The 50,639-nt window shown below is 43.2% G+C and overlaps 1 protein-coding gene across 3 annotated transcripts; it reads left to right on the forward strand.

The window, feature by feature from the left end:
• Positions 1 to 2,013: 2,013 nt before the first annotated feature.
• Positions 2,014 to 43,817, forward strand: AKAP8 (A-kinase anchoring protein 8). Of its 3 annotated transcripts, XR_012642798.1 has the most exons (15): positions 2,014 to 2,100; positions 12,955 to 12,993; positions 14,036 to 14,068; positions 16,133 to 16,442; positions 18,076 to 18,661; positions 21,510 to 21,654; positions 22,116 to 22,162; positions 23,263 to 23,299; positions 28,813 to 28,909; positions 29,583 to 29,724; positions 30,505 to 30,598; positions 32,132 to 32,262; positions 37,150 to 37,245; positions 38,737 to 38,931; positions 40,575 to 40,705. XR_012642798.1 is itself a non-coding variant. In XM_074980076.1 (14 exons), exons 1-14 carry the CDS (start codon positions 2,082 to 2,084, stop codon positions 41,088 to 41,090), a joined length of 2,292 nt encoding a protein of 763 aa, XP_074836177.1. In that variant the 5' UTR covers positions 2,015 to 2,081; the 3' UTR covers positions 41,091 to 43,817. The 3 variants fall into 3 exon arrangements, 2 of the variants coding, with proteins under 2 accessions (XP_074836177.1, XP_074836178.1); XM_074980076.1 differs by lacking the exon at positions 38,737 to 38,931 and having other exon boundaries at positions 2,015 to 2,100; positions 40,575 to 43,817; XM_074980077.1 differs by lacking the exons at positions 23,263 to 23,299; positions 38,737 to 38,931 and having other exon boundaries at positions 2,015 to 2,100; positions 22,116 to 22,160; positions 40,575 to 43,817.
• Positions 43,818 to 50,639: the final 6,822 nt, after the last annotated feature.

Here is a 50,639-nt window from a genome sequence, read left to right on the forward strand (position 1 = left end):
GCGGGGCCTGACATATAAGAAAGGGTACCACCATCAGCTGCTGGGTCTCAGTCTCATCCATCACACTAAAAATGTTGAAATGTTACTTTTTTATGTACATATATTCACATTTATATAACAATTAATTTAATCAGCATGGATTACATTAGACAAAATGGAGGGGGCCTGCTAATTACAGGGACAAAAAGTGGGGCCCAACATAAAAAGTTTACTCACCCATCATCTAGGGACCAAGACTTAACAGAACAAAACTTGGTTCAAGGTAAGATTCAAATCACCCCTCCTTCCAACAAAATGGCTAGCCACCCTAGGTCAGAATCTCCCACAATATTCAACACGCTGAGTCCCTTTACCTTCATAGGTGAAAGATCACATGGGTCCTTTGTCCCCTCTTTTATAATCCAATTAATTTTTTTAAATACATTCTTCTAAAAGTTCAGTTCCCTTCTGTGAGAAGACATGTCATGGTATATGATGACAAAGATTCATATGGGTTCTTTCTCCACTGTAGATTTTGACATTAAAGATTGATCTGTCCCTGCAGCCTCTGATATGTCCTGATACATATCTGATATATGTATATGATATGTTATGACTGTGATTGTCAATCGCCTAAAGCCGGAAGCATCAGTCTTTCTTTTGCCTGGAAAAGAGCCTGTTTACCTACTCTCCAGACTTATGTGGTTCTGATACATTTTAATTCTTTATTTCTTTCACATTTGTACAGACATCTGGGCATTTGCTGTACATACACCAATCAAAGGTACTAATTATCTGTGTGTTATTGGGTTTTCAATGATTCCCTACATCACAGGTGGCAACTTCCATTTTTTTGGGTGGGCGCTCCACCATGAGACTCCCACCCCCATGCCATTCCTTCCCTCAAGGCCCCTCTCTCTCCTCTTCTTCCTGCCCTTTCCCCCAAAGCCATGTCCCTTCTTCACCTCTCACCCATGCCTCGTACTACCTGTCATCAACGGCTGACTGGTGAGTGCTGAGCACCCACCTTTTCCTTGCCATGCAGTCCCCAGCCCTATAAAGGTTGGCACTTTTGTCCTATATGGCCGTTACTGAGATAAACTGGTGCAGATATTTGAAACTCACTACTAGGTAACAGTGAGCCCCTTCTCCTCTGGCACTGAGATGTTCTTAGGGTCACAAAAGTCCTGTTATCTACCCTCACAGTCTAGAAGTGATGAACAGCTCTTTGGCCCCTATCTTTTGACCTATCTTGGGTGACCCTAACTACCAGTAGCACAGGTCTCAGCCTCGCTGGCATGTGCAAGTCTTCCCACCCTGTCCAGATGAAGTCCCCAAGCTACAGCTTAGGACCAAGCAAGCTCTTGGGCTGCACTGCTGGCTCAGACATGGCCGGTGTAAGCCCTCAGCCACAGGCTCAGCAAGACTCTGGGCACTGCAACCATCACCACAGCCTAGGAGAGTCACGCGTGTCTGTTGCTGATGGCAGGGCACAGCCCATCCTCTGTACCCATCCCCCACTCGTGTGCCCTACGGCAGTCCCAGCCATTTCCACACAACCCAGCCTCCTCCTTCCTGCTTCTTGCCCGCTACGTCTCGCTCATCGTCCGGGCACAAGAAGCCCCCACCTGGAGAAGTAGGCTGGGGGAGGGGGAGGGCGACGGAACATCAGCCCCTTGCTCCATGAACCACTCCTCGGATTTCCAATATGGCGGCCTCTCACCTTCCACGAGCCGCAGACCCTGAGGCCGGCGGCCGATTGACTGACAGTTAACAGCACAGAAATGGGCCAAGGCGAACGCTCTAGGTCACCCGAGGAAACCTCGTCTGGGCCAATCGGATCACTCGAACTGCGAAGCGGCTACGAAACACAAACCAACGGAAGTAGGGAGGATGGCTGTGCTTTCTCCGAGTTTCTCAGAGTCTCACCAATGAGTGAGAAGTGGGGGCGGAACTCGGAAGTACACCCAATAGGATGTTTTATGGGCGGCACGCGACTTCGGCAGTAGCCAATGGATGACGGGCGTGTGACGCCTGCGTAGTCAGCGGAAGGGTGTGCAGTGCGGAGGAGCCGTTGGAGTTGGCAGAAGGTGTAGGGAAGCATGGATCAGGGATACGGTGGTAAGTAAAGCGATCGGCCAGGGCGGTATGAAGTCTGGGTAATGTGGCGAGCGCTAGGGCATTGCGGGTGGACCCTCCGGCTGCTCACCTCGTTCCGCTGACCCTGTTTACTGGGAGAGTGGGGTGCAACCTATCGCCGGACAGTACTAACCCTGCCTACCGTGTGGAATGGCGAGTTTGATTGGCTGTTGGACCCGCCCTTCGGTGAGGGGCCCCGCGAATTGGTGGGGTAGGGAAGGGTGTTGTGGAGGGGTTGGGTTGTTCCCCCTCCCCACGGTGACTGTGGCGCGGGGAGCAGGCAGGGCCCCTGTGGGGGATAGGGAAAGGGGGAAGGGAACGTCTCCCTCTCTCTCCCGGGGTTTGAAATGGAGCGAGTCTCATTTCTGAAGACGACACAAAATGGCGGCCGCTCGCTCGCCCGCCCGCCCCTCGCTGCGTGTGCGCGGCTCCGCGGCCTCTGTTCCCTGCGCGGTCCTCTCTCTGTTTGATGTTCCATGGGAACCTGCAGCCGCTTGTTCTCTCCAGTGCGGCCCTACGTGCTGCGCGGCCGCGGCCCCTCAGCCTTCGTAGGGCTGTTTACGGGAGTATTCCCCGCCCACCCCGTAGCTCGGGCCTGGCTCAAGAGCGCCACCCTTTCCGTAGAGACATCCCGACAGCCACCCCCTGCCCCCGTGCCCCAGCGCAGTTCTTTGGCTCGCTCCCCACCTATACGCGCTACTCTTGCTTCACCCCAGCAATGAGCGCTGCGGCTCTTCCCTTCGACCTTCTGCCTAGCCTCAGGCTCCCCTCCCATAGCCATGTAATAGCTTCCTGTTCTGTGGAGAAGAACGTCTGGGGTGGTTGAAGTTGAGGGTGGTGGTGTTTCAAGCTTAGGGTTTGTCATACCTACTCCCGGCTGTGAAAAGAAGATGCTGGTAACGAGGAGGGAGCACAATGCCAAGAGCTCTAGCCCTGACAAGGAAATTCTTTCGGTTTGCGATGGTGTTGGGTCTCAGCTGTGTACCAGCATTTGCATGTTCTGAGATCTTGCCACTTAGTCCCCCTAGTGACAGAATATGCTTAATGGAACTCTAGCGAATTTTCTTCAGTGATAATTTTGCTGCCAGGATCTTCAGGTGATATAGTTTAATGTGTATTTATTTGAGTGTATGTGCAAGCTAACACTTTCCCTTTGTTAGTACAAAAACAAATCTCTGTGTATGCAGTAGAGGGTGGATGGGTGAAATTCAAAAAGAAGGTAGTTAAAACTGAGATAATACCTTTTTTGTTTTAGTCCAAAGACTACCACTTTATTGATATTAGTGTACCTTGCTATGTGTCTACTTTGATGTTAGGACAATGGTAAGTAGCTGTGAAGCATAGTCACGTCTCACCATGATGGTAGATGTCAGCAGTTGACCTGTATATTCTTACCTAATATGTGTGTTTAAAAAAAAAAAAGAGAGAGAGAGAAATAAAACGTGCCCTGTGCCCTAACATTAGAATGTCTTATTTTAAGTTTCTTCTTAAACCACTGAATGTATCACAGCCTATCTTGAATTATCTTTTTGTGCCATTACGTTTTGCCACAGCACTGGGCCAAATTGTTAAAACTATACATATCAAGTTCCTTAAACTTCACATTATTTTTTAATCCTTGTGCATGTTGTCACCCGTTGTCTTCTCCTGATTCAGTGTCAGTTTTCTGTGGTGTTGTCCCCAATACCTGGATTGAAATGCAGCTGAGTATGGGATAGTTCAGAATGCTTCCTTGTGGGGGAAAAAATGTTGATTTTCTTTTAATAGCTGCAAAGTTCTTAGTGGAGACCATTTTCATTAGTAGATGGCAAAGAATGTATCACAAGCAGACTGCAGTTGACTTTGCACACTGTTCCATTGATAAAACGAAAGATGATGAATATGATTTGTAGTTTGTGAATAAATTGTTTCATATGAAACAGGGAGGTTGCATCTGAGAAATAGCTTTGTCACAGACTCCTGGATTCAAGAATGGAAGGGGTCACTGCCTCCTGCATAACACGGGTCACAGAACTTCCCTGAAATAGTTCTTAGAGCAGATCTTTTTTTTAAAGAAACATACAACTTTGATTTCAAAATGGGCAGCGATGGAGAATCCACCACAACACTTTGTGAATTGTTCCAGTGATTAATCACCCTCACTGTTAAAAATTTGGAAATAAAGATCAGAGGGGTAGTCGAGTTAGTCTGTATTGTCAGAAACGACAAGAAGTCCTGTGTCACCTTATAGACTAACAGATATTTTGGAGCATAAGCTTTTGTGGGCAAAAATCTGCTTTGTCAGAGGCATGATTGGGAGGGTTTAGAGAGGTAGTCTCAGTCAAGGGGAGGGCCAGAGTTGACAAGGTCTGTTCAGTCACGGAGAACGTGGCACATTATCAGCAGTTAATGTGGAGTTGTGAACATCAAGAGCGGAGAAACTACTTTTCTAGTGGGCCAGCCGCTCCCAGTCTCTGTTCAATCCTTGGTTGATGGTGTCAACTTTTGTATTCCGAAATAACGCTCACCACGTAGCCATAGCCTTCAAGCAGGAAAACTTATTAATTTGCTGGGAGCCCTCATCCTTTCCTGGAAATGGTCACCTCCCCATGTATGTTCTCAGCTGCACTTCCTGGCAACACAGAACAGTATATGGGGTGGGCAGCTGAATCTCCTCAGCTAGCCCAGGGCTCAGGTTCCTACAGGTACTCACCAGATGGGTGGAGAGGCGGGTTGGACAGGGCTAGTTTTCAGGACTTCCTGCAAGGAGATTTAGGACCTTGTTGTGTGCCTTCTCTTCTGGCAATGCAGGTGCTTGCCTGAGTCCTAGTCTCTTTCCTCCTTCCATGCTAGGTGGCCAGACATGGAGAGGGGAGAAAGCCCTATGTAGGTATCTGCTCCACTATTCACAGATATGCAGGACTCTAGCCATATGGATGTTAACACTGCAAACAAGTAACCCCCTAATCTCTCTAAGATAAATAGTAAGCTCTTAAAGTGGTCAAATTGGAGTGTCAACATCTCGCTTCTGACTCTTGGAAAGTTGTCTGTCCGTAAAATGGGTATGTTTATCTTTTCGTAAGGTAAGTAATATAAAGTTTTCATTATTTTTACCATGGGGAGGGAATGTTTCTCTTTAGTTGAGTTTGATTATACTCTATTTGTCATTTCCACATAGAAAAACAGATTTTCAGTAAATTTCGTGGTTTAATACTAGAAAGGAGTGGAGAGACCATTCTGTAGCAGACACTTGGCATCCTGCGTCAGGAAAAGTATCCTGTTTACTTCAGACCATTTCTCCAATTTATCTAGATCATTCTGAATTATGACCCTATCCTCCAAGGTAGTTGCAACCCCTCCCAGCTTGGTATCATCTGCAAACTTAATAAGCGTACTTTCTATGCCAATATCCAAATCATTAATGAAGATACTGAACAGAACTGGTCCCAAAACAGACCCCTGCAGAACCCCACTTGTTATGCTTTTCCAACAGGATTGAGCACCATTAACAACTACTCTCTGGGTACGATTAGCCAGCCAGTTATGCACCCACCTTATTGCAGCCCCATTTAAGTTGGACTTGCCTAGTTTGTCGATAAGAATATTATGCGGGACCGTATCAAATGCCTTACTAAAGTCTAGCTATACCACATCCACTGCTTCTCCCCTATCTACGAGTCTCGTTATCGTGTCAAAAAAAGCTGTCAGGTTGGTTTGACATGATTTGTTTTTTACAAAACCATGCTGGCTGTTCCCTATCACTTTACCACCTTCCAAGTGCTTGCAGATGACTTCTTTAACTACCTGCTCCATTACCTTTCCTGGCACAGAAGTTAAGCTGACTGGCCTGTAATTTCCTGGGTTGTTCTTATTCCCCTTTTTGTAGATGGGCACTATATTTGCCCTCTTCCAGTCTTCTGGAATCTCTCCTGTCTCCCGTGACTTTCCAAAAATGAGAGCTAACAGCTCAGCTACCTCTTCTATCAGCTCCTTGAGGATTCTAGGATGCATTTCATCAGGCCCTGGTGACAGGATGAAGTTTAATAAAGATAAATGTAAGGTGCTGCACTTAGGAAGGAATAATCTGTTTCACACATACAGAATGGGAAAAGGCTGTCTAGGAAGGAGTACAGCAGAAAGGGACCTAGGGGTTCTAGTAGATCACAAGTTAAATATGAGTCAACAGTGTGATGCTGTTGCAAAAAAAGCAAACATGATTCTGGGATGCATTAGCAGGTGTGTTGTGAACAAGACACGAGAAATCATTCTACCGCTCTACTCTGCGCTGGTTAGGCCTCAGCTGGAATATTGTGTCCAGTTCTGGGCACCCCAATTCAAGAAAGATGTGGAGAAATTAGAGAAGGTCCAGAGAAGAGCAACTAGAATGATAAAAGGCCTGGAGAACATGACTTATGAAGAAAGGCTGAAAGAATTGGGCTTGTTTAGCTTGGAAAAAAGAAGATTGAGGGGGGACACGATAGCGGTTTTCAGATATCTTAAAGGGTGTCATAAGGAGGAGGGAGAAAACTTGTTTTTCTTGGCCTCTGAGGAGAGAACAAGAGGCAATGGACTTAAACTGCAGCAAGGGAAGTTTAGGTTGGACATTAGGAAAAAGTTCCTAACTGTCAGGGTGGTCAAGTACTGGAATAAGTTGCCAAGGGAGGTTGTGGAATCTCCCTCGCTGGAGATATTTAAGAACAGATTAGATAGATGTCTATCAGGGATGGTGTAGATAGTGGTCGGTCCTGCCGTCGGGGCAGGGGACTGGACTCGATGGCCTCTCGAGGCCCCTTCCGGTCCTAGTGTTCTATGATTCTATGACTTGCAGATATCTAATTTTTCCAAATGGTTTTTAACTTGTTCTTTTTTTAATTCAAAAACTAACTCTACCCCTCTTCCACCAGCATTCACTATGTCAGGCATTCCTTCAGACTTCTCTGTGAAGACCAAAACAAAGAAGTCATTAAGCATCTCTGCCATTTCCAAGTTCCCTGTTACTGTTTCTCCCTCCTCACTGAGCAATGGCCCTACCCTGTCCTTGGTCTTCCTCTTGTTTCTAATATATTTGTAAAGGGCCTTCTTGTTACCCTTTATGCCTGTAGCTAGTTGGAGCTCATTTTGTGCCTTAACCTTTCTAATTTTACTCCTGCATTCCTGTGTTATTTGCCTATGTTCATTCTTTGTAATTTGTCCTAGTTTCCATTTTTTATAGGATTCCTTTTTTAGTTTGAGATCATTCAGGATCTCCTTGTTAAGCCAAGGCGGTCTTTGCCCATATTTACTATTTTTCCTACATAGGGGAATAGCTTGGTTTTGGGCCCTTAATAACGTCTCTTTGGAAAACTGCCAACTCTCCTCAGTTGTTTTTCCCCTCAGTTTTTCCTCCCATGGGATCTTACCTACCAGCTCTCTCAGTTTACCAAAATCTGCCTTCCTGAAATCCATCATCTCTATTTTGCTATTTTCCCTCCTACCAGTCCTTAGAATTGTGAATTCTATGATTTCATGATCACTTTCACCCAAGCAGCCTCCCACATTCAAATTCTCGACCAAGTCCTCCTTATTTGTTAAAATCAAATCCAGAACAGTTTCTCCCTGGTGGCTTTTTCAACTTTTTGGAATAAAAAATTGTCTCCAATGCAGTCTAAGAACTTACTGGATAATCTGTGCCCTGCTGTATTAGTGTCCCAGCATATATCTGGATAGATAAAGTCCCCCATTACCACCAAATCCTGGGCTCTGGATGATTTTGTTAGTTGCTTAAAAAAAGCATCATCAGCCTCTTCCACCTGGTTAAGTGGCCTGTAGTAGACTCCTAACAGGACATCACCCTTGTTTTTTACCCCTCTTAAACTAACCCACAGACTCTCAACACGTCCATCTCCTATGTCCATCTCCACCTCAGTCCAAGTGTGTACATTTTTTATATATAAGGCAGCACCTGCCCCCTTTTTTCCCTGTCTGTCTTTCCTAACCAGGCTGTAGCCTTCAATACCAACATTCCAATCGTGTATTATCCCACCAAGTTTCTGTGATGCCAATGATACCATAGTTGTATGTATTTATTAGCACTTCCAGTTCTTCCTGCTTATTACCCATACTTCTTGCATTGGTATATAGGCATCTTAGATATTGATTTGAACTTCCCCCCAGTTTTTTCCTGGCCCTCTTTTTACTCTTTTTTTTTTTTTTTGATAGTATATAGACTAGCACGGTTCCCTCTCTGTTACTATTTGTTCTTACTAAGTCATTAATAAATGTGTTAGTGCTTAGTCTTCTGATTTCACTGTTCTGTGGATTGCTGGTGTTCTGTGAACAACTTGCAGGTGTGCCTAGGGTTACCGTGTTTGAAATCTCAAAAAAGAGGACACCCCGAGAGGCTGTGTATCTGTATCTACCACCTCACATTTTATTAATGTATGTAATTCTAGGTGTGCCATGAGTATCCAACACTTTTGTGATATCATATACTGATAATGTATAGTTTGTGTTACTAAGTCCAGATACAATGTTACTACTTTATCACGTGGGATTAAATTACTTCATTTTGTTTTTGCTATATATGTTGCCGTTTGTGGGGGGTTTTTTTTGGGGGGGGGAGTCTAACAGTTTTCTTGGTAGGGGGAGAGAATTTTCATAGGTGTTCCTCATAAAAACATAATTGTTTGGTGTTCCGTTGTCTCAAAAGATTTAAGAAACGTTGTACTAGGCAGGTGCTTTCAAACCTGGTGCTGAACTGTTAATTGTTGCCTTCTTAAATCGGTTTTAATATGGGTTAGAAAATGCTTATTAGTTCTTTGTGTAATCTGGATTTATCCAGTGATATAAGTAGAATGTTAGATTCACAGTGTCTGTAAGGAATGCCTTGTTAGAGTTTGTCAAGACATTTAGGTGCATACTAGTTTGTGTCTAATAGAACTCATTACAACTTTCATTTTTAATTTGGTGGTTTGGTATGGTTCCAGTATGTAGTCTAGCCATTGTTATGTGCTAGGCCAATAGCCTCTGCAAACTATAACTGTGTCAAAGCTGAGGACGATTGCAGGGTTTATTGTAGAGCTACTTACGCCTGTTCGGGTGTTCCGTGTTCTGCATATGCTATTAACCAAGCTTTTATTTGACATTTGTATTAAACCTATGCTGGAGATTTTTAATGCGCAAGCCAATTGGCTATGTATTACATCGCGGTGAGCAAACTTTTTATGTTGGGCCCCACTTTGCATGGCCCCCTCCGCCTGTCTGATATAATCAAAATGGAGTGAAATTTGGGTTATATTCATATGAAGAAAACCCTCCTTTCTGCTATCAGTATTGAGAATGTAAATACTTTATTTAAAGTAGTATATAAATGTGAATACGCACACATGAAAACAGTAACCTACTTCAATATTTTTAATAAGATGGATGAGCCTGAGTTCCAGCAGCTAATTGTGCTGCGCCCTCCCCTCGTATTACAGCATTGTAGTCCTGTGACTAGGTGCTATGCCTGGGACTGCAGACTTGAGGTCCTTTTTTGTCTCTGTTAACCTGATGTGTGCATAGGCAAGTCACTTTCTTCTCGGGGGCTCTGTTTCTGCTTCCAATTTTTGTCTGACAGTCTTAATAGAGACAGTGCATAGAAGAACAGGGATTGATTTGATTTGAGCTCTCCAAGTTTTACAATATTTGCTCTTTTTTTTTCTCTTTTATATTTTCTTTCTTGTAACAGGATTAGTTTGTTTGCTAAAGCGATGGACTTAGAAACACAGACTCCTAGTTTTTTATGTATCTGAGTACTATACTGTATATAGGTTTCAAGTTTTATTAAGAATATATTTTTGTATTTTGATAGGATTTAAACCTTCCATGCAGTGTCCCATGAGCAGCCTAATTCTAATGTGTTTTTTTTTTTAACTAACTGCTAAGTGAACGTATCTAAACTTGTTCATCTTGAGAGAATTGCTTAAACTGAAGAGAGAAAATTTGGTCATGATTCGTGAAAAATGGTGAAATGTGAACATCAAAACTTGTAGAGAGGACCCATTTTACAAACTTTGACTTTTAACCTTTATAGTTCCTATTTTGCTATAGCAACATAACTAAGAACTACAGAACAACTTAGAGAAATTTACTTTATCTTTTCATATTATAATTGTTTTATTAAAGTAATCTTTGTTAGGCTGCCCTTGTGGGATATATTTTTCTTAAACCTTTTGAGACCATGGAACACCAAACAATAGTACTTTTTATGCGGAACACCTATGAAAATGTTCTTTAAAAAATTGTCAGTACAGAACAAAACCAAACACCCAAACACTAGCATGCAGCAGAAAACAAAATGAAGTAATTTAATCAAGTGTCAACCCACACAGCTCTCTTAGCCTGGGTCAGCTGCTGCACCCACTCCCACCCACCTCTCCCCTCCGAATTTACTCTTGAATTCTCCCTTGCTCTTGCATGCTCTGTCTTGGCCAGACACTCTACCTCCAGCTCACTCCTTCAGCCTCCCAGACACTCCACCCTCAACTTGCTCCACCACCCTACCTCCCACCGCTGACTAGGGATGTAAAATCCCATGTAATTGGTTAACTGGTTAAATGATAAGTTTAACCAGTTAACTGATGAAACAGATTGTGGTGGGATGACTGGGGTGCCCCTGCTCGTGGCATGCTAAGGACCAGGGCTGCTCTGGCCTGGCTGGAACATCCCTGACTGCAGCATCGCTGTGGGTGGCTGGCACTCCAGTGCAGACAGAGCAACGCTCATTTGCAGCATCCCAGCCTGGGAGCGCCCACTTGGCCATAGCAGCTTCAGCTGGGCCAAAGCAGTCCCTGTCCTTAGTGGTCCTGGGCACACTGTGGGCAAGAGTGTTCCAGCTAGGTCGAAGCAGCCCCAATCCCAGTGCATATCCTGGTAATCTGAAATTTCTGTAATTTAACTCCTATATTTAATTTGGTCACTTTTAAGCTTTATAAGTGAAGGCTGCAACTATATTTAAATTCCATATTTGAAATATAAATGTATAGTATATGTGTGCATAAACATCAAAGCAAAAAAGCAGTCCAGTAGCACTTTAAAGACTAACAAAATAATTTACTGGGTTGTGAGCTTTTTTCTTTAAAAAATTATCCATACAGAACAAAACAAAACACCCAAACACTAACATGCATCAGAAAACAAAATGAAGTAATTTAATCAAGTATCAACCCACACAGCTCTCTCAGCCTGGGTCAGCTGCTGCACCCACTCCCACCCACCTCTCCCCTCCGAATTTACTCTTGAATTCTCCCTTGCTCTTCAGACCAGGTCTGATAAATTATTTTGTTAGTCTTTAAACTTCTACTGGACTGCTTTTTTGTTTTGATAGTATATAGACTAACATTACTATCGCTCTGTTACTTTTCTGTGTGCATAATACACGTGTGGGTAAATAACTGGTTGGAGAACTGTTCACAGAGAGTAGTTATCAGTGGTCAGTCAGAGGCCAGTTCTGTTCGGTATCTTCATAAATGATTTAGATAATGGCATAGAGAGTACACTTATCAAGTTTGCAGATGATACCAAGCTGGGAGAGGTTGCAAGTGCTTTTGAGGATAGGGCTAGAATCCAAAGTGATCTGGGCAAACTGGAGAAATGGTCTGAAGAAAATAGTCCAATAAGGACAAATACAAAGTGTACCACTTAGGGAGGAATGATCAGTTTCATTCATACAAAATGGGAAGGGACTCCCTAGGATGGAATACTGCAGAAAAGGGTATATGCCTCATAGTGGAAGACACACGAGGTATGAGTGAACAGCGTGACATTTGCAAAAAACCAAACATAATTCTGGGATACACTAGCAGGAGTGTAGTGAGCAAGACATGAGAAGTCTTTCTTCTGCTCTACTCTGCACAGATTAGGTCTCAGTTTGGAGTACTGTGTCCAGTTCTGGGCACTATATTTCAGGAAAGATGAGGAGAAATTGGAGAGGGTCCAGAGAAGAGCAGCTATAATGATAAAGGTCTAGAAAATATGACACATAAGGGAAGATTAAAAGAATTGGGTTTGTTTAGTTTGGAAATGAGAAGGCTCAGCGGAGACATAATAGCAATTTTCAAGTACCTAAAAAGGTGTTACCAGGAGGAAGGAGATAAGTTATTCTCCTTGGCCTCTGAAAGTAAGACAGGAAGCAATGGTCTTAAATTGCAGCAGTGGAAGTTTAGGTTAGACATTGAAAAATTCTTACTTGTCAGGGTGATTAAGCACTGGAATAAATTGCATATCATGGTTGTAGAATCTTCATCGCTGCCCATGGGCAGCATGTTGGACATCCCTGTTATAGACGATGCTTGGCTCTACTGAGAGGGCAGGGGACTGGATGATCGGTTGAGGTCACTTCCAGTTGTAACATTCTATGATACACACACACGTGCATACGTTTAATATACATGTTTTATACATGTATACATATATGTGCACATTTTATACATGTATATGCATATATATTTGTGTGTGTGTGATGCATACATGAGAAATAATGATTCTGTATGATAACTCAGGTAGTTAACCATAGATTTCCATTGAACAGCTCCTTTTTACTTCTGGATATTTGAGTACAATTAACCACAATATGGTCGTAGTTTTCCAGAAGGATACTTTCACTTTTACATAGTTACATTTTTTTTCAAAGTAGCAGTACTCTTTTGGATACTTTTTTCAATCATGGAAAGAGTAGCAAGTCTTTTAAAAATAACAGAGAGGGAGCCGTGCTAGTCTATATACTATCAAAACAAAAAAGCAGTCGAGTAATTATTTTGCTAGTATTTAAAGTGCTACTTGACTGCTTTTTTGTTTTGAAAGTCTTTTAAAGGTAATTTAATGTGTGTATTTCTGCAGGTTATGGCACCTGGAGCACTGTGGCCACCAACGCTCAAGGTAAGTTTCACAGTTACAATTCTCCACATCAGCTTGTAATGTATTTTTTGAAAAATAACTTTATTCCTTTTCTTTTCTAATGTTCTGTGACTAAAAATGTGATGTCCCTTTGGCTTTTAGCCTCCTATATAATCCCATTGAATAAATGTTGTTAATGTTCAGTTCAGTTTTTCCAAGGATTGCTCATACCTTTTCTGTGGTGTTGTGTGTCCTTCCACCTCCCCATCATACTCCTAGGTTCTTAATATTGAAAGGTCGCTTTTCAGACCAAGCCAGTGATTTAGGAACATATGGACGCTATTCAGTGGGCAGCATAATGTAGTAAAGTGAAACATATGCCCAGGTGTTTGCTATATCAGGGTCCGACTACTTGACTAATTTATAGCCCTCCTCTTGTCCTCAATCTGAATCAAAGAGATATAAGAAAGAGATGTTTTCAAGCATGTTTTGGTCTTATTAAATATTGACTTTTAAGCTTTTTCTCTGGTTTTGCCAATAAGAGTGTCGAAACTGGAGTTCTTAAGAAGTTTCAGGCTTCTGCAGTTGCTTCTGACATAATACCTCTGCTGAGAAACTTGAGAGCTGATTTGTGGCTGTGAAGTAACTCTACACTTTTACATTCCCTCTTTGTGGGTTTTCCTACCTTGAAAGAGTATTAACAGAGCTGGAGCCAGCTGATAATTTTAGATCTTTGGTGGTGAACGTAATCTAAAGATAATGCGCTAAATAATATTTCTATACTTATTGCAGTGGCAACAAAGATTTTCTTTTTGAACCATAAATTGGGAAAAATATTATTTCATGTATTGCCACCTTTCTGTTGAACTATTTCCCTCATAATTCAATTTTCTGTTTAATTCTCCATTACTTGTTATGCTGTCATAAGACAGTACTTCAGAGATCCTTTCTCGTAAGTATGAAAGAAAAAGCTAATTTTTTGTCAGCATTAAAATGAGTGACATTCACAGACCTTTTGTAAACTGAGTATTGTTGAGTTAATCTTTCATTGTTGAAATAATGCTTTTGTTTTTTCGTCCTGTAGGTACCTATGCAGCAAATGCAGCAAATTGGCAAGGTATGTGTTATAAATATGCTATTTTTTGTTTTTTATTTTTACTCGGTTCAACTTCTTGAGTTGGTTACAATATGGAAGCTTGTTCTCCAGTTTGCTCATTTGTACCTTGATCCGACATTCTGCCACATGTGATGAGCCTGGGTAACAAATCTTTCCCCTCAAAAGCTTGAATTATGCTCTTGACATAAAATCACATCTTGATTGTGTTCATTTAATCTGCTTAAGGAGCAGTTCTCCAAATGTGGGTGGGAACTCCACAGTGGGTTAAGAGAAGCTCATTATAATGGGATTGTCAGGGTAAAACTTGCTAGGGCTCAAGATCAAAATCTGAACTTCCCTGCCTGGGGTGGAAGCTGCTGGGTGATGAGGCTCAGGGTTTTGGTTCCCTGCCCATGACGGTGCAGCTCTGGCAGAGTCAGTCTACTCTTCTGGGGTCTTGTAGCAATTATTTTTCTCAGAAGGGTTTGTGGCGCAGTGGAGTTTGAGAACCCCTCTGCTAATGGTGTGTGTTTTTGTTTCCATGATAAATCCTTGAGTTGGGTTTAGAATTAATAATGAGTTTTAGTTGTCTTTTTAAAGTGAAGACTAGGGAGAAAAAAGGAAATTGTGCAATGTGGAGGGCTGTAGATCTCTGGTCAAGTCTGTACAGAAAAATGAGTTTCTCATTTGTGTTCTCATAGAGCCTAGAAGCCTAGACTATTATGCTGGATGCTATACAAGCACAGAACAAAAAGATGGTGTGTGCCCCAAACAGTTTGCAGTCTGAGTATAAGACAGGAGACAACAGATTGCTAAGAGCTGGGGCAGTACGAGGAAATGGCAGTATTGGTCCTGTGTCATCAATGTGCCAGTGGCCTTTGTTGTCAGATTTATTGTGGGCATAATAGAATGGAGGGGGTTTTGAGGAGGTATCTTGATGTTGATTGGGCAGCCCTTAACTAGAGCCCTAAGATTGGTATAGTAAAAGATATTGCAGGTCAGAAGTAGTGGTGGAAGAGCTGTGAAAGGAAGTTTTTGCTTTTTAGTACAGGGTTCAGAAACGCATTTTCTCCAGCATGGCCCTGGCTTGATACGTCTTTGCATTGTTTGTAGCTGTCAGCTTATGTGTTTGACAAGAACTTTATATTGTCGTTCACATCTCAAATTCTGAGTTGCTAGGTTTGCATGAATTGTATCCAGTGTTGCATAAGTAGAGCAGTGACCCCACAATCCAGGTCCAGCCATTATATTGCTATAAGGCAGCTTATTTTGTCAGAACTAGAATTGACTCATGAGACAAATTTTCTGCTTATTTTCTTAACACAGGGATATTAATATGTTAATATTGTGTTTGTTCTTGTGTGGGTGTTGCATAGGCATCTCAGATTTTAGTACAAGTTGAACCTCTCTAGTCTGGTACTGTCGAGATCTGACCGGTGCTGAATGAGAGCATTTGCCGGACCACAAGAAGTCAATATTGTCCAACGCATTACTAACACTTCCCATGCCTACTGGGCTGTTTGTTAGACATTTAGGGGAAAATTAGAGCTAAATAGCAGCACAGAACACTGGGAGTCAGAACAGGTGGCTGCAAACAATCTTTATGGGACTAGAGGAAACTTGTCTACACCCCTAAAATCATGTCAGATTGCAGATGTTGCTGAGCAAGAGAATGCCAAACTAGAGACACTGAGTTGCTATAGCTTCACGGAGCCATGCTACGTGGCAGAGTATTTTACTGTGGGTGGTTGCTGAGCACTGTTATAACAGCAGATCTTTATGGTAGTTCAAAATCTCTCTCATCAGTTAAAACTAGGCTGAATCAAGTACTGGAATAATCCCACAGTGGCTCGTGATATTGGCTGTTTGTAACTTATGTTTTCTATCTCTGATTTCTGTAGTTTTAGGAAAACTGGATTTTCCTTTATGGAGACCCTGACCATGCCTTTTGTAATTTAAAAGTTTTAATCAAATAGTAAAGATCAGCTGCAACCTTGACTGGAAGAGTCCATTAGACTCCAGACTCCTTCCATGAGCCTACATGTCTTTGATTGTGTATTCCCTTTTACTTTCTTTTTCTGCAAGGCTATGAAAGCTATGACTATTATGGCACCCAGACAACCGGCTCTACTACAGCTGCGTCATATAACTATGCTGCAGCAGCTGCAGCAGCTGCTGCTGCTGCTGCTACCACCAATACATGGGAGACTCCCAAAACTACTGACATGAGCATGACTGCTGATGTCAATGCCACTCTGCCAGTTGCAACTTACAGTACAGAAACTGTGGCAAGTGAGAACTCTGACTCCATCATAGCGAAAATAAACCAGCGTCTGGATATGCTGTCAAAGGAAGGCAGTGGCGGAGGTGGGGAAGGAATGGAAGACCAAGAAAGGTGACCTTTCATTTCTCTTACTTTTCATAGGGATTGTTAAATTTTAAATCGCTGTAATTTCAAATCAGATGGGAAACCTTTTACAAGAGAGGGGACGGTCAGTATTAGTTCCTCAAACAGGCATGTTAGTACAAAATGAAGCCCTGATCTCCCAGCTCCAAATTGTTTTTAACCTCTAATCAGCATAATGATACATTGTCAGAACTGGTTTCTCTGTTCACACTTACACAGATAGTTACTTATATTAATGCTGAGATGTTTAATCGGAACCTATATTTTTCTTACCTTTTCTAATAATGTGTTGTGATCTAAACCACTTGTACTGCTAGACTAGTCAGTATGAAGAAGAAGAATACCAGGTTCATAAACCCAGTCAGTTGTATAGTTACAGAGAGGAAGCTGTGCTAGTCTATACACTATCAAAACAAAAAACAGTCAAGTAGCACTTTAAAGACTAGCAAAATGGTTTATTAGGTGAGCTTTCGTGGGACAGACCCACTTCTTCAGACCATAGCCAGACCAGAACAGACTCAATATTTAAGGCACAGACAACCAAAAACAGTAAGCAAGGAGGACAAATCAGAAAAAGATAATCAAGGTGAGCAAATCAGAAAAAGATAATCAAGGTAAGTCATTATAGGGGCTCGTCTGCATACTTGGCTCAATCTAATTCTTGACCTTCCCCCCCCGCCCCACTCTCTGATTTGCTCACCTTGATTATCTTTTTCTGATTTGTCCTCCTTGCTTACTGTTTTTGGTTCTGTGTGCCTTAAATATTGAGTCTGTTCTGGTCTGGCTATGGTCTGAAGAAGTGTGTCTGTCCCACAAAAGTTCACCTAATAAACCATTTTGCCAGTCAGTTGTAGTAGAGAAGAAATGAAATATATAACATTTCTGTGGCATTACCTGTCATTTTGTCAGCCAAGATGCTGACAGATTTGTTTTAATTCCATACCCAGAGGTAGAAACAAGCGTTTTCTCTTCTGGATTCCTTATTGTTGCCTTGCTGCTATGCTAGTAATGTTGCATATACATTGGAACTCCCTGCCCCCTCCCCATGTACTGCCTCTACTGTTTCTCAGTTCTTCTTGGGGCTTTTACTTCAAGTAGGTAATTTTGGCTCTTTCCTCCCTCTGTATCCATTTAATTTTCCAGTTAATTCCTATTTCTGCAGCTGAGTACAGTGCCAGGCTTCTTGTTTGCTTGAAGTTCTAACGTGGAAGCTAGGGAGGTGGCTATCAGTGAGACAGGGGAATCTCTTGACAGTACCTCAGTATGGGATTAAGGTGGATAAACTCACCAGTTTTTTGACTGACAGATAAGCAAGTATCCATTCAGAAAACAACACTTAAAATGAAAAGCTTTTTCAACCATGTTTCTGATCAAATATATATGTGCAGCAAACAACACTTTTTACTTCAATTCTCAAGTGCCTTTAAGATTAAGGACAAGATCAAGTGAGTTCCTGAGAAAAGGCACCATTCAGCATGGGTCACAGTATTCATTCTTTGTGTCTGATGCTGGTTTTAACCCAGTTCAATCTGGATATAAATTTCTCTTGTGACTTTTATGTTTGGCATAGCATGTCTCTGTGCTTTATTAAATACTGATGGGTTCCTTGCTTGCTATACAGCTCTTTCAGGTTTGAGTCTTTTGAGTCGTATGACTCAAGGTCTACAATGAGTGACCGTGATCTGTACAGAGCTGGCTACGATTATGGCGAAGTTGGAGTTGATCGGAACGATTCATTTGGAAGCCAGTTTGACAGCCGCAGGAGTCAGGCCAGCAACAGAGGAAACGGCTATGGTCTACTTAGAGGGAGGGCCCAGAATCGGATTCAAAATCGGGCACGTTTAAATGCTTTCAACCGCAATGACCGCTTCATGCCATCTTCAAGCACTGAGCGCTTGTCTGCTCGCTGGAATGAATTGAACTACATGGGAGGGCGGAGCATGGGTGGTCCCTGCGGTAACAGACTCCCTTCCCTCTTCTCTCAAGCCCTTGTCCCTGACTATTGTGATTATGGGGACTACGGTGATTATGGGGACTATGGAGACTATTGTGACTATGGTGACTATGGAGACTACGGCGACTATGGTGACTATGACTACGGCATGATGGGAATGGCAGGAATGGGAAGGTATGGTAACGTGCCATATGGAGTTGGGAGGCAACGAAACAGAATGAGTACAGTGCCGTGGCATCTGAACGTTCTAATGGTAAGAACCATCAGATTGCTTGTTCTTGTTCTGAGACATTTGCTAGTTTGCTTTTTACTCACGTAGTTACCTTTAAAAGGCAGGTAATGCAAGTTTTTGGAGAATGTTGGGGATAACTTCCTGGTACAAGTGCTGAAGGAACAGGACAGGGGCCATGCGCAGCTTGATCTGCTGCTCACAAACAGGGAAGAAATAAATAGTAGGAGAAATAGAAGTGGGTGGCAACCTGGGCTGCAGCGATCATGAGATGGTAGATTTCAGGATTCTGACAAAAGGAAGAATGGTGAGCAGTAAAATACAGACCCTTGATTTCAGAAGAGCAGACTTTGACTACGTGAGAGAACTGATGGGCAGGATCCCCTGGGAAGCTAATAGGAAGGGGAAAGGAGTTCAGGAGAACTGACAGTATTTAAAGAGGTCTTACTGAAGGCACAGGAACAAACCATCCCAATGTGCAGTAAGAAAAGCAGTTATGACGGGCATCCAGCTTGGCTTACCAGGGAAATCCTTGGTGAGCTTAAACTCAGAAAGAAGTGGAATCTTGGACAAATGAGTAAGGAGGAGTATAAATATATGGCTGGAGAATGCCAGGGGGTAATCAGGAAAGTGAAAGCACGATTGGAACTGCAGCTAGCAAGGAATGTGAAGGGCAACAAGGAAGACTTCTACAGGTATGTTAACAATAAGAGGGTTGTCAGGGAAGGTGTTGGGCCATTACTGGATGAGGGAGGTAACCTGGTGACAGATGATGTGGGAAAGTCTGAAGTACTCAGTGTGGGGTTTGTTTTTTTTTCTTTTGCCTCAGTCTTCACAGACAAGGTCAGCTCCCCGACTATGGCACTAGGTAATGCAGTTATGGGAAGGAGCTGGGCCACCTCGGTGGAGAAAGAACAGGCTAAGAACTATTTAGAAAAGCTAGACACACACAAATCCATGGGTTTGGATTTAATGCATCTAAGGGTACTGAGGGAATTGGCAGATATCATTGCAGACCCTTTGGCTATTATCTTTGAAAACTTGTGGAGATCAGGAGTGGTCCTGGATGATTGGAAAAAAGGCAAATGTAGTGCCCATCTTTAAAAAAGGAAAGGAGGACAATCCAGGGAACCATAGACCAGTCAGCCTTACCTCGGTCCCTGGAAAAATCATGGAGAAGATCCTCAGGAAATCCATTTTGGAGCACTTGGAAGAGGGGAGAAGTAGTCAACATGGATTCACCAAGGGCAGGTCGTGCCTGACCAATCTGATTAGCTTCTGTTATGAGGTAACTTGCTCTGTGGACATGCAGGAGTCAATGGATGTGGTATACCTTGACTTTAGAGAAACTTTTGATACAGTCTCCCACAATATTCTTGCCCACAAGTTAAGGAAATATGAATTGGATACATGAACTGTAAGATGGATAGAAAACTGGCTTGACAGATGGGCCTAGTGGGCAGCGGTCAATAGCTCAGAGTCTGGTTGGCAATCAGTTTCAAGTGGAGTGCCCCAAGGATCAGTTCTAGGGCAAGTACTATTCAACGTCTTTATTAGTGACCTGCATAAGGGGATGGATTGCATCCTCAGCAAATTTGCAGATGACACTAAGGTAGGGGGCAGGTAGATAAATTGGAGGGTAGGGATAGTGTCCAGAGTGACCTAGACAAATTGGAAGATTGGGTCAACAGAAATTTGATGAGGTTCAACAAGGAAAGGAGCGGAGTCCTGCACTCGGGATGGAAGAATCCCAAGCACCATTACAGGCTGAGGCTGACTGGCTAAGTCGAAGTGCAGCAGAAAAAGACCTAGGAATTACAGTGGATGAGAGGCTGGATGTGAATCAACAGTGTGCCCTTGTAGCCAAGAAGGCTAATGGCATATTGGGTGCATTAGGAGAAGCATTTCCAGCAGATCTAGAGAAGTTGTTATTCCCTTCTATTGAGCTCTGGTGAGGCCTCATCTGGTGTATTGCATCTAGTTCTTGGCCCCACAGTATAGAAAGGATGTGAATGCATTGGAGAGGGTTCAGCAGAGGGTAATGAAAATGATTTGGGGTCTGGAGCACATGACCTGTGAGGAGTGGCTGCGAGATTTGGGCTCATTTAATTTGCAGAAGAGAAGAGCGAGGGAGACGATTTGATAGCAGTCTTCCCCTTTCTGAAAGGGGGGCTCTAAAGAGGATGGAGATTGTTCTCAAAGGTGACAGATGACAGAACAAGGAGCAGTGGTCTGAAATTAGAGAGGGAGAGGCATAGTTTGGATATTTAGGAAAAACTGTTTCCCCAGGAGGGTGGTGAAGCACTGGAATGCGTTACCAAGAGAGGTGGTGGAACCTCCATCCCTAGAGGTTTTTAAGTTGTTGCTTGAAATAGTCATGGTTGAGATGATTTAGATGGGATTAATCCTGCTTTAGGCAGGGGGCTGGGCTAGATGACCTCCTGAGGTCCCTTTCAGCCCTAGAATTCTATGATTAGCTGTGAAGTACACTCTTCCCTTTAGAAGGATATGTTTTCCTTTGATTATTGCCAGATTTGAGTCACCTTTCAAAGAGTTGGCAGGCTGGTATGCTGTTTCTCTGTACAAATAGAATGTAGTTTCTGAGCAGATGTTTTCTTGAGGAAAAACTTTACTCTTTGGGAAGCAGGGAACCATGTATGGTGTTTGTATACCACTGGGACAGTTTATCTGCTCAGTGTAGCTGTGCTTAATGCAGTCAATCCTGTTATAATCTAAAAGGCAGTTTACAGGGTCACAAACAGTTTTAGGAGCTTGTTCCATTTAAGCTGCAGAATAATTAGATGAGCTAGTGTTTCTTGGTTGATCCTGAAAAGATGGTCCATAAGATACTTCACTCAGTTTGTGTTTTTAGCCCAAGAGGAGGAGTTTCCGCAACCGATCAGGGGGTCGATCAGACAGTGAAGGAGGAGGGCGCAAGCGGAAACAATCCCAAAGTGGAGATGAGCCAGACAGCAAGCAGGCGAAGACTGACAGTGAAGGAGATGACACTGAGAATGGTACAGTTCTGGGTTTTTTTTAAAAGACTGTTTAATAAGGTTTTGCAACTAACATTACTGATTTGTTTCCTTTCGTCACTGTTTGACAGCCAGCACTATAGATTTTAGCTGTTAGATCTTAAAACATGGTGGTCCTTACTCTGAGGCTTCAATATGTCACTTGCTGTGGTATGCCTGTAAGGTGCCACCTACTGTTCCAACTTTACCTTATTGCTCTGGGGACACAGCAGAGAAGTTGGTGCTCTAAATTCGTCATTAAGATAGGGGCAGAATTTGTAGCAGGGACTGCCAGCCAATAGAGAGATTAGTGAGCAAGCTGAGTTTTATGCTGGTGGTTGTGAACCAGTGCTCTGTGAGTAAATAGGCAATGATATAGTGCTGGTGGCTGGTAACTTTTAATAAGGGAGGGAGGACAGCTTTTCCTCCCCCTAGTTAAACAATCGATTTTGTTTATCCGGCAGATGATGGTGAAGGAGAGGAGAAATCTGGAGATGAAGGAGACAAAGGTGTAAGTAACTTTCCTGAGCCTCTGTACTACTCATATGAATTTTCTGAACCTTTCTGCTCGTTGCTTTCTTTGCTGTGTTTATTAGATTAGTCTCCCCTGATGATAAAGATGATTGATGTAAGAGTAAAGTAGGTGGTGTCCTTAACTTCATTTCCCACACATCAACACAGAATTTCCAAAAATAGCTGAGAGCTAGCTTCTAAATCTTTGTTGACTGAATACTCAAAAGTTCCCTCTTGCTGCAGTATGGGATAGCTATGACTGCCCCAACTCTGTTTTCTAGACTAGTACACTGCTCCATTGCTGTTCTGTGATTTTTTTGAAGAGTATAATCTAGTCGTCGGAACAGTGCTGTTATAAAAATGATTAATGAATTTAACAGTACTACCAAAGGGCTAACCAAGGATGGAGCCCCATTGTACTAGGTACCATAAAAAACAGAATTTGGTCCATGGCTGTGGCTCACTGTTTTAGCAGCAACAAGTGCCACACTTTAGATATTAAGACTTGCAAAATAGGATCTTCATATCATATTTTGAAGTAGTCTTAGCAAAACAATTTTCCAAATTGTGGTTAAATGATAATTTTATCTAAAAATAACTCCACACTGTCTGTACTCTGTTATCAGGGAGGTAGCAGTTTGTAGCTTCAAGAACAACAAGAAGTCTTGTGGCACCTTTATAGAGTAGCAGATATTTTGGAGTATAAGCTTTCGTGGGCAAAGACCCAGTTCATCAGATGCATGAGTGGGGGGGTGGTTTCAAAGAGGTATTTAAAGAGTGGGGTCCCGGTAAAAGGGAGGGCCAGAGCTGACAGGGTCTATTCAGCAAGGTGGAAAGGCCCAGTATCAACAGTACTTATCGAGGGAGGAAAAAACAAGTCAGACCAGACGGGGATGTGAGCCTTTGTCAGCGGCTAATGGGGAGATATTAACACCCAGAGCAGAGAAGCAGTCTTTGTAAGCTGCAAGCCACTCCTAGTCTCCATTAGTTAATTAATAATTAATCCATTAATTAAACAGACACTGACATTCGTGCAAACCCAGATTGTGTAGATTTTTAAAGTAGTTGTTGATGGCTTTCTTTGTTTTTGTTTTAAAGGAGAATGGGGGTTGTGGCGAAGATTTGGAGAAGAAAGGTAGGGTGATTTCTTCACTTTACATTGTTCCCACAGACTTAATGCACTCATTTGGTGTGTTTTCCTTCCTTACGCTTGGAACCATCTTTAGTTTAGCCTTCAGTCAAAGATTTATGAAATGTAGGTGTATGCTGTGTCATGCCAGGTACATTGCAGATGTCCAGATGTCTGAGCTGCTGCCTTGAGCATTAGTGTGGTTTCTTGCAATCTGATGGAATAATGCTGCTGGCCTGGGGGGGGGCGGGGGTGAAGGTACTTGTATCAGAACTTTGACAATGTGCTCATTGGTGTACTGAAAAGCTATCACAGTGCGCCTTCCAGCGTACAATCTGAGGTAGAAAAACAAAACACCAGTAGTCCAGTAAATGTATAAAACAGAATTTTCTGTAATAATGGCACACTTCTTGGATGGTAGTCTAACAGTGACACATTGAGTTTAAAAAACATCTTTGTCTAGGGCAGGTGGGAGGAATCAAGGTTTGCAATTTTAATTGAATAGAGAACAGAAAGCTGAGATATGCCTGTACTCCATCTGCTATTTGGAGGGGGGCTATTATGCAGAGTTTTAGGTCTCTTATAGCCAGCCTGTCTCCCTTTGCCTTCCTATGTTGCTTGTGTCTGGCAGGTTGTTGGGCCTTCCTCATAAGGGGAAGTTGTCTCCTTTTCACTCAGTCACATACTGAGTGGAAAGAGGCAACTGGAGTCTCAGGGATATCAGGTTATGAAGCGTATTCGTTAATTCCAGAATGACAGAAATGATGCCCATGGAGTTTATAATACAGAACTGGTATCCTGGGGTCAGAAAGTCGAAATTTGATCTTTTGACTTCTGTGTGCGGTCCAAGTGCTGGTGATATAGCTTTTAAAGTCACTAGTTGTCCTACTTACAACAGCTTCCTTAAGATGCAGAGCTTTATCATTTTAGGTGGTGGTTGGTAGCATTAGCTGACCTTTGTTAATCCAAAGGGGGGCCTCCCTTACTACTTGCACCCTTAGACAACCAATTTACATCCTTCACAAAACCTCTTCCTCATTACAAAGCCTTGCATTTTTGGAACAGCCCCAAAATAGTTGCTTGGGGTTTGGTGCTAGAAGTGGGTAGAAGTTCAGGAGGTAGCAAGGGCAAGAGGAAAGAGCTTCTGAAATCTGACCTACAACTGAATCCTGTCCCTCTCGGTGACTCAGGATTCATCTGACCATTCACTGGAGAGTGTTGGGGATAGAGGCAGAAGTTCAAAGAAGCCTTGGGGAGCTAGGTCCCCCATCTTCAAAGATAAAAAAGTAGCACTTTGAAGACTAACAAAATAATTTATGAGGTGAGCTTTTGTGGGACAGACCCAGTTCTCAATATGGTCTGGCTCTGGTGTGAAGAAGTGGGTCTGTCCCATGAAAGCTCACCTAATAAATTATTTTGTTAGTCTTTAAAGTGCTACTTGACTGCTTTTTTGCTTTGATAGTATATAGACTAGCATGACTTTCTCTGTTACTCATCTTCAAAGATATTCAGGTAGCTAATATCCTTTGAAGCTTAATGAGAGCTGGGCATAGAACTCCTGTAGGCACTTTTGAGAACCTCAAATTTGGCCATTCTGTGCTTCAGTTTCCCTGTCGGTAGAAGACGATACTTGGGTCTCTCACATTCCTTGCTAGGGAGCTATACCAGTGATGGATTACCAATTAGGACCCAATTCAGCAAATCACTTAAACGCATTGAACTTTCAGTCAATATCGCTGAAGTCAAGGGCACATAAGCAGATGGTGTGAGTTCAGTATGTGATTGAAGTGTTCTGCAGAATTGGGCCTCTGTTCTGACACTCCAGGGAGGGGGGCAAATATTTTACTAGTAAGTACTCATTACAAATGACCTAAGGGTTGCAGATGGATTCACATGTCACCAAGGAGAAGAGGCCACCTTCCTGCTGGTGTCTGCTCATGACTATAAAGGTAGCTGGCGCTAGGGCGGGGTGAGCGTGCAGAGCTGGGGACCAGTTGTCTGGGGGCATCTGCTGCCTTCCATAAAGTGAATATCCCCGGTGAATGGGAGTCAGTTGATGGGGATCTGCCTCTGTTCTCTTCTCTCTGTGAGTGTTAGACAAGCAGAGTACCCAGTGCCCCTCAGTGAGCTGGGGAACTTACTGTCTGACAGACATAGAGCAGCCTGGGTGCAGGCCATGGGCAGACTTCCCTCCTCTGGTCAGGATAAGGATGGCCAGCAGCAACCACATCTGGAACCCCTGTAAGTGCTCCCCCACTCCTGGGGCCTCTTTGTCCCCCTCAAACTCAGGTGGCAGTGGCAGCTCCCAGCAACTTCTGCCAGGCTACCCTGATGTGCTGCACAATGCACATCTCATAGAATCATAGAATACTAGGCCTGAAAGAGACCTCAAGAGGCCATCGAGTCCAACCCCCTGCCCAAATGGCAGGACCAAGTACTGTCTAAACCATGCCTGACAGACATCTGTCTAACCTGATCTTAAATATCTCCAGCGATGGAGATTCCACAACCTCCTTTGGCAATTTATTCCAGTCTTTGACCACCCTGACAATTAGGAACTTTTTCCTTATGTCCAACCTAAACCTCCCTTGCTGCAGTTTAAGTCCATTGCCTCTTGCTCTGTCCTCAGAGGCCAAGAAGAACAAGTTTTCTCCCTCCTCCTTATGACACCATTTTAGATGCCTGAAAACTGCTATCATGTCCCCCCTCAATCTTCTCTTTTCGAAACTAAACAAGCCCAATTCTTTCAGCCTTTCTTCATAGGTCACATTCTCTAGACCTTTAATCATTCCTATTGCTCTTTTCTGGACCCTCTCTAATTTCTCCACATCTTTCTTGAACTGCAGTGCCCAGAACTGGACACAATACTCCAGCTGAGGCCCAACCAGCACAGAGTAGAGTGGAAGAATGACTTCTCGTGTCTTGTTCACAACATACCTGTTAATGCATCCCAGAATCATGTGGGTTTTTTTTTTTTTTTTTGCAACAGCATCACACTGTTGACACACATTTAGCTTGTGGTCTGCTATAACCCTTAGATCCCTTTCTGCTGTAGTCATTCCAAGACAGTCTCTCCCCATTCTGTATGTGTGAAACTGATTGTTCCTTCCCAAGTGGAGCACTTTGCATTTGTCCTTATTAAAGTTCATCCTGTTTACCTCAGATCATTTCTCCAATTTATCCAGATCATTTTGAATTATGACCTGATCCTCCAAAGCAGTTGGAACCCTTCCCAGCTTGGTATTATCTGCAAACATGCCTTCAGCATAACTATTGAGCAAGCTGCTTGGGGGAGGAGGGCAGGGTTGAGCTCCCACCTCATGTGCTGATGAAAATAAGTTTGCATGCCACTCTTGGGACGTGTCCTGGGAGTTGCCTGCACCTGGACTAATCTGTGAGATCCGTTTGAGGGGTAAACACTTAGGTGGCAGAACCACAAAAATAGGAAGGCCACAGACTAACATTGAGAACTGTGCCTTTTGTTGGTCTTGACTGGGATTTTCAAAAGAGCTCATTATTGGCTCGGTAGGAGTTTTACCATTAATTTCAGTGAAAGTAGTTAAGTGAGTGCTGAGCAATTCTGAAAACTTACCTTTTTCTGTATTTGCCAAAAGAATTTTAGCTTTCAGCATTATGTGTCACAATTTTTATTTATGACATTTTGTCTTAATTCTACACTTGGAGCCCAAAGATAGTCTATTCTAGACTCGCCTTTTATCCTTTCAGTATATATATAAGCCTTTTTGAGATTCAGAATTCACAGAGGATCACAATAATGTAGAAAGCCGCCAATAGTGTTTTTGACTTATTAAATGTTAATGCAAATCAGACACTTAGGAACAAGATGCCTTTTCATTTGAGTAAGTATACTTCTGCCATAGGATCATAATAACTGCTACGTAGCATATGACTTATTGTGGGGGAAGACACACATTTTCTTTAGGGACATTAGTGCTCTGCTGTAGCCACTCAAAACAGTCTCAAAGCTGATCCTATGATGTAGTTTAGCATTCAGGTGTTTATGCAAACCTTCCTCTTTGATAACTAGAGCTGGATCCCCTGGTTTTGATATTACCACAGTACAGGCAGTGGGAATAAGTTTGTTCTCTCTTCTGGGTTCTGGCTAGTTGCTTCTGGGGATTTGTAGACTTCCCAAATTACATGGTTGTTCATTGGCAAAGTCCTAGAACCATGCAGTTTGACAAAAGCAGACTGTACAGCAAAGATAAAAAGACCTGGATATCTAGTTCTCTTGCATATGTGGGCTGACGTTCTGTCCTTTTTTCCCTTTCCTGTTTCACACTTAGTTGTCCTGCTTGCATTGGCCTTAGAACCCAGTGATGTAAATGCAGTTCTAAGTATTATTTCTTTTTACCTTAAGATTTGAGAGAAGCAGTACCCCTGCTGGCTTCAAAGCTCCCCTGAGAAGCCAAACAGCAGTCATGTTAAGACATTTGGGAATGGCATGTGAAGTGTTTTGAATCCTTGGGTTGCTTTTCTAGCATCAAGAAAAATGGAAGTGGGAGGGGAAAAGTGAGAGGTGAATATCTAGTGTGATAAATGTTGGAGGTTGCTATGTTTTAGTTCTCGGAGAAAAGAGTCTTTGAGAATATGCATTACCAGCACTTAACTACCCCCAAGAAACCCAGGCTATGAGATACACTAGTCACATGGGAAGAGTTAGGTAAAGGTATGTCAATGCCGTGCAGCTACCCCAAGAGAGGGCCTTCACTGTCAACATTAAGGGCCTTGTTCCATTTTTGGTTGCTCTGTCTTCACTGAAACCAGCAACTTCTGAAGTAAAGTAATGGTGATTACACCCTAGTTACGTGGGCACCAAGAGTCAAGAATGGTATCTGTTATAATTGGTACCACTCAAGAACTGAGAACTCTTAGGCTACATCTACACTAGCCAAAAACTTCAAAATGGCCATGCAAATGGCCATTTTGAAGTTTTACTAATGAAGTGCTGAAATACATATTCAGCCTCATTAGCATGCAGGCGGCCATGGCACTTCAAAATTGACGCAGCTTGCCGCCGTGTGGCTCGTCCAGACGGGGGTACTTTCGAAAGGACCCCGACTGCTTCGAAGTCCCCTCGTTCCTATGAGTAGATAGAAATAAGGGGACTTCGAAGCAGTCGGGGTCCTTTCGAAAAGGAGCCGCGTCAATTTCGAAGGGCTGCGGCCGCCTGCATGCTAATGAGGCACTGCATATGTATTTCAGCACTTCATTAGTAAACTTCAGAATGGGCATTGCATGGCAATTTCGAAGTTTTTGGCTAGTGTAGACACGGCCTTACTCTCAAGGATATTTGGGCTGGAAGAATACTTCTATTATAGAGAAGCAGACACGAAAAAACAAATCACACAGGGGAGCCGCCAAGGATTAGGAGGGTAGGGGTTTCTTGAAGCCTAACATAAGAGGGCAGCTTAGTAGCTGACATCCTAATAAAAGCATTAGATTTCTGCCAGCTATAAATGTTGCTATATAGCAACTTTTAATATGATTCTCTGTAGCCTCTGGAGATGGTGGTGATGATGATGATGATGAGGTGAAAAAGAAGAGGGAGAAACAGAGGAGGAGGGATAGAATGCGTGATCGTGCTATGGACAGGTAAGTGACTACTGAGGTAGTAATTAACAAATCAGTCTCCCAATGACAGTGCTGTGACTCATCATTCCTAGCCCACCGGGCACAGAATTATTTTTGGATCCCTTCAGGCGAGCTGAACAGCCTCTTGTTCATGCTGCACAGATATAACTGCCTGTTCGGTAGTCAGCACAGTGGAATTCGCACTTCAGTTCTAGCCAGTTTATCTTCTCTATGCTTTGTAACTCCTATTAAAGAAATGGGAATGTAGGTATTGTCTGATAGTTACAATTGTAGAAGTAATTCATTATAACCCAGATGCTAAATACAGAGCATTGCCATTTTAAAAAATAAATACTCTGCAGACTAAATGACCAGTTAAGATAACTTACCCATTCAATTCAAATGTAAGATTAACAGTATCAACTGAAAATTTATCTTGTATGTTCCAATATTAGGTTTAACTCTGACCCATAAAATACACTAATTCTTTGAATATGCATGTACATGCTACAAAGCACAGTTACACAATTTAGGACAGGAGTTTAATAATCGTGCATCTGCTGAAACTGGAAAGGAAAGTGATAAGCAGAAAATTCCTCAAATTGGAATTTTGTCAAGATGCTGGAGTGAATGATTTTACTCTTGTGAAAAGTTCCACTGTATGGATTATTGTACTACGTGTTACTTTCGTCAGAATCCAGTTTGCCTGCTCTGTGTGTAAGTTCCGCAGCTTTGAGGATGAGGAAATCCAGAAACATCTGCAAAGCAAGTTTCACAAAGACACCCTGCGATATATTGGCACCAAACTCCCTGATAAGACAGTTGAGTTCCTGCAGGTATGTGTGTGGTTCATCATTTCTTGGGTGCTTATTTAAAATTCATAGAATGATGTGAGAGAAGAGGTGGGATAATTGAAGAATTGCATTACTGACTCTGTCACATTTGATGAGTGGATTGCTCTGGGATTGGAAATTGGGTACAGAGCCCGCTGGCTTCTTTCTGGCTCATTGCTGGCATTCACGGTGAGTTGCCAATTGAAGACTCTTCACTGATTCATCTGAAATGTGGTGTTAGGTTTGTGTAGTTTGTGGTGGATTACCTGTGCATGTCTTATAAATAACTCTCAATTGATGCTGTTTTGAGCCTCCAGTTGGCTGGCTCAGCAGAGAAGCCAATAAACGACTGAGCCATAGAGATTAACTTTCCCCTCCCCATATCTCTAAAAGCAGGTCTTTCAGGTGAGCTTCAGCTTCTGCTTCTGCATTTATCCTTCTCTAGGTGATGGATGTTTTAAGACTCCAGGCTGCCAATAGGAACACAAAGGTCACCTGAACGATTTAAGGAGACCATTATGGCACTATTAATTACTGTAGTATGCTGAGATATTATTGAGTCTGGCTCTATCTGAGTAGATCTCTAAGATCCTGAAGGTATAGGCAAGATGGCAGGGTGGTTTTTGGCTTGTCTCACTTATTTAATAGTGCTCTCTTCCCCTTCTTAAGGTTTTCTCTCATTTCCCCTCTTAGTGGCATGGTGTAGATTGTGCTGCTTATTAATGCCATTTGCTTGAACAAGTGTATGAGAGTTTCTTTCCCTTTCTTCTCCCTGCTCCCCAGGAGTATATTGTGAACAGAAATAAGAAAATTGAAAAGCGTCGTCAGGAGTTGACTGAGAAGGAGGGTGCAAAGCAGAAACCGGACCCTTTCAAGGGTAAGTGATGTCTCTGTATACCTGAAGACTATTTGTTTTGCATTGGTACCTAGGAACACCAGTAACTGATCCAGGACCACTTTGTACTAGTTGCTGTACAACCCTGGAACAAAAAGTTAGTCTTTTCCCTACCTGTTCAATACTGCTAGATCTATTAGCTCTTAATTAGGCCCAAGACGCCACAGTCTAACTCCCCTAGCAGAAAACAGATGTATTATTCAGTTTTGGTGTGGCTTAGGTGGTCATTGGGAAATCCAATAGCATTGGAGTGGCAAGTGCCAAAGAAAAAGGCTTGGCAGCTTGAATTTACTCAGTGAGGGAAGGAAAAAAGGAGCCAGTCCTGCCTTTTCTTTCTGGGGCCAAATTTCTTATCTGAAAGGGCTGGGGTAACACAGAAGTTAAACTTGCCATCCTCCCCAAGCTTTCAGTATCCAGTTTAACCATGCAATCTCAGCCCAATGACTGGGAGACCTGCTAGAAAAACATCTGGATCTTGAAAGTTAGTGAAAAAGCATCATTTTTAAAGAGCTAATGGCTAACTCTGTGCTCTACTCATTTGTATAAATAGGTCTAGTTTAGCCTTGCTTTCCAGGTGCTAGAGCACAGAACGTACAGGTGCCATGGCAGATATTGTAAAAACAAGGTTGGAGGGGAGACATTGCAGATTCTCTGCTTAGTTGAGTGAAAACCAAGTGCAGCATTGCTGATGCTGAAATCTGTGGCCAGTGAAAATGTTTGACAGTGGGAGATGGGAAAATTGTCAAAAGCAATTTTAACTCCACTAAAAGTTGTAGGGTTGTTTCCTCACTCAGCCCCCCCACCCCACACACTTGTGCTATTACAGAAATGGGGGCAGGAACGTTTGCCACAGAGCATATAACAGTTCCCAGCACACTTTCCTGCATTGCAGCGTGTCTTCTGAGGCAGCCAGTAATGAACAGGTATTTGCACTGCTGTTGTGAGCCTGAGCTCTGTAATGGGTTGACATACTTGATTTGAGATGCGTGTTGACAAACATTAAGCTAGCTTACAGGTTTTTGCTATCTGCCTCTGAAAATGCATAAAGGCAAAATGAACTATTCCAAAATGTGCAGAATGATTTTGAGAGTTGAAAGTGGCTTCAGTGAGACTCTTGCAGATGTGCCTAGTGGCTAAGGCACTTACCTAGGATTCATAACATTCCCTGCTCTGCTTAGGGAACATCAGTGGCTTTGTGCTTGCGTCTAGCATTAGGATAATCAGTGCTGTTTGTGATGCAGCAGGAGTGGGGCATGTGTAAGAATCTCAATTGGTGAGGCAAGTGGCTTCTCAAATCTTGCACTTAGAATGACATGTGTGGCTGATTGTCAGTACAAGGCAGAACTGAAAGGAGGATGAGAATGCTGATGTCAAATTACTCAGTTAAAAAACTCCCCGGGGGTCTGAGTGAGGTGGGAATGATGAGAGGGTGTTGATGGTACTCATAGTACATTACAGTTACTTTGAAAAATCTGCTCTGTAACAGCTACTCTGTATGAATGTCTGTCACCCCAGGTATCGGCCAGGAACATTTTTTCAAGAAGATAGAGGCAGCTCACTGTATGGCGTGTGACATGCTAATTCCTGCACAGAACCACCTCCTCCAAAGACACCTGAGGTCAGCGGACCATAACAGGAACCGCAGGGTAAGCAAGCATACTAACTTCTGGCCAAAGACGTATTAGATAATTTAAAGTAATATTTTAATCTGAGTGGACAAGCAAGGGGCTGAGGGTTTCTGACCCCTAAGAGTTCTTGCATAGAGTAAATCCATCTTGCTTTCCACCTGCTAGAAACCCTTCACAGCTTCTGGCCTACTGTTCCTGACTTAATGGAATATGGAACCAGCATGTGAATCACATTGTGATCACTAGTGGTTATGGAAAGATGAAGGAACTGGCCCTGTGGATTTTGTTTTCCTGAAAATATTAGCAAGTAGGTACGGTAAACTCTTTCATATCTGGCGTTCTGTTATTTGGAACCAGCATTTTAACCATAAGTAAATTTTAGTTATATTCTTCCATAAGTACAGTATAGTGAAAGGAAATACAAATAAATACAGTATAAGTTTACAGTGTACAATACTATTTTTGTTGGTAAATAAAGTATTCTGTATACTTTTTTTGTTTCTTATATCTAATCTTGGTTTTTCTTTAGTGTTATGCATTGCTAGGTGTACCTCTCTATTATCCAGAGTATTTGAATATCTGGCAACCTTTGGGTTTCAGGGCTGCTGGATATGAAAGAGTTTATTACTGACAGTTTATTATCTGTTCAGCATATTTATCAATGACCTGGATGAGGGGTTGGACTGCACCCTCAGCAAGTTTGCAGATGACACTAAGCTAGGGGGATAGAGGTAGATACACTGGAGGGTAGGGATAGGGTCCAAAGTGACTGAGACAAATTGGTAGACTGGGCCACAAGAAATCTGATGAGGTTCAATAAGGAGAAGTGCAGAGTCCTGCACTTGAGCTGGAAGAATCGCAAGCATTGTTAAGGCTGGGGTCCGACTGGCTCAGTAGTAGTTCTGCAGAAAAGGACCTGGGAGTTGTAGTGGACGAGAAGCTGGACGTGAGTCAACAGTGTGCCATTGTAGCCAAGAAGGCTAATGGCATATTAGGTTGCATCAAGATGAGCGTTGCCAGTAGATCCAGAGAAGTGATTATTCCTCTTTATTCGGCTTTGGTGAGGCCACATCTGGAGTACTGTGTCCAGTTCTGGGCCCCCAGTTATAGGAAGGATGTGGATACACTGGAGAGCGTCCAGCGGAGGGCAAGCAAAATAATTAGGGGCTGGAGCATGTGACCTATGAAGAAAGGTTGCGGGAATTGGGACTGTTCAGTCTGTAGAAGAGACGACTGAGGGGGGATTTGATAACAGCCTTCAACTTACTGAAGGGAGGTTGCAAAGAAGCTGGAGAGAGGCTGTTCACAGTGGTCACGGATGGCAGAACACGGAACATTGGTCTCAGGTTGCGGTTGGAAAGGTCCAGGTTGAACATTAGGAAAAACTTCTTCACCTAGGAGGGTGGTGAAGCACTGTAATGGTCTATCCAGGGAGGTAGTGGAGTCTCCATCCCTGGAGGTGTTTAAGTCTCGCCTCGACAAAGCCCTGGTGGGGCTGATCTGATGGGTTTGATCCTGCCTAGGGCAGGGGGCTGGACTTGATGGCTTTTTCAGGTCCCTTTCAGCTCTGTTGTTCTATGATTCTATGATAGTATTAGCAGCTGAGCTGGAATGTGTTTCAATACATATTGGGAGTAAGAGATTAATAGAAGTGGTTGCAAAGAAAGTAATCTGCCATCACACAGTATGTCAGTGAATTCAAGAACCAGGGATCATTGATAAGGTCTGATGTTTCCGTATAGTGGCAGTGATGTGTGGGGAGCCAGACCCTCAAAGGTAGATATTTTATTGGACCATGGATGATATTTTTGGATGGGATTAATACACTTTTAAAACCATAAGGGATCATTGTGGTAATCTAGTCTGATTTCCTGCATAACAAAGGGTAGAGAACATGCCCCTGGTAACTTTTTTGGGGGTCTGGCTTTTTCTTTGTTTTCTTGGGATTAAATTGCTGTGATTTAGGGATGCTGTATAAATTACACATCAAGTGTTTTCTTTGAGATTGCACTACAGGTGGAACCTCTAAATTCCAGCAACATCCATAATCCGGCATGATTTTTAGCTAGTCAGACGACCACGTGGTGTGGCCAAGTTTCCCACATTCTCATAAAGTTTTTTTAATAGCCACCAGTCCCGGCTCTGTGTTCTGTGCTGTTATTTAGCTCTTACTTGTGCCTAAATGTCTTTCAAGAGCCTAATAAGCATTGAAGTGTTGGTAATGCTGATAGACAATACAGTAAACCCTCAAGTTACTGGGGTGGGGTGGGACGGACATTGCATTTCTGCAACCCTCCCATAACTCAGATTTTTGTGCGAGTTGGGGGAGAGACAGGAACCTGTCCCCCCTGGGCTTGCAGGAGCTGTGAAACTGACCAGCCATGCCCCTGTCAGTTTGTCTGGTCCTGCAAGGGGCAGGCAGATGAGAACCAAGTGTCAGCCTCTTGGTTACCTGCTCCCTGCTTTTTTTTGGGGGGGGGGGTGCGGGGGGAGGAGGCAGGAGACACAGGAAACTGACTAGGGCTTCTTCCCTGGTCAGTTTCCCAGCTCTGCAAGCAGAGGGGAGCTGGGAGCCAGGCTGCTGCCTGGTTCCCAGCTCCCCACCACTCCTGGGACCGGAAAACTACTCCTGTCAGGGGTCGCAAGCCAAGAGTCAGGCTGCCGCCCCTGACAGGAGCACTTTCCTGGTCTTGTTGGGGCAGCAGTTATGTTAGCCCAAGGCATGCACAACTTGGTTGTGCATATTTCGGGGGTTTACTGTATTGACCTCCCATAATATGGCAGATTGTCTCACCCAGCATCGGTCAGGTCCCGAGGGTGCTGGATTAGAGAGGTTCAAACTGTATTTTATAGCGCTATTGTATTGTGATTCTTAATTTAAAAAAAAAATCAAAAACCTCTGTCAGGACACTTGATGTAGGCATAATAATAATTCTAACAGAGTTTATCATCTTAGATGAGCGTCTAAATTGGCATTGGCCACAGTGAAAGTTAGAGCTTTACAGTACATCTTCCAGCAGCCCTTAATCTCAATTCAGAATGGAGTGATGTGTGGTGAGTAGGACTTCGATTTAGTTGCAGAGGTCATGGCAGTCACAGACTCCATGACTTCACTGGACCTCTGTTACTCTTCAACTTCAGCTGTCAGCAGCTGGAGCTGGGGCTGCAAGCCTGTACCCCATGGTTTGCAGTAGGGGCTCAAGCCCTGACCACATTTCCCTGCCCTGTGGCTTCTAAAGTTAGTTTTAATCAAAGTCAGACAGGTACAGGACTCTGTGAATTTTTGTTTAATGTGTGTGACCTGTTTGTGACTTTTACTAAGTATAACTGACACAGTCTTAGATTTCATGATGAGATCTATAGTCTTTTTCATAAAAGGATAGTTGTCATCAGTTCTCTCTATGTAAGTTAAGTAAAACTCTTCAGTTCAGTTGGGGAAAATATGCTGAGTTTGTTTTCCAAACAGAATCCCCTGGAGCCCTTCTAGAAGTATTAAACTGTAACCAAATTGTAGTTCATTATATCTGTTCATTATTCCTTTATTTCCTGCTCTTTAGTTTGTTGCTACTGCATATGGTTAAGTTTGGCAGAGGTTGATCTTTGATTTTGCAATTTTGATAATTTATTTTTATTAATATTTTTCCTACTTTTTAGTAGCTGGAAATTAAGGGGAGGGGCAGGCTTCCTGTGTAGCTGAGGGGCCCAAGACATAGGGTACAGGGTGCAAGGAGACTCTAGTCTTGACGTAGTCAGGACTGCTGCAAGGAGCACAAGTCCCTGGACACTGGGTTCTGCAGAGTAGTTCCTGCCCAGGACAGTTTCTACACTCCTGGGTGATGGATGAGTGGGGCTGAGATGACAGAGCTGCAAGAGCTCCCGGTATAAATGTAAGTCACTGGCCATACAAGATAGACGGCTGTGTTCCTGTGGGGGAAGAGCAGAGACGTGTCTACAACTGTGATAAAGATGAGTCTTAGCCATGGAGAAGGCTTCCTGTCACTCTATAGCTCCATTCCTGGCAGGAGCCTTTCAGAAAGCAGGTGGACTTCCCTGTGTCAGGGGGATTGTCGTCATTCTTGAAGCTCTGGGTGGGTGGGTTCCACTCATTTGTCCAGTGCCATAGCTTTCTCTGCATGTTGTGCTTGCAAGGACGGAGGTTCACCTGTTCCTGCAGTCATGCAGGGAGCCTTCTGGAGTCCTGCTGTCACTGGAGTAGAGGAGCAGAGCTGCAGAGGAGGCTCTTCCCTGAACCAAGGCTGGTGACGTCAAGTCTCTACGGGCACAAGGGGGTCGAGTGGCTGCAGTCCCCCTGCCCATTTTCATCTGTTTTCTTTGTCAACTGAAATCAGCATTTGCTCACATTTGTCAGTTTAAAATCAAATCCTGTTAAGTTCAAGTTTGGTACACCTGCTAAGTCCTAAAGTTTCACTGCATATTATTGTACTGTAGGATATTTGAGGTACGTGCTAATGTCTGATTTGGGAGCACTTTCAGTCACAATCAAAAATCAAGGCACAAAGTCGCTCTTCACTTGATGGTATTTGGATGTAAATGCAGACAGCATAGCTCTGTTTAGGTGTTTTGTTTCCTGAAGTAAGCTTATTTGTGCAGTGAAAAGACTGAAGGGATTGCCACATTTCTTCTTCCTCGCCCAGCAGCCTTGCATTTTGATGACCATTCCTGCTGAGGTTGCTTAAATGGACTTTCCCATATTGCCAGATTAAGCCTGTCCTCCGACGCTGAAACATGCACCCTATGAAGAGCAGCCACTGCAGAACAGGACTGGAATCTGGAAGTTCCTCTTGACAGTGTAGTTGACCATGAAACTAACATCTTCTGGCTAGTTTTTGTTAATCTCTTCCTTGACATGGCCCACAGAGTAACCCATGTCCATTTCCTTTTCAGATGGCTGCTGAGCAGTTCAAGAAGACTAGTCTCCATGTTGCCAAGAGTGTCCTAAATAACAAACACATAGTAAAAATGCTGGAAAAGTATCTTAAGGTGAGTGAGTAGGAAAGTTGCTAGTTAGTCTTGCTTTTCCACAGAGACTGGGGATACACGCCGACCTGGTCCTGAACAATGAACTGGTACAGAGCACAGAGCTGAGTATCACTGTGTATGCTGCATGCTGGTCACAAAACTTGCTTCTGTATACAGTGGGGAGAAATATAGGTACCACTGTGCTTATGTGTAGGCTGAGCTGTGAGTCTGGTTTTTTTATTTTCTCTTAGGCAGTTTACCACTTTCATATTTTTTTTTTATTTGCATATTATTCCTATTGCAACCCTCCAGGCGCATTTGGAGTAGTTATGAAATCACCCAAACCAAAAAATAATTAAGACAAAATATGAAAAGGAATTCAAGTGCCTTAAACTCAGCCCTCAGGTGGTGGCATAAGGGCTCATTCGCCCTGATGCCAGAAGGAGACATGAAGCATAGGCACCACCTAAATCCCACAGGGCATAAATTGGAATGAAGTATTGCCTAGTCCTCAAACTAGCTACCTGCCTGGGGTGAATTTCACCCTGCGTGAACAATTAGGTTCTGAAACTTTCCCAGCAGGTAAACAAACTCTGACCGACAGACCAACAGGGGTATCAAATTCCAGAGGTGAAACATACTCCCTCTAGGTCCTGTCCATCTCCCTTGAGATCAAGGCAGGGGAGTATCAGTGAGAGCACCCTCGCTGATCCTCAGTGTCAGGATGGAGCATCAGGACAAAGTCGGGGCCCACCACACGTAGGGTTCTTAGGTCAAATCAGCACTTTGACGTGCACCCAGAAAGAAGCTGGAAGCCAGTGAATGGGTGTAATATGTCCCATGCAGAAGTATCGCTGAGTAAGCAGGCAGTGCCGTCCTGCATTGACATTTCCAAGTTGCCTTCGAGGGTATGCCTATGTAAAGCACATTGCGGTAATGCAGTCTGGAGGTGACATGGGCGTGGGTAACTGGCGAGGTCCACATCTGAGAGGAAAGGTCGCAACTTCCTTGCCATGCGAAGATGAAAAGAAGCACTTTTGGCTGCTGCTGCTACCTGGGAATCCAGGAGTAGCCAAGGATCCAACAGGACCCCTGATTTGCAAACTTGGCTAACAGGGCAGGCAAACCCCCTCAAATGGGGGAGCAGCTATTTCCCCTGTTCTACCGGCATCACTTTGTTCTTATCTGGATTGAGCCTCTGCCAACTAGCTCTCATTCAAGCCCAGTCTCTGCTAGACACTAGCAAAACTGAGACTCCACCCTCTGGGTCCAGTGAAAGAGACTTTGAGCTGAGAGTTATCATCACATTGATGGCACTGCAGCCCAGGTAGCGAGGCTGTCTCCCCTAGCGGCCTCTCATACACGTTGAACAGGAGGGGTGACAATAAACCCTGCGGTACCCCACCCGAGAGAGCCCTCGGGGCAGATGAGCAATTGCCCGGTGCTACCCTCTGGGATCTCTCAGAGGAAAGAACGGAACCACTCAAGTGCAACTCCGTCTACCCTTGCCAGGGTCCGCAGGCACATCAACAACACCTCATGATCAACGGTATCAAAGGCTGCCGGCAGATCTAAAAGAATCAGCATGGGCACCTGACCTTTGTCCATCAGCAGGAGGAGATCTTCGACCGATCCCAGCACGGTCTCCGTACCATACCCAGGTGCAAAACCAGACTGAAAGGGGTGAAGGAAATCTGAGGATTCCAGGTAATGCCAGAGCTGCCTCGCCAAAACCTCAGCAACCTTCCCCAAGGAAGGCTGGAGACAGGGCGATAATTGCCAAGACTGTCAGCGTCAAGAGATTGTTTCTTGAACGTGGGCCTAATGATTCCTCCTCTGAGGGATGCTGGCACCTTGCCTGCCAAGGGGAGGCTGTGACAGTCTCCACCAATAGTGGATTCTATGTTCCCCTATAAATTTTACTGGCGATTATGGACCTGGGTCCAGATCGCAGGGTATAACCTGGAGTTCCTCCAGAACCTCAATAGATTGGCTGGCCAAAATCCAGCCAGAGAAGACGACATTGTCTTTGCCCTCCACCTGCATGGATCTGCTTGTGTGGAGGCAGCCAGACTGGTCTGATTCTGGTCCATGAAGTAGAAAACTGCTCACAAGAAACACTTGATTGTTGGTAGGCAAAGATATGACCCAGATTTACTAGGCTTTCTGTCACCTAGCCTGGTACCACTGGGATGGATTTCACAGATACTGGTGAAGCAGGAGAACTTTCTCTCTTCACCTTCATCAAAGCTATGACTTAAGAGTTCAGAAACTCTTGGTCACACTTGATTAGCTTCTGGGCAAGATTTCTGCCCCAGCATGTTATCTTCCTCACTCACCCTTCATCTATTGCAGGCTGCCTGCATATCAAGGTGACTTGTGGGGAAGGGAAGGAGAGTTGAGCCATCATACCATAATCCAGAACAAACCATGCAGGGGGCCCATTTGATGGATGTGCAATATTCTCCCTTGGATAACTCTGAAACCCAGTCTAAGCCAAATAAAAATAGCTTCCCTGTCCCAAGGAGTAGAGGTGAGCTTTGATTTCAGCCTTATTCAGGCTGAAGGAGGCCAAAATTCTTAGGGCCTTGACCTCCTATGAAAATTGTAAATGATTCCCATTGAAATAATACAACCTAATTAGTTATCATTTGGTGTGGGATGGGGAGAGAGCAGGAACCAATTCCTGAAACTACCAAGACAGTTTTCACTTGAAATCTTTAAGTTTTGCCAACTTTTCAAAAAGTAACTGGATTTCTTGGCTCCCAGAGATGAGGTGGCATGAAAACTGTCACTTCAGTTGTTGATCTGCGTGGACCTCTTCCAGTAGGAGAGATTTCTTTACCACTGGGTTGTATGCTCACGTGGGACTGGACAGAAGGTGAAAAAATAATTTCTTTCTAGAGGATGAGTTCCTCCCACTTGAGATTGGACATCCCTGGTTTGCTTAGATACTGCAGCACACACCATTCTTAACAGTGTACTCTCCCTTCCCTACCCCCTGGGTGAGTGCACCCTGAACAGGTTACAGTACAGGAGATTCACATATAATTTGCATTCCTGCAAGGTAGAGGCTTTCCCAGCAATAAGTAACATTGCCTATTGATATGGGGTTTGAGACACACTTTCCTGGGTGCTTTTCATGATAAATTTCAGAGTGCACAATTTTCATAGGCGCTTTGGAGCTTGAACTGATCAATTTTCACAGTTCTTTCCTGAAATTGAGGATCTTTCGTTTCCAATTGATCTCCATTGCAAACCTCTGAATTTCATGTCTGAGGTTGCCTGTAGGAGAGACTTAAACCATATTACAAGCAAATGACTGCTGTCTTTTCCCTTCTCTCTATCAGGGTGAGGATCCATTTACAGATGAAATTGTTGACCAGGATGTCGATGAAACTGAAGCTTTAGAAGGAGGTGGCGGCGGCGTTGGTGAAGGGGCAAATGGAAGTGCTACTGGAGAGACAAAGGAGGAAAGTATTGGTGGAGATCCAGGTGAAGCCAGAGAAGCCCCTGAAGCCACAAAAGCAGAAGGAGGAGAAATAGAAAATGTCCTTGAGGAATTGCCTGAAAATGAGGAGTTACCAAAAAGTGAGGCAGAACAGCAGCCTCTCCAGGAGGAAGCTGAGGTTGGGGCAGAGGCTGGAACAGAAGCTGCAGCAGAAGCAGCAGTGGTTGCAACAGAAGAACCAAACCCTCCTCAAGAAAATACAGATGAGACAGTGGCTTCTTCAGGGGGTGAAGCCGAGATACAGCATGTTGAAAAAGAAGAACAGAAACCAAGTGAGGTTACGCAGTCTGAAAACAGTGATGCAAAGGTGGAAGAGGATGCACCACCTGCAGAAGTGGAGCTGCAGCAAGAATAACTGTGTGAATGTTTGTGAAGGTGACTTGTCCTGCACAATTGTATAATCCATGATTTTGATTTTTTTTCCTGTCTTATTCGAATGCAGTACCTGAATGTGCATTGCCAGAAATAATGTCTGGCTTTGGTTTTGTTCGAGGGGAGGGACCCAACTGTTCTGTTACGGGAGCAGTCTTGTGCTTAACTGTCTCTTGTTCTGTAGACTTTGCTTAGTTCTGCTTTCTACATAATTTTTAGGTTGAAGATTACAGGAAGCTGTACATTCCCCAAGAAACACTTGAGGTGCATCATCTTTTTGAATTTTAGAATGAAAAGCAGGATTTGCAAAATAAAAAATGATGATTAGATTCTGACAGCTGTTTGGTTTTTAAGTGCAGCACTAAAGCAGTATGGTTTCTTTTGCAACAGACTTGGTCCTTTTCACTAATTTGGAGGCTGATAAATGTCTTCAGCATTTATTATCCCTCTCTGTGGGGAATACTTATTTTAAATACTCCCAGGAAAACAGGATTTTTTGTCATGAGATCCACTAGCTTCATCTGTCAAGACTCCAGTACTGCATGAGAATTAGGGTACATATATATACGTATTAAAAAAAAAAAAAAATTTTTTTTTTTTTACAGTTTTTAAGCACCGAGTTGGTTATCGCTAGAAATCAGGCCACACTTTGTATAGTGCACTGAGTATTTTAGAGACCTACTTGGAGGAGGGAGAAGAGAATTACACCTCCCTTGAAACCATTTTTCCTTCTTCCTACATTTTAATAGGGTCATGATAGTCCATTCATAGTACAAAACTGCCATATGCTGTCACAGGGTTATTCAAATAGTACCAAGATCAGTGAATGATAGGAACTGCTGGCTTTTAATTGTTATTATCTATGCTTGTGGTATAAAGTGCTTAAGTCTGATATAGACCCAGAGTTCTTGCTCTTAAAGTCTAAATAAACTTTCTGAATCTGGAAAAATATCAAAACCACCCACTGCTAATTGTAATTGAGCTGCCTATGAAATGTCTGCATTTTGAGCAATTGTTAAAGATTTGTAAAATGAGAACCACCAGTTCCATCTCTGGATCTCAGGTTCTGGGAAGCTGTCACTTCTTACCAAGGAACTAATGCAGGGGATGCTCTTGAAACAATTCTCTTCTATAGCACATGGAGGATTGGGAAGGTGCAGTAAGAATCATGTTCATTTCTGCCTCCAGTCTCTTGGCAATAAGATACAAACTCCTGCATGCAAACAGAAAACTGAGGTATCAAACATGATTGGTTGAGAGAAGCTGAGACAGCTGCTTGAAGCGGGGGGCTAAGTTTTACTATAAATAGCACTTCAACTGCTAAATCCAGGCCGCCAAAATCTTGATACAAACACATTTGTCTGATTCTCTGAGCATCAAGAGATTAAAGATGCTGTACATACACAGTATTGGCAAGCTTTCCTGGCAGTCATTGCCACACACACATTAAATTTATCACTGTATGTGTATGCACATAGGCTACATCTACATTTGTATTCCTCTTTCGAAAGAGGAATTCAAATGAGGGGAAAATGAAAAATGCAAATGAGGCACTGATTTATGTATCTTGTGCTTCATTTGCGTAATCTCTTTTTGGAAGAGATTCTTTTGAAAGAAAAAACAGTGTAGATGGGGCTCTTTTGAAAATAAACCCCATCCTTGAAAGAAACATTCTTCCTATTTTGTTTCAGGACGAAAGGTTCGTTTGAAGATGCAGTTTATTTTTGAAAGAGCTCTGTCTGCACTGCTTTCTTTCTTTCAAAAGAATCTCTTCTGAAAAGAGATTATGCAAATGAAATATGCAAATGAGGCACTGATTTACATTTTTTATTTCCCTCAGTTGCACTCCTAGATGTAGCCATAGAGTTTGTAAAACCCAAGTGCTATCTTGGAAGTTAAAATAGAGGAGGAAAATGTAAACAGTCTTATTTAGATTCCCTGTCTCCAGTGACTGACTGTCTTGGGGCTCCTGGCAGGCTCAGAGGCAACAGCTCCCCAGACCTCCAGTGTGCAGTACCAATGGGCAAGGAGGTACCTGCCTTCAGCTGTGGTGCAAAAAAGTCAGACTTTCCTGAGCAACAGCAGTAGGAAGTTGAAGCTGAGGTAGAAAGGGAGGACGTGTCTCAAGCTTGTTACTTGTCATCCTCACCCAATGAGGCAGTGATGCCTCCTCTTTCATCCATTATAGAGGATTGTAAATTATTCCAGGACTTAGTTCAGAGGGTGGTAGAAGCCGTGCAAATACAGCTGCACCCAGTGACTAGTGGACATTCAGCACAAAACTGGTGGTCCTTCTGCAGTCTTCCACCGCTTCAAGCAAGAAGCCCTGCATCTTGACAGCATTATGTGGCAGCCCCATCTGGTTGTCTGCCAACATACAAGCAGAGGAACAAAAAGTATTATGAACCAGCAAGCGGCGTGGAGTTCTTATTTTCCCACCTGTCTCCAAGTTTCCTCAGTGTGGATGTGGTCAATTGTAGAGGTCACCAATACCTACCCCATATGACCAAGGCAGGAAATGTTTTGACCTGTTTGGCAGAAAAGCATATTCATCAGCTACTTTTCAATTTCAGGTGGCGAATTACCAGTTCTTATTGACAAAATATGTCTATCATAATATATGAAAATAGGTTGTTTGTTGGCATCCAGAAGCTAAATCAATAAAGGCCAATTTATGGCCAAGTTAACAAGGGCTAGCTGGTGGCAAAAATATTTCTCTAGTCCATATTTGCACATATTGCCATGTCTGTTTCTATTATTGTGGTTGTTTCATAGCTGCAGTTGTTCAGCTTCCCGCAAGAGGTACAAACGACATTGGTTGCCTCTAAAGGAAGATCTTGCACTGTGTTCACTGAAAATACAGAGGTGTCCGTTCCCCTGTTGAAGGATTCTTGTGTGATCCTTTTCCTCTAGGGATATATATGCTATCCTACATGATGAAATATATCCCTCAACTACTATTTTAAGCCCAATTCATCAAAATACACACCTAAGAACTCACTAGCAAGATCTTATGAGGCACAGAGTAAGAAATCAAGGCTTTCCAAGAAAAGCAGTGGGGACCAGAACTATTATCTCAGCCCTCAACTTCAAAGAGTTCTGATGTGCTGGTGAGGGTTCTTGTAGAAAGCTTTCCTTACTCCCTTATTCTGAGAAACTCAAGGCCTTTTGGCTACTGCTTTACCGCATTCCATAGCACCTGGGAACAGAATCTCCAACATGTAGGTGTTGGAATTATCCAAAATGCCATTCACTTCTCCCACCTCCCAAACACCCTTCCCTGTTTTCCTCCAAGGACCCTTCTCATGAGACTACAGGTCAAAAGGTAAACAGTGTCTTCAGTCGCACCCTTACATTTCAGAGGAAAAGGCTTCTACTTTTGTCCCTTGCTGGTACTAAACAAAAAGGGAGGTTGGAAACCCATGCTGAACCTCAGTGTTCCAAAGCATAGAAATTCAAGGTTAGTGACTAACTCTGTTAGTGATGAGCACAGTATTAGATTGGTTATCAGCCCTTGGCCTTCAAACTCCTGTTTCCCCGAATCTATCGTACCAAGTCACAGCCATTTCTTCAGTCACGGTGGGTGAGGATCACTGCCAGTTCAGAGTACTCCCTTTTGGGCTCTCTGGCCCCCTGGGTGTTATCCAAGGTAGTCGTGGATTTACATTTATACTCTTGAGTGTCCTTAAATTATTGCCTTTTTCAGGTTATGTTCTGCACAGACGTCCCAGGAGTCTCTCAGACCACATGGGACGTGTTTCTAAATCTGGTCCGACAGATCAATGAATAAAAATTGATCTTAACACTGGTTCAAGGACTAGAATTCATAGCCTCAGCTCCATTCAGAGGAAGGCACTCTTTGTCATAGCAGATTTTTCAGTTTCCTCTTCATTAGACAGTGCTATACAGCCTCCAGATGTTGCCTTCAGTTTCTGAACCACATGGCCACAGGCACATTAGTTCTGGCTTGTGTCAGATTACACACAGAAGCCCTCCAAGTCTGGTTTGATTTGGTTGGCAGACTGAATGGGCAACACAGGCAAGCTTTCATGCATGTCCGCCCAAGGTCAAGCAGTCCTTAGATGGGTGGAAGTAAATGTCTGTATGGGTCTTCCCCATCCCTTCTGACTAGTAACATCTCTGATAGTATGGGACGTGCATCTCCATGGTTGCACAATACAGGACAAATGGTCTTTAGAGACACATTTTTGCATCAAACAGCTCAGAACAGTCAGAAACACACGACACTCACGTCCTTCTCCTGATTGAAGGTATGCATACAAAGGTCATGTTGCACAAACATGGGGAAGCACAAGGTCTCATTCTTCATGAATTGTAGCACTGAAGCTATGGAACTGATGGTCCTCATAGCAACACCCTATCTATCAGGAATACATAACATAAGAGCCTCTGTAATATTAGAGGTATTGCTGGGCACCACTGAAGGTGAAATCTGGGCAAATTGCTTAAAACGGCTATTTACAGACCAAGAGTGGGGAATCCTCCACTTTTAAGGCACCGAATCAGTCCCAAAAATACGTCTGTTGACGTGCTAGCCAACAAGTCACAAAAGCAATTTCCTTGCACACACTAGCTTCTTGTGCTACAACCAGTCACCTTTACACAAATGAGAGATTATGAAAACCAATCTCACGAAATTTGAACAGGTTATTTCAATCCTAAACACACAGCTACATTCCTAGGTCACAATGTGTTGCTTAGGTATTACCCAAAAGAACATGCTGTTCCAATTCTTCAGAATTTAAAAGTTTATTAATAAGACTAGATTGAAAGAATTGTTAATGGTGTATATAATTTGCTTTTACGTAGTTCTGGGTGCAGGCTTGCTGCTGAGGTGAAATAGACTATCTTAAATTCTGGAAGATATCCTTGTGTTGGATGGGTCATCAGTCATTCCTGACTCAAATTCATAGTAGAGATACTTTTGAAGGTATGAGCTAGAAGAGGGGTCGACAACCTGTTGCTCTTTAAGGAGTCATTTGTGGCACTGGGTGCTGCTGCCACTCATGTCTCTGTGGCTCCATGTCCTGCTGCCACTGAAACAGTAGAACTAAATTTAATTGGTTTAACAGCAGGCAAGGTGGTGGGAGGGATCCAGATGTCCAACTGAATTTGTTTCCATTATTTCAGTGGCAGCAGGGCAGAGAGCTGCAGAAAGCCTCTCACTCATCCCTCTACATGAGCAGCCACACCCCTCTTGTGGGTGTGGCTTAGCTCACCGCTGCCAGTGGAACACCACACCAGCCTTCCTTCCATGGGGCACACATGGCTGCCTGGTGTAGGCTCCCCAGTCAGCACCATGCATGAGTTAGTCCTGGGGGATAGTTTGGGGCTGAGGCAGGGTAATCCTGGGGATGGAGGGGCAGATACGGTGGCTGAGGGGGATAGAGGCTGGGTATAGGGGTGTGGAGGGTTGATGTGAACAGTGCTCCTTCCTGCTTAAGAGCCTATCTCCAGGCACAGTGTTTTCCTTGTCCTCATTTACTCTCCAGTCCAGGACTAAAAGTGACTTACATTTTCCAACTGGTACAAATCATTGTGTGTGGCTGTTCTTAAAATAGGGGTTACAAAAAGTATGGTTTGACATTATTTATTGACTGTCTCATATTCATGTGCATTGCGGCTCTTAGTTAATTGATTTTTAACCGAATTTGAAAAAATGGCTCTTTTCGCTATTTTGCTTGCAGACCTCTGAGCTAGAATGAGGACCAAGATGGAGGAACTCCAGGACCCTCTTTATGCCCTTGCCCATGTGAGGGGAAATCCATTGGTGCTACGTGAAAGCTTGTCCAAGATGAGCCAGTCATCTGTCTGTGTCCCTTTAGGCAATCATCCATTGCCTATCTACTGGCCTGCATGTTTACAGCAAAATTTCTCGGATGTGCACCCATTAAGACTCTTTGTCATTTACGACTTGATTCACTTGCTTAGGAATCCTTTCACAATAGCTTGCCAAGCTTCCTGTTGCAGTCCCCCAGAAACAAGCATTTCAGATACAAAGACCCAATACTTGTAACTTAAAATATAAAAAAGATGCATGCATATGAGCAGTAAAAACAGAATCAGTGAACTATTAAGCTTTCATTAGATATTTAGACCACTTTGCACAAGATTGGTGCAAACACAGAACAGTGGTTGCAACAAATGTTTTGTGTGTTCATCTCAAAATCCAGTAATATCACAGCCTCTCCAGCTTGCTGCTTAGGTGATTTCACCACAAGTCTTGCTACACAGCAAGACCACAGCTACCACAACAAAGGTCAGCTCAGAGGACCAACCCTCTCCCGGATCTTCCAGCACTGACTAGAAGGGGATCAGAGAGTTGGAGGGCCTGGAGGATATTGTGCTGGTTATGGCTTCCTCCTGATCATTCACAGATGAGTCTGCGCATGGACTTTTGACCTCAGGATCTCCCCTGAAAGACCACAGGACACACCTGAAGCTGCTGCATGGGATCTTCTGCAACATGGGGTTGTAAGCAGAGGAGGTTGTCAAGTCTGAGGATCTCACTGTCAACACCCTAATACCTGAATGTCTCTCCAGGATAGTTCTAGCCTTGATTTAAAACAATACAGAGTAAGATCATGTAGCAGACCCCTGCATGAATTTTGCTTGTTGCTAAAGGCATGAAACATAAGTACTTTGTCCCCAGTCTCAGGGGTTTGAGTACCTGTTCTCTTGTCTTCAGCCATTCTCCCTTGTAGGTGGGAGACAGCTACTTTTGTTGTCAGAATAAATCTCAACTTTCATGACAATTGTTCCATTTTATCTTGATAAATCAGTGAACCAAAAGAAAGTATAAAGTCATTGGTGGTGAAATCTGCATGCACCAATCTGGTGAATTGGGCAAATAAGGTTCAGAATAAGTTAATACAGAGTGGTTAAGATGGATACAAACAGCATACATTTTAATACACCCACATGCAAGGTCATACCTCTAGGATCAAAAACTGAAGGGCAGGGGTCATCAACCCCTTGCACAGGTGCCAAGAGTGGCATGAGCCAATTTTCATCAGCACCCAAGGCTTAGCCCTGCCCCTCCTCCCCCATGCACTCGGGAGCTTGCTAAAATCTATGCGAGCAGTGGATTAACAAAAGACCAGCTAATGTTACCAACCACCATCTAGATGGTAAAGCTCTGCATCTTTATTAATGAGGCTGTTGTAAGTAGGACTATTACTTTACAAAGTATCACCGGCACTCGTACCATACGTAGGTCAAATTTCAGCATTCTGCCTTGGAAAGGTTGCTGACTACTGCTATCAAGCATTCTTATGAGATGGGAAATTATTCTGGAAAGCAGTGACTTTGAAACAAACCTAGAGGTTGTGGTGCAAACTAACAGAACACGACAGAATTAGAGAGCCTATGGAAGGAAGGATATGAGAACAGCAAATAAGGACAGTGGACTTCAGAAAGGCATGAAATCTCAGAAATCTAAACCAACTCAAAGAAGCATGCTCTCACAGAAAGACCCAATTAAAAAGGATTTGAAGGGGACTGGCAGTTCTTAAAAGATATAATACTAGAGGCTCAACATCAAGTTATTCTGAGACAGAAGAAAGAGAAGAGCCACAAGAGGCCAATGTGGTTGCACAAGGAGATTTTTAACAGTCTAAAAATCCAAAGGGGTATATACAGAAAATGGGAGGAGGAGTATGTCACTTAGGAAGTACACATGGGAATAGTACAAGCACATAGGAACAAAATCAAGATAATCAAGGCAAAGGATGAGTTATAACTGGCAAGAAATGTTAGAGATAATTGGAAGGGGTCTTGAAATATGACAGACACAAAAAATAATCAAAGATGGTGAGAATCAGTGGGAAAGGTAAACTTGTAACAGATTATAGGAATGCAAAGCTGCTCAAAGTCTATTTCACTTGTCTTCTCATAAACAATTACGACTGAATGACCAGTGAAGTTATTGTAGACAACAAAGGGAAAGGGGATGAAGATCAGGATAAGTAAAGAACGTGGCAAAGATCTTCTGACCAACTTGAATGAATTCAAATCAGTGGGAATGAAAGCTATTCATCTGAAGCTATTCATCTGAAGGTACTGAAAGAATTAGCTGAAGAAAATCTCAGAGCCACTACTAATAATATTTCCAATCTCGTGGATGATGGGGGAAGTCCCTGAAGACCGGAAAACGGCTAATATAGTGCCCAGCTTTTAAAATGGGGAGAAAGAGGAGGTGGACAACTACAGACCTATCACCCTGATTTTTGTACCTAGGAAGCTATTTAAGCAATGTATAAAATACTCGGTTTGCAAGACAGCCAGCATAGGTTTGCCAAGAACAAACCAGCTTGATTTTCTCTTTTGACAGAATAACGGGTGTGGTGGAAATGTTGTGGACAAAGTATATTTGTACTTCAGCAAGGCTTTTTACATGGTTCTAAACAACATTCTCAAATAAGCTGAAGAAATGCAGGTTCAACAGAGCTACCATTAGGTGGATACCTAATTAAACAAATAAAAACGATAAGTAACTATTAACGGAATTATGTGAGATTGGAAGGAGGTCTTAACTAGGATTCTACAAGGATCTATCAATCTTCAATATCATTAAGAATAACTTGGATGTAGCTATAGAGAACATACCAAACTAGTTTGCAGATGACAAAACTGGGGGAATTGCCAGTACTTTGGAGGATACAGTAACATTCAGAGGGATCTTGATAAACTGGAAAACTGAGCTACAGAAAAAAAATGAACAAAGACAAATGTAAGTGGTACATATAAAGAAGGAAAAACTGAACACAAATATAGAATAGGCTGAAATTGGCTTGATGGCATCAGCAGTGCTGAGAAGCATTTGGGACTTGTGGATCAAAACCTCAGCACGTATCAAAAATGCACTGCAACCAAGGGCAGGAGTATAGCATAGCAGAGATAAACTAAAGCTTCGGAAAAACTTCCTTAAATGAAGAAGTGGGTCTGTCCCATGAAAGCTCACCTAAGAAATTATTTTGTTAGTCTTTAAAGTGCTACTTGACTGCTTTTTTGTTTTGATAGTATATAGACAGACTAGCACAGCTCCCTGTCTCCTCCTTACTCTAAGAACAGTAGGACAATGGAACAGACTGTCTCAGGAAGTTGTGGAAGTTTCTTTACTGGGGCTTTCAGAAGGAGACTGAATAGTCATCTGTTTTGGACGGCTTGCACACAACAACTTTTGCATAATTGTAGGGGTTAGACTAGACGTCTCTTCTAACCCTATGATTCTGTGCACTACTTTAGCAGTGCTAAGGTTAAGGGAATGAATATGATCACTGACTTTGTAAATAGGAGCATCTGATTAGGGCAGAGAGGTTAGAATTACCTTACTGTGCTATGTAGAGAGGCCCGTGCTTGGTAGGATGTCTAGTCCTGCTGTTTACATGTCAAAAAGATGTTGACAAATGGGAAGGAGTTCCAAAAAGAGCCACAAGAAAGAACTGAGGAAAAACTGCATGAGAGCGAAAGACTGAAGAAGTTCAGCTTCTTGTTCATCCCTGACAAGATT

This window comes from Carettochelys insculpta, chromosome 29 (genome assembly GCF_033958435.1).
Source record: "Carettochelys insculpta isolate YL-2023 chromosome 29, ASM3395843v1, whole genome shotgun sequence".
Taxonomy (NCBI): Eukaryota; Metazoa; Chordata; order Testudines; family Carettochelyidae; genus Carettochelys; species Carettochelys insculpta.

Bases quoted from the DNA above. Each gene is read 5' to 3' on its own strand.
- AKAP8 (XM_074980076.1), top strand. The intron at 21,655-22,115 runs GTACAGTTCTGG...TTTATCCGGCAG, and splicing joins AGGAGATGACACTGAGAATG to ATGATGGTGAAGGAGAGGAG. The intron at 22,163-23,262 runs GTAAGTAACTTT...TTTGTTTTAAAG, and splicing joins GAGATGAAGGAGACAAAGGT to GAGAATGGGGGTTGTGGCGA.